General features: G+C 49.2%; 1 long non-coding RNA gene across 1 annotated transcript; it reads left to right on the top strand.

Annotated features, from left to right (window-relative positions):
- Positions 1–2,643: 2,643 nt before the first annotated feature.
- Positions 2,644–37,149, top strand: LOC120400333. The gene is made up of 3 exons (XR_005595741.1): positions 2,644–2,704; positions 11,458–11,644; positions 36,923–37,149. It is a non-coding gene; the product is annotated as an uncharacterized LOC120400333 (long non-coding RNA).
- Positions 37,150–59,584: the final 22,435 nt, after the last annotated feature.

The following is a 59,584-nucleotide window of genomic DNA, read 5'->3' on the forward strand; positions in this document are numbered from 1 at the left end:
CAAGATTTATGTGATAAACCCTGAACGTAAAGTGTCAGAGCCAGGTCTATTGGCTCCTGGGCAAAGGCTTAGCTTGCTAGTCTACAGTGCTAGCTAATCAGCCCTCCTATGTGTAAGATTTCAGCTCTGTAAAAGAGGGCTAGTAATAGCATTTTACCCTGTTGTGGTACTTTTACCCCTTTTAGATCTTAAAAGTGCCTGGAAGAGCTGGGGACTCCCATTTTACAAGTAGCATAACTAAGGGTATGTCCACAGCGGGTAGCGATCGATCTATTGGGGATCAATTTATCACATCTTGTCTAGACGTGATAAATCGATTCCTGCCACGCTCCCCGTCGACTCCGGAACTCCACCGGGGCGAGAGGCGGAAGCGGAGTCGACGGGGGAGCCACAGCCGTCGATCCCGCGCCGTGAGGACGGGAGGTAAGTTGAAATAAGATACATCGACTTCAGCTACGCTATTCTCGTAGCTGAATCGACCTCCACCCCCAGTGTAGACCAGCCCTAAGCTCTTAGATACAAAGCAGCTTTTTCTGAGGAGCTGTGGTCTAGTGGATGAGACATTAGTACAAGGCTTTGCAACAAAAATTTTGGTGACCTCAGAGTGTGGCCACCAACTCTTGCTGGTGGCTGCTCTGACAATTTTACCTAAAATACTTAATTAACTTTAGGAAAAACAAATATGCACATATACATGTCCAAATCATTGTAATTTATGTATGTAGAGGGGTTTGGGTTTTTTCGGCAAACTCAATCACTAAAATAATGTACAGTTGTCTTCATTCTTTACTGGACCTAAACAGAATAGAAACACAAATAAGGTGTTTTGCACATTCTCGTCTTTTGTTGGTGGTGTGTCTTTTGCTTTTGGTTGCTTTCTTTAAAAGACTTGCTAGCTAATAAGTCTGCTGCTCAAAAATTGATATTTATAAGTTTGTTAATATCACTTTTCACAGCAGACTTACTAGCAAGCTGGAAGGCTGTGAAAAGTGATATTAACAAACATACAAATATCAATTTTCACAGAAGCTTTATTCAACCCTGGCAAGCCAGAGGACAAATTAAGCCCTGGATGGGGATATAGCAGGGGTAATGGGGGGGATTTATGGGGGCAGTGGGGACCAGTGGCAATGTGGGGAGGGGTTGGTGAGCCAAAGGCTGGCACCCCCTGCCGAGTGGTTGGGGCCCAGGGTTGGAACTCAAAGCCTCATGACCGGAGCCTGCCACCCATGACTCCAGGGCTGAAGCCCAAGTCTCACCAGCCCATGGAAGGTGTGGAACTCACTGGCTGCCTGCTCCTCCAGTGTTTGTGGCTCCAGAGAGGGGCAGGGCCCAACCTGTGCTGTGGCCCCAGGGGAGGGTCCACTGCTCCCCCTCTCCCCTAGTCACTGCCCAGAAGGCTGTGGCCACAACAAAAGCCTCTGGTGGCCTCATTTGTGAAACACTGGGTTAGTCTGTTATAACAGGCTGGGTTCTCCTCCCAGCTCCACCACACCTATCCCATTTGATTTGAGTAAGTCATGATTAGGACATGATTTTTTTTTTCAGAAGTGCTGAGCAACTGTGACACCAGTTGAAATCAGTGGGGCGCTGTGGGTGTTCTGCAAAGCAGGAGAGTTAGGCCCAGACGTGTAACGCTATTTAGGAAGCGCTCCACTCAGCTTTTCAAGGCCTAAGGCCCCACTATGTAAAGGTATCTAGGTGTTGCTATGCTCAGCGTCACAACCCCTGACTGACTAAGGAGACTAAATTTCATTTTCAAAAGGGATTTAGGCACTTTATGCTCCTAAATCAGCTACGCATAAGCTGAGTGCAGCAATGCCTACATACCTTTAACTATCTGGGCTTCAGACCCTTAAAGACAGATTTTTTTTTTCAAGGCATTTATTGGGGGTTTTCAAAAGCACCCAGGCTATGAGTGTTAGGTGCATGTCTGCATCTTCAGGCATCTAAATACCTTTTTAAAATCTGACCCTTCGGTGCCTCAGCCCCATTGGCTTTCAATGGGATTTAGCCAGCTAAGTCAGCTAGGGCCAGATTATTTAAGGTAGGTACCTACCTAAAAATGCAGATAGGTATCTAGTTGGGTTTTCAAAAGTGGCAAGGTACCTAATTTGAAATCAAGCAGCATTTATGCTCCTGTCTGCATCTTTAAGGGCCTCCCTTTCAATATCTGGCCCTTAGGCTTTGCAATACTGAGTGGAGCAATACCTAAATATCTTTACAGTTCTGGGCCTAAGCCTCTGTGATGCAGTTACCCCCTCTGTAAAATGGAAGGGATGCTATTTTCCTACCTATCTCCTTGGGGAGGGGTGTGAGAATTCACCAACCCGTGCAGGAAGGGCACAGAATTACGGGTAGAGGTGAGGCCTTCCTAGCCCCATATCTGATCCTGTAGGATAAGGGGAGAGTTTGTGGGTAGGAGTATCCCCTTTTTCCAGATCTTGCTTCTCATTCTCACATGGAGACCTGTTCTACCTTCATTCAGCTCAGCTGAGCCTCATGAGTTAAATACCACCCTCCCCCACTGCCTGCATCCTATGCATAGCTTGCTTTATGGAGATTAAGGTGTAGTCATCCTTGCTGATTTTCCCTCCCCTCACAGATAAATATTCTTCCCCAGTGGTTTATGGAGTGTCTCCTTTCTTCTACCTGTCCATCTGGGCACGAATGTCATGCTCATTGTCATGGTAACTTCTCAGCGGTAAGTTAGAACACAATACTCATTTTTGGTTGAACCAAATCCATTCATCCCTATCTCTCTCAATCCCCTGCTCCTTTTCCAGGGGCAAACCTCAGGCATTTTGATTGCAAGCTGTGTCCCCAGTGGTGCAATACTTCCTAGTTCCTAAATATACTGTGTTGTTTTCCTGCCACTTCTTCTCTCCCTCCCCCCAAATAATCTCAAGTGAAAATTCTGTGCTAGAAGTACTATGGTGGAACTGGTAGCCCTGAAAAGGCTAGAAAATATCTCCTTGCTGATGTGTAGAACAAACCATGATAAAGCACATTAAAGAGATAAGGCTGATCCATTTCCCTGGTCTCAAAGGGAGACTGTTTATTGCATTGCAGTGATGTGATGTGGTTCCCTGGATAAACTAAAGCAACCATGAAGGAAAGGTGAAACCACCAAGGGTCCTGCCCATTACTGGAATTTCGCTACTTCAGCTCATTTTCTCAATTCTTCACAGAGTAAACCATTTTATTGCCCAGTAACCCAACAGCTAATCTTATTAGGGTCTCTGAACTGCTATGTCAGAGAAGTATCCTATTGGTCTGCTCCTGTGACGCACTGAGCACCTGCAACTTCCATTGAAGTGAATGGGAGCTGAGGGTGCTCAGCACCTCCCAGGGTCAGGTCTGGTTAATTCCACTCTAATGTTCACTTTTTTACCACTCACAAAAAGCGCTGACCTTTCTCTCCCCCTCTCCCTCCCATCCCCCAAGTGGGATTCCAGTCCCTTTAGTTTCCAGGACAGTGCAATTACATCTTCACCAGCCTTGCAGCACCAGGTGACAAGTTTGCTTGGGAGTACGTGGATGTGTGCATTGTGGGTGGGTTTAGGCCTGTATTGGGAGGTAACCTGTTGTGGGATAGGACTGAGGCTGGGTGTAGTTATGCGTGCTTGTGAAGACAGGCAGCTTGTGAGTGGTTGGAGGCTAATGTCTTGTGAAGTAGCAGTTTCCTAAATTTAGGATTACCAGATAGCAACTATGGGAAAAAATGGGATGGTGGTGGAGGATAATAGGCACCTATATAAGAAAAAGTCCCAAAAAATGGGACTGTCTCTTTAGAAATGGGACATCTGGTCACTCTACCTAGATTGTACTTATTGCATTGATGGGAGATGCATTTTAGCAACCTTAAGCTTACCCTGAAATAGTGGATTGTGACTAGGGGCAGTCTTGAGCGAGGCATGATCTATAAGCTATGCCACCCCATGAGTAACCCTGGGAGACATTGTGTCTCAGATGATATGTCTACAGTGCAGCTGGGAGCATGCCACCCATCCCAGATAGACACATGCTAGCTCTGCGAAAGAGAGCACACTAAAAATAGCAGTGTGGACACTGTGTAGTGCAGGTGGAAGCATGGGCTAGCTGCCTGAGCCCCATGGGCATGACCCCCTTGCCACAACATCCACACACTGCTGTTTTTAGCACACTAGCTCAAGCAGAGCTAGTATGTGTGTCTACCCAGACTGCGAGGGACACTTCCAGATGCAGTGTAGACATAGACAGAGAGATACTTCCCTTCCTGCTTTCTCTCTGCTCCAAGCAGGTAGTAATTTACTGCTGCCTGATACCAGCAGTAAATTCCTCCTGCTTCTCTCTTTCTCACCCCCACCCCCCAGCCTTGCAGGCACTGGCTCAGCTACCCCAGTCAGAGAGAGTAAAGAATGGGGCTAAGTTTCACCCATTCCCCACCTGCTCTGGAAAGGGATTAAATGGGGGAGTAGCCCCATAGACTCACAGCCTGGGGAGCCCGCAGAGGGCTGTAAAATGAGTTCTTACAAGAATAAAAGATGAACTCCTGGGAGAATAAGTGCTGCATCCACACAAATATCCTCACCAGTCAGGAGTGACTGAGGGGAAATACAGAACAAAATGGTGATTCAAACACATTTGTTTCTGAACTGGGGCAGCACTGGTTAGTGGTTAGAAGACAAGCCTGGGGGGTGGGACACCTGTGTTCTAGTCCTAACTCTGCCATTGATTTATGATGTGGTCTTGGGCACCTCACCTCTCTGACACTTTCTCCACCTATGGAATGGGAATAATAATAATAATTCTTAACTCCCTCACTGGGGCGTTGTGAGGATTAGTTGATGTTTACAAATATGAATGTTATTTAAGTGCTAAGTATCATTATAAAATAGATGGTTCTCCATGAGGCATCCAGTGGCTTTTTAACAGCAGGCTAAATTTATCCCTGTGATAATTCCAATGGCTTGAATTTGTCCCAAGTATGTCTGAGTGCTTCCAAATGTAGGGATATCCGGAATATTGCTGCTGCTGGCCCAGTGAGGAGGTAATGATTTCTAATATGTGGAATGTAATATCCTCTGACACACGTCTGTGTATTGGCCTTCTGCTGGGCTCCTTGTATCGTGCAGTTCCAACATTTCACTGCATCATTAAGTTGAGCTGTTCTTTTTTTAACTCCAAAACTTAGCAAGTGTCTCTAAAACCCAAGAATCCACATAAAAAGATTCTTCTGACGTCCTCCTTTGATGCTTTGATCTTTCCACTGTGAAAGTGACTGATTGTGTGGTCACAGGCTTGAGTCGGGGGTGGGGAGGAAGAAATAAAGGCTGCTTTTATTTATTAAAAACTCTACAGCATCAATTGGGTAATGACATTTGCCAGCAAAACAGTCATATTCATTCAGTGAAAACAATCCTAATGTATTGCAAATGTTTATGGAAAATACTCTGGTTGTAAAATATTTCCATTAATTTCATGCACAGTAGAGTAACTAAACCACTTTCAAATTTCCCTTCTGCAAGGAGCAGCAGAAACTTCCTGTAATTCTTGTAGCTACTCATTCCTATATCTATAACCCAGAGAGTAAAATGTTCTACTTAGGATGATTGGGGATGATGTTGGCACTTCTGTAAGAGTATCAACTTCACCCACAGGACGGTTGGACTAGCCTGTGTAGTGACAGTATAATGTGCTTCCAAGTATGGGTGCTGGTGTCCAAGGCTGAGGCTTGCACCAGTGTTAATGCAAAAATGGGGGTATGTCCCCGAAGTCTCAGATACAGCCCAAGTGACTGGAGCCTAACCCCATTCCTTATTGCCTCTTGAATATCTGACTGGGGGAAAACTTATTTCACTTGGCAAGAGAGATTTTGCCTAACTAATGAGTTTGGGCTCATGCTGCAGCCCGGCAGTGACTGGGAGATCTGTAGGGGGACAATGCACAGCATCTGAGGGGAAGTGGGGAAAGAGATGTCTTGGGTCACCTTTGGCCAACACCCTGCAGAGCACTGATGAGCTAGTGCTTCTTGGCCACTGTCAGAAGACAGGATACTGGGCTAGATTAACCTTTGGTCTGACCCAGTATGGCTGCTCTTATTGGGAGAGGCAGATCTCACAGGTGATCAGATCTGCAAAGGGCACCCAAGCCCTTCCCTTGCACACTGAGCTGTAACCAGGGGCGGCTCTACCGTTTTGGCCGCCCCAAGCAGTCATGCGCGGGAGGCGCCCCGGAGCCGCGGGAGCAGCGGACCTCCCGCGGGCATAACTGCAGAGGGTCCGCTGGTCCCGCGTGGCTTGGCTGGACCCCCCGTGGCTGCGGAGGGTTCGCGGATCCCGTGGCTCCGCTTGAGCTGCCGCAGTCATGCCTGCGGGAGGTCCAGCCGAGCCGCGGGACGAGCGCCCCCTCCGCAGTCATGCCTGCGGCAGGTCCGGTCATCCCGGGGCTCCGGTGGACCTCCCACAGGCATGACTGCGGCAGGTCCGCCGGCCCAGCCTGCCGCCCCCTAGATTTGGCCGCCCTAGGCACCAGCTTGTTTTGCTGGTGCCTAGAGCCACCCCTGGCTGTAGCACATGAAGTATTCAGAGCTGGCAGCCCAGCTGAGCTCCTTTCTAACATCATTAGTCTTGGCTCCTCCCATCTCTCACACCCTTCTGGCTGGTCAAATCTGCATTCATTGCTGGCTGGCCGGCACCAGATCCCTCACTCCATCATATGAGAATTCCTGAGGGCTGCCTGTAATGTTAATAAGTCACTCTTAAACATTCTCAGTCATTTAAAGGGCATGTGGCTCCATGCAACTCCCAGCGAGACGCTCCAAGTGTGCCTACAGTACAGGGACTGTAGTGGTATAGCTATATCACCACAGCTATGCTGGCATAACCCTGAAGTGCAGTTGAAGCCTATGCTGACAGAAGGAGAACCACCACCCTGCACGACATTAGCTAGGTCGACAGGTGCATTCTTCTATCCCCATAGTTGCAGTCTGGGTTACACTTAAAACTTAGGTCAACATAGCTATGGCACTATGGGGTTTGACAAATCCACAGCCGGGAGAACAATTGCTATGTTGCCCTAACCCCCAGTGTAGAAGCAGCTAGGTCAATGGAAGAATGCTTTTGTCAACCTAGCTCCCATCGCTCAGGGAGCTGGTGTTCCTGCAGTAATGGGGAAAAACCATTCTGTGGTGTAGGCTGTGTCTACACAACAGGGTTATGCCGGCAAAGCTATGGCGCTATAGCTATGCTGCTGTAGCCCCGTAGTGAAGATGTGGCCTATGGCTACACTGGGGGGTGAGGTTGGCATAGCTACGTTGGTTAGGGGTGTGAATTTTCACATCCATGACTAATGTAGCTATGTTAACCTAAATTTTAAGTGTAGGCCAGGCCTCCTCCATCCCCAGCAACACACGCACACACCATCCCTCATTTCTTCTTGCTAAGCTGAATTGGGGCTGATATGACACCTCTTATTCCACCCTATAATATGCAATGTTGGGGTCCAGGAACACCCCTCTACCAAGCTCCTGTCTTCATAATGATTTCTCTCTCTCTAATCAAAGGTTAATCCTGTGTTCTGTTGTTCACTTTATTGCTTGGCTCATAAACAGCTACAAACATTTTCTGCACATAAAGCTGCAGAATCCCAGACAGACGTCTTGCACAACAGCAGCTGCTCAGGACTTTGTCCGTCTCTAGTTGGCAACACAGTATGAGAATAGAGCCCAATTCCCTCCCCATCTGGCTGCTGCTCAGCTTGGATTATACAAATCACGGGACCTGTGACATCTCAGATCACAATGTTCAGTCCTTATGCTCATTGGCTGGTCGTTGTCACATAATCACAAAAATGTACGGCTGGACGAGATCTCAAGAGGTCATCTATTCTATTCCATCCCCCCACACTGAAGCCTTGCTCAGGTGGGACCTTGTTACTGAAAGGATATATTAAATGGCAAAATACTTCATTTACACAGAGTGAAGGTTGCTTGGTGACAACTCATGCCCTTCTAGAATGTCAAATTCAGCAAATCTCAAACTTCTGAAAACCAAGAAATAGAGTTAAGGCAAATGCCCTCACAACTTAACTCTATCCCCACTGGGGCTATGTCTAGTCTACAGCGCTACGACAACACAGCAGCTGTATCACTGTAGACACTTCCTACAGCGACAGGTGGAGTTTTTCTGTCACTACACTTAATCCACCTCTCCAAGAGGCAGGAGATAGGGTCAACAGAAGAATTATTCCCCAGGAGATTGTCATTTTAACTACATTACTTAGCTGCGTGAATTTTTCACACCCCTCAGAGACATAGCTAAGGCGATCTACATTTTAAATGTGGACTAAGCCTGGGAATTATCTGCATGCACTCCTGTATTCACTGAGTTAGGTGTAGCTGTACTGAATGGCAAAGGAGTAAGTTGAAGCAGTTTGGAAGAGCAATGGCTGTGATATGAGGAGATATGGGTCTCAATTCCCTCTCCCTCCCGGCCCCCCACCATGTGTGTTAGCAGAGAAAAGAGGTGTATATGTACCTGAGGATCCAGTCTGCATCATTTCAATACAGGATTGTGTAGGCTGTTAGTAGCAGGGCATTGGGGTCTTCTTGCTGTGGGTACTGTCAGTAGTGAAATGGGATGTGAGAGAAGTCTGGATTTAATGGTGGGTAGGGGAAGTGTAGGTTTTGGTGGTATCATGTGTGCCAGTGTGAAGACACCGTAAAGGGGTATGAAGTGGTTGTTAAATTTTATAAGTGTGATACTCTGACATGGAAGTAGTCTCAGTGTTTGAGCACAGGGCAGGTGCAGGTAGTACCTGTCCATTACAGTAAAAAGGTAAAAGCAGAAGAGAGTCTTGTGGCACCTTAGACTAACAGACATATTGGAGCATGAGCTTTCGTGGGTGAATACCCACTTCGTCAGATGCATGTAGTCAAAGTAAAAAGGTAAAGTGAAAATGTGTCTTAAAGGCACAGTGGGGCATCTCTCAAAGGGGGCGGAGTTACATTTGTGTGGGCATTTACCTTAACTCTGTATTTCTTGGTTTTTCAGAAGTCTGAGTTTGATTGAACATGACACTGTAGAAGCTCATGAGCTATCACCAAACAACCTTGACTGTATTAACAAACTTTTTTGACATTTCATTTCCAAGTGGTTTTTAAAGAGAAATGTTTGCTGGTAGGAGTTAGTGGTCATTCAGGCAGGTGTAGGTCTCCCCTAGACTTGATCTGTTAATCTGCTACTGTGGCTAGGTAAGAATCAAAAGTCCAAGCTTTTATATAGTTGTTTCATCAGTAGATCAAAAAGAACTTTACATAATTATCCCCATTTTGCAGATGGGAAAATAGACACAGATAGGGAAGTGACTTGCCCAAGGTCACCCAGCTGGCCAGTGGCAGAAATAGCTAGACATAGTCCCCGTATAATGAACTTACCCTAGGCCTCACCATTGCTTTGTGATTCTACAGTGCTCATCCCCCCTGCTCCTGTACTTCTTGTTATATGCAATGAGGATAATGGTCGTGCATTGAAATGTTTGCACTGTATAGCTGTTAATAGGGCTGGTGAGAGAAATCTCATCCTTGATCTATGTCCCAAAACCTTGGCAGTTTTATTACATGGTTGTTACAGTAACTTTGGTATGTAAAAGACAAGTGGTGGGTCTCTCTCCTTTTCCATCCCTGTCCCACCATTCCCTGCAACATGTCTGCCCCCTTCTCCAAACCAGTGGCAAGCCCCCTACCCCCACACTAGGTTGATGTATATCTTAAATGTTCATTTCTGGATTTCAAATGTTTAAATTTATGTTGCCTTCAGTTCCCCCATCCCAGATCCCAGCTAACATGAAGGGATAGGGGCTCAGACACCCCAAGAGGAGCAAGCTCCTCCAGATCTGAGAACACACAGCAGGCTGGGACTGGAGCTCCTAACCCTGCAGAGTGGTAGGGCTCCCCTAGATTCTAGCATACACATGCATCCCAGCTGATGGCCCTCCCCACCCACAACTTTCTCTGCTACCCCTAATATTCTCCAACCGCTCATGTCTTCCCTTCATTTATCTTCCTTTCCATAATACCCCCATCCCTCACTGCAGACCCAAAGCCCTATTACCACTTACTCTTGTGCTCCTAATCCGCCCTTCCCATGAGCAGTCGTATGTAATTTTATTTTATTTTCAAAAGGTTTGAGCACCTTCTGATTATTCTGCAGTACTCAGATTACATTTTTCAAAACAAAACAAAATCAGCAACAACCCACCTTGACAAAGACTGACTTTTTTTCTCAAATGTTTACAGTTCATTCTCAGGTTTCTGCCAAGAGTGTATGTCAAACTTCAAAATTGCAGGCTCAGAAAGCTGAGAACCCCACCCATTGCTATAGTGAGTGTCTACATTGATGCACTATACTGTGCCACTGTAATGGTGCTAGTGAAGACTTAAGTCTGGTCTATACTAAGACCTATATCGGTATAACCATGTCACTCAGAGGTGTGAAAAATCCATACCCTGAGTGACATAGTTATACCAATCTAAACCCCTGTGTAGACAGCACTATATTGGTGGGAGAAGGTCTCCTGTTGACATACCTGCTGCCTCTTGGGGAGGTGTATTAACTACTCCAAAGGGAGCGCTATCTCCCATCGGCTTAGAGTCTTTATTAAAGTGCTACAGTGGTGAAGCTACATTGCTGCAGTTGTGCCAATGCTGTGTTTTAAGTGTCGATGTGCCCATAGCCTCAGCAGTGTGTTCTCGGTGCATGCGCCTAGCAGTCTGTTCTAAGCTCCCCACCCAGAGAGGCAGGGCTTTCCCAAATCCTGGGTCACATTGATGGTGGAGGGGTACAAAGATGATCTCAGATCTACTTAGAGGGACAAAGCAACCCAGATCCCAAGTCACAGTGGAGGTGGGGGGGGGAAGGAGAGGGGCTCAGATACACCCCCCCCCCCAAAGGCAGCACCTTCCCAGAACCTGGGGAAGGGAGGAGGGTCAGACTGCAATAGATGGGCAGCTCCCTTCCACCTTGCCTCCCCAAGTCTAGCACAAACATGGGGTACAGGGAGCAAGGCTCAGAAACCCCCCTGGGGCCAAGGATGCTAAGATCTCAGCTCACATGAAGGGAGGCAAGAAAGTGGGGGTTACACTCCCATAGATGGGCTTGGGGTCCCAGATTGTGGTGCATGCATGAGAGGGGAATGTGGGGCGGAAGGATGCTCTGCCTCTATTCTCCCCTGTCCTGTGCAATTTATTTTTGTAGCAAAGAGGTGTGGCCACCCTCAGACATTGACAGTGAGGGACTCCCAGACGCCCCCACTCCAGAAACCGAGGGGAACAGGAAGTATAAAAGGCCCTGTAGCTAGGATGACAACTGACAAGATGTCCCAATTTTATAGGGACAGTCCTGATATTCAGGTCTTTTTCTTATATAGGTGCTATTATCCCCCATCCTGATTTTTCACACTTGCTATTTGGCTCAGTTGAGAAGCAGTTGCCAAAGGAGACAGATGTGGTCTCCCCACTGCGGATGCAGGTGCCTGCAGAAGACTTCTGCTGTCCTGGGAAGGACCCCAAGCTACCCGAATGGCCAGACACGCCTGATGCTGAAGAGTTGCTGGCACTGCGCTCGCAGTGTACCCCAGGGAGATGGAGGACGACCCTTGGAAGGTACACTCAAGGGGGAGTATAGGAAGCAGCCCAGGGGAACCAGACTACCGTCTGGCTGCCTCCGGAGACTTGCTGTTAGGGCACTAGGCTGGGACGCGGTGGAGTTTGGCAAACCTGCATCCATCCTGCCACCTCACCACGGGGTGGCAGTACTTACTCCCCATCCTTAGGTCAGGAGACCTGCGCTCTGCACTCAACCCCTGCGGCGCCCTAGGCTGCTTACTGGGCACTCGACCCCTGCCCGAGGGCTGGAGCACTAGCCTACAAGGTGCCCTGTCCTTTCCTAAGGGCCTGGGCACCTGAACTGTGCATTCTTCTCCCTTGCCTGCGGGTTTGAGCCCTAGAGACAGCTAATTCCCACCCTGTACAGACTGCTGTTCCGGGAGCGTGATAGCAAAGAGGCATGGCCACCCTTGGAGACTGACAGCAAGGGACAGCCACACAAGCCTACACGCCTACAATTTTCTTTTCAGAAATCATCTCAGCACCTTCTGGATATTCTGCTGTGCTCAGATTACTTTCTCCCCAAATAAAAATCCCGCTTTTGAGAGAGGTGGTTTGGAACAAAGGGCCTACTTTTTTTTTTTTTTTTTTAACTTCAGCTTTCTGCCCTGGGTTTCACAGTGCCTGGGATGCGGCTCAGATTCAATGACTGTAACATATCCTCAGAGTCACCCCGATCCTGTGATGCAGAGAGAGAGTTTTCCAGATCCTTAGCCTCTTCCTCTGCACATGATCTGTGTAATCCTTGATGTGTCTGACAGGAGAAGCAATTTCTTTTGCAACTAAAATTTTAATTTGACTTCCCCCAAATGGCTGGTGCCTTGAGCCTTGGCGAACCGGCTGTGACAAACCTGAGTCCCAGTTCAATCTCTATCTGTGAGCAAAAAAGATTGCCAGAATCAGTTTAAGAAAAGCAGTATGTCCCAGAACCCCTTGGTCAAATGGCCATGAATTTAGATCACTAAGAGAACCCTATGCCCCCATGAAGCACTCACACTTCAAGGCAATCTGATTAACCATACAGATTTTAGACCACTTAGAACTGATGATCTTCAAATAGAAAGCTGGTCTTAAGCTGTCACTCTGCTATCAATATGCATGGAAATCACTGCACCTTGGTCTAACTGCCAGCAGGCTGGCTCCCGCCGCCCCCCCCATCCCCCCATGTCAGGGGTCACCTTCTGTAGTGTCACTTACCACCACAAAGAAGAGTTAACAGTACACTTGTAATGTTGTTAGCACCTCTGATCATGGTGTGGATTCCCCCTATTTGAAAGCACACTGACATTGTCTTACAAGTTCCCATTCTTCAGAAGCGATGTCTTTTGTCCTGATGCTGCATGGAAAATTTCATGGGAATTTTCCTCACTCTGCCCACACCTCCTACAAAAATTCTTAATGCGCCAGACTCTTGTAGTTTTCTAACCATCCTCTAATATCAAAGCTATACCAATATCAAAGTCATACCAGGGCATGCATTGCTAGGCTACTGCTTTGTTACTTGAGAGGTGAAGACAGGGTCATGCACACTCCAGTGGCTTATTTATAATTTAGCCCCTGAAGATCCTGAACTGCCTTTCATGTAGGCGGAACCTGCACCCACCCAGAGGAGCCTTCTTGGTTTCAGTAGGGCTCCCTGCAGAGCCAGGTCAGCCCATGCACAATACGTTGCAGATCAGGACCTTTGTTGGTATAAATTCCTTCATCCTCGCTTGTTGCACGGCCTCCCAGAAATGAACAACTCTATCAAGGACTAAGTCACTTCATGGAACAATCTAAACACAGAGGCCTTTAACAAAATACAACAGCAGACAGTGTTGATTTGTTCAGTGTCTTTCATGTGATCTGTCTTTCAAGCCACTTCACAGCATTCCTAAAACAATAGGGCATCAACATGTACAGTAGAGCAGTGTTTTTCAAAGTTCGGGTCAAGACCCAGTACTGGGTTGTGGCATGTAAGGCACTGGGCCGCTGTGGTCAGCACCGCCGACCAGAACGTTAAAAGTCCCATCAGTGATGCTACCCAGCTAACGCAGGCTAGTGCCTACCTGTTCTGACACCGTGCTGTGCCCCAGAAGTGGCCAGCAGTGTGCTCCGTGTGCTGCCTGAGCACCGGAGGGGAGGGGAACGGTGCCCGCGGGTGGGAGCCACTTGTGCACCTCCGCCTAGGGGCCGGACCTGCTGCTGGCCGCTTCAGGCGCAGCGTGGTCCACGGTGCCAGGAAGGCAGGAAGTCTGCCTCTGCACCCCAGCTGCGCCGCTGACTGGGAACCGCTGAAGGTAAGTCTGCGCCCCCACCCCATGCCCCAATCCCCTGCCCCAGCCCTGAGCCCACCCAGAGCCCTCACCCCCCTCCTGCACCCCACCCCCCTCCCAGAGCCCCCTCCCACACCCTGAACCCCACATTCCTGGCCTCATGCCACAGCCCTCACCTCCACACCCCAAATGCTTCATCCTCCACTTCGTTGGGTCGCTGGCATCAACAATTTTCTTCAACTGGATCCCCAGGAAAAAAGTTTGAAAACCACTGCAGTATAAAATACATGTGTACAACGCCACTTAAAAGCCAAGCATTGAGCGTCCAGAGGTATGAATAAAAGCAAGCATTAAATATGGCAAAATAATCCCTCGTGCTCAGTGGAACTCAGACTATGGGTTTTTCATTGACTGGACATTGGGTGGAAACAACAAACGGAAAGCCCAAAGAAACAGCGATGACTGTCGTCATAACCAGCCATCTCATCACAAGACTATCTAGCCTCAGTCAGATGTTTTGTCAGCATTGTAAAGGTGGTGTTATTTAGAAAGACGATAACACAGTGTCTTTGCAGATATGCATGGGCAGCTTCTCCCATGAATACGGGTTGCCCTGAGAAACAATTTGAAGCTATTTGAAGGAAAATGACTGGGTAATATAGACTATCGCTACGAGCTAGGGGTGTGATTCCACCTGAAACCAGTGGGTATGTGCTCAGCATGGCTCAAACAGGCCTCCACTGCTGCTGCCTGGGCTACAGAGGCTACACTGCTATGTGTACTTGTGTTAGCTCAATGAGAGCTAGCGGTGCTAGTAGGTGTACATGAGCCGTGGAATCACACCCTAGTTTGTAGTGCAGACATAGCCACAGGCTGGCCTTATTGGCAGAGCAGAGGCAGAGGTGGTTGTTTTTAGTAATTGTTGCTAGTGTGCCAGGAGCTGCCCTACTATGTTTCCAGTCAGACATAAAAGATGAGTTAGTCAGTGCTGATGGACAATTTTGTGTCATCATTAGGATTTATGAGGGACACCCTTCCAGGATCTAAATTGGAATGCCTCAAGGAACTGCTCTCGCTGCCACAATATTCACTATGTGAATGAGACCACTGTATATCTCTTTGCCTATGAACGCTACAGGTTTGCTCTCTGCTCTGGCTGAAGGCTTGGCTGGATGTGTGGAGCTATCCCAGCCTCAACCCTGAGAAAACAGAAGTCTTGCAATGTTGAACAGACATAATTGACTCAAGCAGGGTTGCTCGGCCTTCGTGCTTCCACTTGTTGAGAGGATTTGTTCAGAAAGAGGGAGTCAGGTTAAGAATTATCGGTGCACTTTTAACTGCATTAAAAGCTCTCACTTGTTGGAAATTTGCACCTCCTGCATCATTCTCTGTCTCATAACTATCTGTGAGCAACAGAAGTGCTGGTGAGCATGAGGCTCAGTTATTGTCACTTCTTCTTCAAAAGACTGTCGTCTCTTGCTACAAGTTCAGAATGCAGCAGTATGTTTGCTCACCAGCTTGAGGGATCACAACAGTTTTTACACCTGCCCTGCAATCTCTGTATTGGCTCCCTACAAAGTTGCAGATTGACTCTGTTAATGAAGCAGCCCCTTGTTTTGTTCTAGACCTGGTCCAAGAACCATGTGCTGACTGGTATCTGCACCCAACCACCACCTGCTACGCAGGGATCACACTATTCTATCTTAAGTTGTGGGTCCTGGTGTATAGCACTCATTCTTCTCTGGGATTTGTCTCAGGGCATTGTTCCCACTTTATTAACAAACAAAGCCTCCACAAATATCGCTTCCCAAGATGTGTTGGAATATGGCTCCATAAATACTCCCATTTCTCCTTTCTTCATTGACCACTCTTGCTTGTTTACATTTTAAATGGTGATTTTATTTTACTTTTCATTGCCCAGTGCTGGGAATGTGGGACTAGAAGGACCTCTTTATAAATATAGTTAATACAAATAATTATAATTAACTTCAATAGCACTTTCATCACTTAAATAAGCAATCCCTTCTCTTGCTCTGACGGCAGCTTCTTGTCTTTTGCCTCCAAGCAGATGCTGATTTATCCCCATATGACAATGTAATAGGGGCTGACGATCAGCAGTTCCACAGAGAAAAGCCACTTCACAGGAAAGGCTTGTCATGAGGCTGCCTTTGATAGACAGCCAGTAGGGTTTAGGTCCCAGTTACAGTGAATTCCACTATCAACAAATTCAGCTCTAGAAACACTGCAATTACATGCTGGATGCTTGACAAGTATTGACACGTATTTTCAATCAAAGTAAGCTTCCTATATTGCATATTCCAGGGGTTTCTAGCATTCCAACAGCTGATCTAGGTCCACCTGTGTCAGGATACAGAGGAGGATTTTCTGGGCTCTGACTGTAAAGTGAACAGAGACCACCCAGCTTTTCTGATCTCAGGGCCACCATCCAAGCAGAATAATTTTGCAGCTTTCTCTCCTATTTCCTCCTACTGCTACCTGTGCTGTATCAGAGTTTCTCTTCTACAGACCCTCTTTGGCACTAAACCTATCTCAGAGGATCCAGGACCCCTTGTGGATCCTAAGAGGTGTCTGGAGATTTGGACATCTCCTAATTACTTCACCTAATTAGGCCTGAAGTTTCTGCTGAGGCCTGGTCTACACTACGAGTTTATCTCGAATTTAGCAGCGTTAAACCGAGTTAACCCTGCAACCATCCACACAACGAAGCCCTTTACTTCGATATAAAGGGCTCTTAATATCGATATCTGTATTCCTCCCCGACAAGGGGAGTAGCACTGAAATCGGTATTGCCATTTCGAATTAGGGTTAGTGTGGACGCAATTCGACGGTATTGGCCTCCGGGAGCTATCCCACAGTGCACCATTGTGACCGCTCTGGACAGCAATCTGAACTCAGATGCACTGGCCAGGTAGACAGGAAAAGCCTCGCGAACTTTTGAATTTCATTTCCTGTTTGCCCAGTGTGGAGAGCTGATCAGCACAGGTGACCATGCAGTCCCAGAATCAAAAAAGAGCTCCAGCATGGACCATACGGGAGATACTGAATCTGATCTCTGTATGGGGAGATGAATCTGTTCTATCAGAACTCTGTTCCAATAGACGAAATGCCAAAACATTTGAAAAAATCTCCACAGTTCCCGCACTCTCCGAAAACCATTTTAATTCTTGGCTGAGCTCCCAAAGCCTGAAAGGTCAAAAACATTGTCACGGGTGGTTCGGCGTATATGTCATCAGACTTCCCCCCCTCCCCCCCCCCAGTTAAAGCAAAGGGAAAAAATCATTTTTCGCCTTTTTTCAATGTCACCGTATGTCTACTGGATGCTGCTGGCAGACGTGGTGCTGCAGCGCTACACAGCAGCATCCTCTTGTCTTGCCTTGCAGACGGTACAGTAGGACTGGTATCCGTTGTCATCGTCCCATGGGTGCTCCTGGCTGGCCTCGGTGAGATCGGCTGGGGGCGCCTGGGCAAAAATGGGAATGACTCCAGGTCATTCTCTTCTTTAAGTTTTGTCTAATGGAGATTCAGTCCTGCCTGGAATATCATGGCAGCTGGAGGCTTCTGCCTCAGGCTGCTCTCCCAGTCAGCAGCACCGTGCGGTCGCGCCTACCCCTTGCTACCAGGGATCACAATCAGACACTTAGACCTCTACATTTTGCTGCAAATAAAAAAATGTAAGCTGCCGTTTAGAACTGTCCCCCAACATACAGATCCTGGGACATTTTGTATTTTACCAGTGTCAACCAAAGGCCCACACACAAATGGAGATTCAGTCCTGCCTGTGCTTCTATCCTAGTGCTTGTCACAGATTCCCATTTTCAGCTATAGGCTGAGCAAGTGCAGAATGGTGGTTCACCCTACTTTGCTGTAAGCCAACCACCCTCCCCTCCCCCCTTTGATCTCTGCTTGAAGAGGCAGTAAAGTCAGTGTTTCTTATTCCTGCATTCTTTATTACTTCATCACACAAATGGGGGGGACACTGCCATGGTAGCCCAGGAGGGGTGGGGGAAGAGGGAAGCAACGGGTGGGGTTGTGGCAAGGGCACCCCCTAAAATGGCATGGAGCTCATCATTTCTGCAGGATGTCTGGGGCTCTGACCCGGAGTGGCCGTTTGCCTCTCTGGTTCTTTAGTAGGCTTGCCGGATATTCTAGGCAGGACTGACTCTCCATTAGTCAAAACTTAAAGAAGGAATAACCTGGGGAGTCATTCCCATTTTTGTCCAGGCGCCCCCGACCGACCTCACTGAGGCCGGCCAAGAGCACCCATGACAGCAGCAGATGGTACAGTATGACTGGAACTGTCTTTGTCAACTTGCAAAGCAGCAGATGGTACAGTAGAGCTGGTAACCATCTTTGCTAACTTGCAAAGGCAAGGGGATGCTATTGTGTAGTATTACGTCTGTTAGCATTATCCAGTAGACATACGGTGACAGTGAAAAAAGGCTGAACGGGCTCCGTGGTTGCCGTGCTATGGTGTCTGCCCGGGCAATCCAGAGAAAAGGGCGCAAAATGATTGACTGCCGTTGCTTTCACAGAGGGAGGATTGACTGACGACATTTACCCATAACCATCCACGACAAATTTTTGGCCTCATCAGGCATTGGGATCTCAACCCAGAATTCCAATGGGCAAGGGAGACTGCGAGAACTATGGGATAGCTATGGGATAGCTACCCACAGTGCAACGCTCCGGAAGTCGAAGCTAGCCTCGGTACATGGATGCACACCACCGAATTAATGTGCTTAGTGTGGCTGCATGCCCTCGACTTTATACAATCTGTTTCCAAAAATCGGTTTCTGTAAAATCAAAATAATCCCCTAGTGTAGACATACTCTTAGTCCTGTGTATTTTGCCTAATGCTTTTGGTCTGTATTTGACCACCAAGCAAAACATCGTCTTGCTTCCTTCCTATGCTTTCTAGTGTTTGCTCACCCACTTCTCTTGAGTTTTATTAAAGGCCATAGAAATCTACCATATATTATTACTCACTTATCACACAATTGCACCTGATGTGATTACAACACAATTTCAGACTTGAAATATAGATGGTCTTGAACCATGTTTTATGTCTCTACATTGTGCTACAGATGTGGCTTTTGCCAAGGATTGGTACCAAGATGTAGGGACCCAATTCAAACAGGCTTCCGACTCACCCATGCTGCAGGACCAAACCACATGAAGACCTAGCCAGATCCCACAATATGGTAGCTCCCAATAGTGTAGATGGAAGCCAAAATATGTCTGTCAATAGAGCTTGTCTCCACATCTAAAGTTGTAGTGTTTTAACTTAAGGTGTGAGGTTGGACTGACTGAGTTAAACCAGGACAAATGTATGTGTTGACACTAAACATTAGTTTAAATCTGGTTTATATGGTGTAAACTCATCATAAACCCAGTTTGAACAAATGTAAGTGTCCACACCCAATATTCCACCAGTTTAACTCAATCAGTGCAACATTACAACATTACGAAGGGGCAGTGTAGGCGTGTGCTCTTGGGGTCGCCCCTCTCTGGGGCGGCTGGGAGCCAGGCTGCCTCACTACACAAGTTTGGTGAGTTGGGGAATTAGCTTGGTGAGGCAGGAAACAGTCAAGGGCTCAGGCCCTCAGACAGGGGCTGAGCACAGAGTTCAATACAAGCCCAGGCCCTGGGTCAGGACGAGGCAGCAAACAAACAGTTCAAGAGCAAAACCCAGGCTCCTGGTCCTGAGCGTCAGGGCGAGGAGGAGGCTGCCACCCATGAGTGGGGAGGCTGCCACCCATGAGTAGGGTGGCAGGGGGGGACGCAGGCCCGCCCGCTCCACTGCATCCCAGCCCAGGGTCCTGACAGTGGCAGGCGACCTGCTGCTGTGTCAGTGGGGATCCTGGCCGCAAAACACTGACATCAGCTCTGGGTGTGCCACAGCCAGACTAGAGTCAGCTGCCCCTGGGCTACTTCCAACCTCCCCCTCTAGCAGTACCTGCGTCTGGTCGGCATCCTCCAGGGCATCGAGCACCATGGGCTCCTCGGGGTACTCCGCGAGTGGTAAGCTGGGCAGCTCCTCTGGCTCCCTTCTCACCGGTAGGCTTACTGGCTTCTCCGGCGGCTGATCGGCGTCCAGCCTCACTGGATATGGCCAGTCCTCGGGGCAGTCACAGGCGGCAGGAGTCTCCCCAACAGGAGCTAGGGCACCAGCATCAGGCCTCTCTGGCAGCCAGGCAGCTTCTGAGCCCTGGGGTTGGGCTTTTATACTTCCTGTCCTGCACCTTGACCTCTGGGGGGCAGGCGCAGGCTCCAGTGGCTCTGCCCACTTTGGCATCCAGAGGGTCTCATCCCTCTCTGCGGTGGCTGGGAGCCAGGCCGCCTAACTACAGGCAGCTTAGGACTAATCTACTTTTAAAACATAGATCAGCATTGCTATTGCACCTAGGGTGTAAAAAATCTACACCCAAGAGTGCCATAGCTCTCTTTATAGCTCATGGTATAAACACAAATAGGTTGAAGGAAAAATGGTTCTGTCAACCTAGCTACTGTTGCTTGACCAGATGGTGTTCCTTCAATGAAGGAAAACCTCCTTCCATTGTTGTAGTCTGTGCCTACACTACAGGGTTATACTGGCATAGTACGATGCCATGGTCATGCCAGCGTAGTCCCTGTAGTGTACAAAACAGGCTATTCAGTTCAATCTATGATACTCCGGTGTGCTGATTGTTCACAGTGCCTATCTCCAAAGCCTGGAGCAGATCTGTTTGTGTCTCATTATATGGTGTTTGCATTGTCCAATAATGTCCCTGGGATATTAGAAACAAAGCTTCTACACTTAAAGCACTACAGCGGCACAGCTGCAGCTGCGTTGCTGTAGCACTTCATTGTAGACACTCACTACAGTGACGAGACGGGTTCTCCTGTCACTGTAGGTAATCTGTCCCCTTCAGAGGCAGTAGCTAGGTTGACACAAGAATTCTTGCTACAGCAATGAAGAACCCTTACCATCGCTGTAATAAGTATCTGTCTACACACTGAAATGCTACACCTGTGTGGCAGTTGGTTTAGACATAGCCTCAGGGTGAAACTCCACTTGCAATGAAGTGGAATGCGATCCCCAAACTGTTAATGAGGTTTCATTCTGTTTTTAATGATGCAGCCCTCATATTACAATGAAGGTAATTATAGCCAGGATAAGTAATTAACAGGATTTAGCACCTCATTCTATACTCGTTATCTGGCCTCTTATTCTCAGTAAGGTTAAATGCTTTGGAGACAATTGTTAGCACTTGCCTCCTTCCTCTTTCCCTTTTATTTAGCAAAGGCAAGAGCAAGCTAACCATCTAGCAATGATGACCCCATGTCCCATTCCATAGCAAAGGAGAGGGCTGGCTGGTCAGCAATGAAGAATTGGCTAGCACTGATGATTTTTTTTTTGGAACAAGAAGAACTGGGTTCCATTAGTATTAAGTTCTGGCTAGCCATGGTGTACAGCTATTAGCCAGGATGGGCAGGGATGGTGTCCCTAACCTCTGTTTGCCAGAAGCTGGGATTGGGTGGTAGGGCATGGATCACTTGATGATAACCTGTCTGTTCATTCTCTTTGGGGCACCTGCCATTGGCCACTGTCAGAAGACAGGATACTGGGCTTGATGGATCTTTGGCCAGACCCAGTATGGCCGTTCTTATGTTCTTATAAAGAGAACTTGTTAGAATGGGGAAACTGAGTCACCGTACAGCTAAATCCCTTGCTTGCCCCAAGTCAAACAAAGGAAATGGCAGAGCTGGTAATAGAACCCTGGAGTCCTGGCTCTCAGCAACGTGCACTAACTTCTTTTTCTGACAAAACAAAGTGAAATTGAATGAATTTGAGAAACTGTTGAACAGGTAAAGAAAAAGTCATTATTCTGCAGCAGGGGTTTTCAGACTCTTTTTTTTTTTAAAATCAAGTGGCCAACATAAGAGACTGGCTCGTGGATATTTTCCCCCCTGTAGCAAGTCGGTGTGGCTCCCCTCCTGCCCAGCAGAGGGAGCTCCCTCCCAGACACCAAAGGGGGCTGAGTCATCACTTCCTGTCCCCGCCCCCCGGAAGTTGAGGGGCAGGACAGGAAGTAGAAAAGGAGAACGCCAGAGCTCAGTCAGGAGCCAGCCACCGCCGCGAGCAGACATGCCGGCGGGAGCTCCAGAATGGGAACCCTCTAGGACCCGAGGTGGCGATCAGGACTGGCCCCCACTGCCCCGCGCCCGGTACGATGAGGAACCCGCGGAACTTCCCCGGGACCGGAACCCGGAGCAGCCGCTAGGACTTCCTCCCGCCTGGTACGAGGAGGAGCTGCCGCTGCCGCTTCTGCCCTGCTGTTATCCGGAGGAACCACCGGAGGCAGCCTGGCCGGACTTCCAGCAGGAGTTGCCGGACCTGCCCCCAAGCCCTGGTCCTTCAGACCCCATGCCGATGGACTGGTCCGAACTCACGGCAACCGAGGAGCAGGTACCGGTAGAGGGGGAAATGGAATGTAGCCCGGGGATAGCCGATCCCTGTCAGGCTATAGGCACCGAGGTGCCCATGTCGGTGTGTTTCGGTCAGGACCCCACTGACCAGCGGCAGTGCTAGCCGCTAATAGGGCCCCGGGCTGGGACACAGTGGAGTGGGTGGGCCTGTGTCCCCCCTGCCACCCCACTCACGGGTGGCAGTCTCCCCCTCACCCCAGCGCAGACAGAGACGCCGGCACTAAGCTGAGTTGCTGTCATTGCCCAGCTCCCGACACCAGGACCTGAGTCCTGTGGACTATGGTTTGTTGCCCCGCCCTGACCAGAGGGTCTGGGCTTATTGACTTTGTAGTTGCTCAGCTCCTGAGGCAAGGACCTGAGCCCTAAACTGGACTGCTGTGATAGACTGCTGTTGCCCAGCCCCCTGCTCCAGAGGGCCTGGGCTTATATAAACTGCTGTTGCCCAGCCCCCTGCTCCAGAGGGCCTGGGCTTATATAAACTGCTGTTGCCCAACCCTCTGCTCCAGAGGGCCTGGGCTTATATAGAACTGCTCTGGTGCTGCCCCGCCCCGATTGAGGGCCTGGGCTTACACTACTTGACGGTGTGCCTTGTGCTCAGCCCCTGCCTGAGGGTCTGAACCTGTGAACCTTCATGAGACTGATCGCTGTGAGAATCTGAGACTGATTGTTGTTCAGTCCCCCTGATCTAGGGGGCCTGAAGGCGCTGAAACTGATTGCTGTTACCCAGCCCCCCTGCTCCAGAGGGCCTGGGCTTATATTGAGACTGATTGCTGTTACCCAGCCCCCCTGCTCCAGAGGGCCTGGGCTTATTGAGACTGATTGCTGTTGCCCGGCCCCCTGCTCCAGAGGGCCTGGGCTTATATTAAACTGCTGTTTCCCAGCCCCTGCTCCAGAGGGTCTGGGCTCATATTGAACTGCCGTCACCCAGCCCCCTGCTCCAGAGGGCCTGGGCTTATATTGAACTGCTGTTACCCAGCCCCTGCTCCAGAGGGCCTGGGCTTATATTGAACTGCTGTCACCCAGCCCCCCTGCTCCAGAGGGCCTGGGCTTATATTGAACTATTGTTATTCAGCCCCCCCCGATCCAGAGGGCGTGAGACGGTGCTAACCCTGATTTCTTGCCGTCCCACCAGTTAGAGGGGACAAGAAGCGAGTCGGTGTGGCTCCCCTCCTGCCAGCCGGAGAGTTGAGCCCCGACCAACAGCTTACACCCCCCTTTTTGAGTTTATCCAGACCAGCTCCCATCCACAATCACAGAAGGTCACTGTGCTTGCTGCTACTGTACCTGTTCAAATGAAAAAGTAATATTAGGAAAGTGTATTTTCACCTGCTTTTAACATGATTTAATGGCTGGAAATGAGAAGCACCATTTGACCAGGAAGTTCCCTGCAGACCACTAGCAAGTGCTCCACAGAGCATGGTTTGGGAATCACTGTTATGCAGAAAGCAGATCCTCATTGTGATCGGGCGTACAAACCCCACACTGAGCAACAAGAGCTTAAGTGATTATTTTGTGCTCAGCCAGCCCCTCCCCACCACACCTGCTGCAAATGCTCCATCTGTTGGAGGAATTAAAAGATTGGGAATTAGCTCATTTGGTTGGCAGTGCTGGAGGTGAGCAGACCTGTAGCTCACAGCCACAGCAGCCCAGAACAGAGGGAAGCCTAAAGGCTCTGAGACAGCTTCCCAAAGGGGTCCTGTAGTGAGGCGGCCTGGCTCCCGACCGCCCCAGAGAAAGAGGAACCAGAACAGCCACCTCAGTGGGCGGAGCCGCCTCAGTGGGCGGAGCCACGCCCGCCTTGCCGCCCCCCCCCCGGCGCGGGCGGGCGGGTATAAAAAAGCGGCCTCAACCTCCCCCTAGCCCAGCGCGGCCGGAGAGGGCCGAGACGGACGACTCCTGTTCCTGACTCCCCCTGGCCCTGCCCAGAGCCAGCAGGACCAAGCCGGACACGACGAAAGCCTCCCCTCACCAAGCGGACGGACACGACCTCCCCGAGCCTACTCGACCGAGGGTACTCGGCCGAGGGCCTGGCCGAGCCCCCGCCGTCCGAGCCGCCCGAGCGTTCCTGTGGCGAGTGAGTCGAGTCAGAGCAGCCTGACCGCTTCCAGCGCTCACGAGGCCCCAGCCCCTGACCGCCCCGCGGTGAGCCGCGAGCAGCGCAGAGGAGAGGGAGATGAGGGCAGCCGAGGTGGGGCGCCCTGTCCGGCTGAGGCACTGGCGTGCCCATGTCAGCTGTGGGGGCCCTCAGGATCCCCACCCATGTTGACGGATCCGCCGCTGTGTGGGGGCCCAGGCTGGTGGGGTGTGGGGGGGGTGTCCCCCCCCCCCCCCCTCCTGTGGACCAGGTGGCCCCCCCCCCTCCTACCACCGTTCAGGCAGAGAAGCTCCTCTCCTGGGCTTCTTGAACTGCTGCCATAGCCTGCCAGGGTTGCTGCCCCCTGGCCCTGCTGCTGGCCCCCCTGCCCTGTTGCCCTGCTGGGCCTGTGAGCTGATGACCCTGCCTGACCCTTGCCCTGCTGCTGCCCCTGCCCCTCCTTGCCCTTTAGCACTGAGAGCTTGCCCCACCCTTGGGGTTGTGGCTCTCTGGACTCCAGCTCCTGAGACCTGCCTGCTGTGCTGGACTGCTCCTGCCCTGCACAGCCCTGCTGCCCGGAGCTGCTGAGGCACTTGCTGCTGTGCCCTGTTGGCTGCTGTGCTGGGCTTAAACTTGTGGTGCTGTTGTGTGGCTGCTGTGCTGCTGACTGAAACTAGTGCTGTGCTGCTGCTGAGCTGCCCCTGAGGCTGAGGCTGGCTAGTGACTTTGTGTGCTCAGCCCTGCTGAGCCCTGCTGCTAGGAGCTGAGTGTTGCTGCCCCTGTTGCTGCTGAGGGGAGCCCAGCTAGAACTGTTGTGTGTGCTCCCCCCTGTGAGTGAGCTCAGCCTGCTTCTGAGCTGCCTTTGCTGTGCCAGGGGGCTTTGCTGGCCTAGGAGCCGATGTGGCTGCTGCTAGATGCCTGCTCTGCTCCTGTAGTGGGATCTGAGCTGACTGGACTGGGGCTGCTGCTGCCTGTGCTGACCTAGGCTCTGGGGCTGCTGCTGCGCAGCTGCGCCTGGCCCTGCGACCTGGCTGGCCCTGACTCTGTGTCTGCGCCCTCGCCTCCCTGACTGAGTGGTCTGCAGCCCCCCGCCCCTGTAGCCCGTGTTGTGCTGCCTGCTTGAGAGGTGTGCCTCTGTTCTTTCCCGCAGAACCCTGCTGGCGAACCCTTCAGAACCCGTGAGCGCGGCCGGCCCAGTGAGGCAGGCACGCCGCCGACGGCCCTGAGCGGTGCACGCTTCTCACCTTGAGGAAGACACCACGAGAGACGTGCTCCTAGAAAGACCTGAAACTCTCCAAGGGGGAGGAGGATACTGAGCAAGAGAGATGGATCCAGCGATCCAGAGACCGACTCTCACAGCGAGCGCAGCGGCAGCGGGCCAGCCAGGACAGCCCACAGAGCACCAGGCGCTCCAGGCTGGCGCAGCAGGCGCACACCAGCGGCAGCTGCCAGGACTTCCAGGCAGCATGTGTTCAGCAGCTTGCAGCTGGAGCGGACCCCCAGCAGCTACCGAGGGCAGCTCCAGACGGCTCTGGCCCGAGGGCCCGGCCGAGCCCGAGGCAGGGGAGCAGCAGACCGGCCCAGACCCGGGGCCCAGAGAAGGGGGCGGGGATCCGGCTGGAACCCTGGGCTCGCCATGCCGCCTTTTTGGAGGGATTTGAGGGGTGGAGACGGAGGACACCAGGTGGGTCAACAGGTGGCCACCGCCTTTGCCCAGGATTAACGGGACTTGAACCAGGGTGTAGCCGAGGAGGGTGGAAGCGAGCAGACTACAACGCGCCCAGTGAGGCTGGCGCGGCCCGGCATGGACGGAGAGACCGAGACTCTGTGAAGCACGCAGGTAGCCTGGCCATGACCTCATCAGAGAGCCGGATGGAGAACACCGGTGGAACAATTTGCCGCCGAGCGCGCCCTGGAAGATCAGGATCCGAAAGCAGGAATACAACAGCCCTGGGAACAATTTGCCCCTGGGAAGCCGGGGGCCTGATGTTCGCCAGGGTCGGAACAGGTCCTACGCCGTGTCCCCCGCCGTTCGACTGTGCCCGCGAAAGAGGCGCCGCCGGGCAGCCGCGCCTGGGCCCTCCCGGGCGGCGCCGGCCCAGCAGAGGAGGCCCGGGCCCGGGGCCCCACCGCCGTGATGCGCCCGGTCAGACCCGCCCGCCGGGCGCCCTCCGGAGGTCCCCCCCCCCGGCCGCTCCACCACCAGGCCCCCAGACCCCCTCCCGTCCCCGCGCCGGAGCCCGCCCGACCAGCGAGGCCCGGGGGCACCACCCCCTCTCGGGGCCTGCTGCGCGACCCCCATTTGGGGAGCGAAGCACCCCGGGAGATCACCCGTCCGCGAGCGGCCAGGCCCGTGCAGCTCTAGCGCTCGCCAGCTGGCCCGGGCCGGCTGCAGCCAGCTGGCCGCGAAGGCGGGGGACCACAGCCAGTGGCGGTGGAAGTGTCGGCTCCAGGGTGGCCCAGCGCCAGCCAGGCCGCCCCGACCCATCTACCCCGCCGGCCACGCTGGAGGATACACTGCAGTTGGCAGAGCCTACCCCGGTGACCTCCCACTGAGGTGGACCGACCCCGATGTGGTGACGCACCTGATTGGCCTATGGGGTCATCCGCCGGATGACAGGGGGGCCGGGTGCGCCGACCGGGGCAGAGGATGAGCCCACCCCCCCCCGTCACCACAGCGCCTGAAGGAGCCACTCCCGCCAGGGGCAGAGATCCTCGGCACCCCCCGTCAGGGGCGGAGCCCAGAGGGCCGAGCCCCCCCCCGCCAGCGAGAGGCCAGGAGGCCCCCGGGCTCCCACCAGAGCGATCGAGACAGTGGCCCGGGACACCGGGACCGGCCCACCTGCTGCGGACCACGGGAACTGCTGGGACCGCGCGCCGTCACCGCGTCTCGTGGAGCAGACACGTACGGGGCCCGGACGAGCCCCCACGCCACGCGTCGTGGCCACCGCCGCAGCTGCGGCAGCGGGGGTGGCGCCGGCGGGAAAGCGGCCGCGCACCCAGTGGGCCGACACCGGGCTCGTGCCGCACAGCCCGTGCGCGACATGAGGCGACAAGGGCCGCCCCCCAGGCACTCGCGGACGCGCACCGGGCCGGCCTGAAAGCCGCTCCTGGGGCGGCAGTGGCCTTGACACCTGGTAGGGCCGGTGTGGAAGTCACCGAAGTTCCAGGTGGTTAGCGGCATCCAGGAACCCAAGGTGCAGCCACCGCTGGTGCTGGCCCTTTGAGCGCGAGCAGCGTTGAACGCTGGGGGCCCCTTTTTGGAGCCGCCGCGCTGGTGCCCGGCCTCCCCGGGAGCTCCCATTCCTTGAACATCTCAGCCATGCACCTCCCCCATCCATTCCTCGCGGAATCCGCAAGGTCGGCCCGCCATGGTGGACTCCCCCACCTCAAGGAGGCTTTCCGGAAGAGGCTGCTCCAAGCAAGGGTTTCCACGCGGGCTGTCCAGCAAGTTTACGCGCACCCACAGCCAAATTTATGGGGTTCCTCAAGGGACCTTCGCCCGTGCTCCCTGCCTCTCCGGTTTTTGGAACGGTCCTGGTGGGATCTTCGCGGGCCCCCGGCCTCCTCTGGCCCTCGCCAGAGAAATGGAGAGAGAGCTCCCTCCCGGCCCCTGGTCTCTTACCGTCCCTGCTTGCCCCTCGTTCTCCACGGAGCTGGAGAGAGAAACCTCTGAACAGGCTCCTTCGGCTCCTCAGGCCAGGACCCAGAGAGACCTATGACTTCAGATTAGGACCCGCCTAAAGAGACCGCCCGGGCAGGCGGGAAAATGTGAGCAACCCCAACAAGGGGCCCCCCGACAGACCGGGTACCCCTGGGCCCAGCCTGACTGGTCCAACACGCAGACCTATACCTCCTCCCCACCGGTGGCGACTCCAATCCCCTCCCGGTGCCAGTGCAGCCCCCACAAAGGCAAAATCAGCCACACTGGGAAGGAAGATGAAATCAATCACCGGAAGAGAAGAAGAAGATCCCCTGAAGAGAATCTCCGCCCTCCCCCAACTGGCCCGAGGAAGAACCGGCTCCCCCTCAACCCCAGACCAAGAACCCGAACCCCAGCTGAGGTCCCCCGCCAGAGGAGAACCCCAGCCAGACCCAGCCCCGAAGGAGAAGACCCACACCAGACCAGGTGCCCTTAGATCCCGAACTGCACACCCAGGTGGTACCGGCTGGGACCACGACTCTCCCTGGTGCACGGTGGGACAGAGCCAGGGAAGTGATGTGGGATACCAGGTCAGAGAGGGAGATAGAGAGGTGGTGGTGAGAAGGCACAAGCCGAGCAATGTTGGAAGGAAGCAGATCGGGGCCACGCCTGATCCGCCGTGAAGTGTGATGTCAGCCATCCGTGCGCGCTGCAGACCACTACCGCGCCCACCCCTTCCCATCTCTAGACGGGCCAGACCCATCGCTCCTCTGTGCCCGCCGAGAAATAGATGCCCATAGCCCTCCTGCCTGGGAGTGCCTACTCCTGGTGCACCCACGGCTCCACCTCCACCTCCACTCCTCGGCCCCAGCTGCCTAATGGCGCGCCTCCTGCCGCCCACCTCCTTCCCTCTGCCTCCTCCCGGCCACCTCTGTCGACCTCTCACTCCGGGGCAGCCGCCCCCTCAGGATCCCCCGCTGTCTGGTTCCCGCTGCCAAGGCGGCAACGCGCGAGCCACACCGCGCCAACCGGGCAAAGAGTCAGTTACGCCAGACGGCCTCCTGAGGGGTTCGCAGAGAACCGCGGGCAGCAGCAACATAAAAACTGCGGGCAAGCTCAAAACCCGGCAACCCAAAAACAGTCCATACAGGCTGCAAGACCCAGATCGGTAGCTTGGCACTTGGGCGCGCATTTCTGAACTGCCCCCCCCGGCACAGCTGCCCAAGTGCAGACGTTTCCAGAGGCGCGGCAGCTATAGGTGGGCTATTCAAAGGGGGCAGCGACTCCAGCCCCCCTTGCAGGGCGCTCCCAGCCCACAGCACTTGGGGCCCTGTTCCTGACAGCAGCTGGGAACAGGCCTTGACGACTTAAGTGCTGCTGGGCCACGGCAGACTGATAAGACCTGGGAGTGACAGCCGAGTTATCCTATTTCTAGGACTTTAACCCGCCTTTCTGTGGGACTCGGGGCTGTCTTGAAGTGGGAAGGGGGGGCGGTTGTCCAAAGTGGGAGGGGGAAGCGCTCCGCACTGCGTAAAAATAGTCCTCCTTGCTGGGTGGACCGCCGGTGCTGCCCTTCAGAAGCCGTCTCGGGCGCTGGACGAGGGAATCCTCTTCCTCCGGGTCCCCATCCCACCTGCCCCTCGACCCGACGGGCCACCTTCTCTGGCACGGTATGCGGGAAGGACCTTGGCCACTGGCCGCTGGGGGCCGCCCTTGGGCGCTGGGCAGCACTCCACCACCAGCCGCATAAGACCGGGTGGGGGAGGGCCGTGGCAGGCACCTCAGTCCCCACGGCTTGAGGTGTGGCGGAGCGGGAGGCCAGCTTCTGGGGCACCAGCGCTGGAGCCCATGAGAACCACCCTCAGAACGCTCAGGACCAGAACAGCCGAGCCAGTGGCGGGGCCACTGCCGCCTCGTGGGCCGGCGCCCGGCCAGGGGGCGGCCCCGGAAGTCAAGCGGACCTCGCCCCTGCCAAAGAGGAGCCCGGGCGGGACTGCGGCACGCCCAAGCTCAGGAGCTGACCGGCACGCTGACTGGCGCCCGACTGACCGGCGGACAGGACCAGAGCCAGGTACCCCTGGCCCCGGACCGGAGAGCCTCGAGCCCGACTCCCGGGACGCGAGACCCCTCCCCCTGACCCGGACGAGCGCAGGCCCGAGCGAGCCGCCGAGCCCGAGGCCGAGGGCTCCGCTGCGAGCAGAGCCCCCCCGGAGAGGAGGAGCTCCTCGGCGAGCCGCTTCCGAGTCACCGAGGCCCATGGCTGGACCCGGCCCCGGCCAGCGGCGACCCCGTTCCCGCCAGGGGATGGAATGAGGCAGGCGGGGGAGCCCCGACCACAGCGGCTGAGGGCACCCCATGGATGGGGGTCCTGTGCGGCCCCCACCCACACTGCCAGGCTCCCTCGCGGCCCTGAGGCAGCCCAGTGGGGGCTGCCACCCTGTTGGCTGAGGGCTGCTGCCGCCTGCCCCACCACCTGAGGGCTGGGCCCCTCCCCCCTGCCCCTCCAGTTCTTGACTGCCGCCCCCTGAGGCTTTGAGCACACAGGCCCTGGGCTGCTCTGCTTACACTGCCTGGCCCTGAGCTGCTGCTGCTGCTGTTCCTGAGACTGCCTTGCTGCTTCTGGCCTGCTAGACACTGATGAGGCTGAGCTGCTGGTTTATGGCCCTGCTTGCTGCTGCTGCTGCCCTTGCCCCTAGGCTCTGAGACCTGCCTGCCCTGCTGCTGTCTGCTGCTGGGACCTGAGCTGACTGCTGTGTGCTGCTTGCCAGCTGCCTGAAGGTGCTGAGAGCCCTGTGTACTGCTGCTGCCTGCCCTGACTGCCGCTGCTGTGGGCAGCCTGTTGTGTGTGCTCCTGCTGCCTGGAGCTGAGTGCTGTGAGGTGTTGCTGATGAGCTGCTGTGTTGGGCTTGGGCTTGACCTGAGCTACCTTGTGTGTGTGAGCTTGTGCTGCCTGCTGTGCTGCTGCTGCTGTGTAGGCTTGCTGTGGAGCTGACTGAGGGCTGCTTCTGCCCTGCTGTGCTGCTGTGAGCTCAGCCTGGCTGACTGTCCCTGAGCTGGGTGCTGTGAGCCTACTGGAGGGCTGAGCTAGGGGCTTGACTGCTGCTTGCTGCTGCTAGCCTCTGTGCTGCGAGCCTGACTGAGGGTGCTGCCCTGCCCTGCCCTGGGCTGGGGCCTGAGCTGCCTGCTGTGTGCCTACTGCCCTGCTTGGCCGGCTGCTGAGGACCGGAGCCTAGCCGCTGCTCAGCACTGTGGGCCCCCCGTGCCTGCTGAGACTCCTAGCAGCAACGCCCTGACGGGCCTGCCTCTGCTTACAGGTCCCCCTGAGGGAAGGGAGGACTCACCTCAGAGAGGGAAGTATCCTCCTCTCCCCTGCCTGTGGACCCTGGACATTAGTAACCCCCTCTTACTTATTTGGTTTGGACTTCCCCAACAAGGAAAAGTCTTGGACTAAGCTGACCTGGGAAGGAGAATGATAGGAAGTGACCCTGGGAGGACAGACTTAAGCAACCTTGGTTGCCAGACCACTGGTAGCCCAAAGGGCCCTGGGTCAGAGCCTGGTGGAGTGAGAGGGCTTGGGCTCCCGCCCTCACTACTCCTTTGGCAGTCAGGGGTTGTGGTTGTGACCAACAGGCCAAGCTCCCCAACAAGACCCTGAATGCAGACCATTACACTCACTATCACCTTGTAGAGTACATCACTCTGGGCTGGTCTACACTGAAATGTTTGGTCAAGCCAGCTAAATTGCTGCGGGGTCTGAAAAATCGAATGCAAGGCAACTTATGTCAATCTAACTTTGTAGTGTAGACCTGGCCATAGTGTAGACGTGGACTACAGGGTGAGAGGGGTTTTCCATTGCTGTAAGAACTCTACTTCCCTGAGTGATGGTAGGTCAATGGATGCTTTTTTTTTTTTCATTGACCTAGCTGCATCTATACGGAGAGTTAAGACAACATAGCTACAGTGCTCAGGAGTGTAGTTATGATGACCTATGTTTTAAGTGTAGACCAGGCCTAAGTTTTTGTCTGAGGAGAGGAGTGAGAAACCACTCCACTCAGAAGAAACCCTAGAGGAAGGTCTTTGGTTATCAAGGTTTGAATTTAAAGTAATTTTGAAAGACTTTGGTAGCCAGGCCAGGTGGACTTGGTGCCAGGAAACTTAAAGGGCTCACCTAGGCCCACCGCACTCCCACATGATTAGCTCCTGGGTCTTTCAACCCAGAGGAAAATTCTTCATCAGCACATTTAGCTGGTTACTGCTTTTTTTTTTTTGCATTTTGATGTGTAAATATGTAGTGTAAAGCTCTCTACAATGACCCAGCAACAGAACATCTTTGTCCTAACTCTGAGGACTTCCTGAATTCCCTTTGAACACTGGCATTTGTACAGAAAGTAAGGCCATGTCTACACTACCACTTATGTTGCTTAGGGGTGTGAAAAAACACACCCCCGAGTAAGTTTTGTTGGCATAAGTGGTGGTAGAGCACAGCGCTATGTCAGCAGGAGAGCTTCTCCCACTGACAGATACCAATGCTCATTGTGGGTGATTTAATTATGTCAACAGGAAAGCTCTCTCCTGTCAGCACAGAGCGGCTACACGAGAGAATTTACAGTGGCACAGCTGTTGGTACAGCTGTGCTGCTGGAAGTTCTCTAAAACAGGCTGCATCCTACACCTGTACAGTTTGGCTGCATAAAATAAGCCAGTCACAACAGAGACGTAACTAAGCATTTTAACACTCGACGCAAGCAAGTGTATTTGCGCCCCCTACCGTGTTTTTTGTCATTTCCCTCACCCCATTTTTCTTCCACCTTCCCCCCACCCCCAGCTTTGCACCCTGGCTGACTGCCCCGCTCGCCCTGAGTTGGAATGGTAGCACTGAAATGCTTGCCCACCTAAGTGGAAAATGATTAGCATCATTTTCCTGTTATCTAACAATGGGCTGGATTCCAGAAAGGGATAAAGGAAGGCGGTCATCTTCATTCTCTCACATTGTACCAAACAAACAGCATTCCTCATCTTTGCTTGTTACTGCTTGACTAGTAGGTAGAGAGATCTATTTCTTTCCCCAGTTTTGATGGCTGTAATTAGCTGCTAATAAATTAAGTTAATATCAGAGGACATGTCTACGCTATGGGTGCTATATCTATCTAAATTTTAGGTGTGGACCAGGCCAAAATGTAGGGGCACTGCTTCCGTGGTCCCCAGTCAGTAACTGCAGGCAGCGCAACTTCCACCCAGAGGTCAGGGAAAGGGCGCTACCTCAATGGACAAATGCTGCACTGATGAAAAACAGGATTTATACTAAGGGCTTGTCTACTCTAGAAAGTTCTGCTGCTTTAGTTATATTGGTATAGTTACACAAACAGACAAGGGGATGCAGTTATACTGTTATAATAGTGCTTATAGGCTGTGACGATGCAGTTCTGGCGGGACCCAACTGAGTGCCAATTCAGGACCAATTGCTCAAACAGGGCAGTCACAGCCCTAGGCTGGGGTTTTTCCACCTCTAAGGCAAACTAAACCAGCCAGACAAAAAGGCCTTCGGTTTCACCCCACTGGCTAACCACAAGTCACACAAGCAATTTCCTTAGGCACTCCAGTCTCCCAGTATCACCACCAGTCCCACTCGTCCTGGGGATGAATGGTTATGAAAAGCAACACCCCCAATAAAAGAAAACGGTTCTCTCGATTCCAAAGAATCAAGCCCCAGACCCAGGTCAATATACACATCAGATCTTACCCACAAATCACACTGTTGCCAATCCTTTAGAATCTAAAATCTAAAGGTTTATTCATAAAGGGAAAAAGGTAGAGATGAGAGCTAGAATTGGTTAAATGGAATCAATTACATACAGTAATGGCAAAGTACTTAGTTCAGGCTTGTAGCAGTGATGGAGAAAACTGCAGGTTCAAATCAAGTCTCTGGAGTACATCCAGGGGTGAGCTGCAGACGGTTCGCAACAGTTCGCGCGAACTGTTTGCTAAAATTAGACGCCGGACAGCGAACCGCTTGCTAAAGTTCTCTGTCCGGCGTCTAATTTTAGCAAACAGTTCGCGCGAACAGTTGCAAATTCTGCCTCCACCTCCTGCCGTGAAGCTCCTCCTTGCTTCTCCTCCCCCACGGCTTCCCGCGAATCAGCTGTTCGCGCGGGAAGCCTGGGAGGGCTGAGAAGCAGGCAGGCTTCCCCGGCCCAGGAAGACGACCCTAAACCAGGTAGGAAACTACGGGGGCGTGTGCCCCGGCCGGTCCCTGGCTGCGGCCCGTCCCCGCCTCCCCGGCCGCGACCCTGCCCGGCCCGCGTCCCCGACTCCCCCCAACCCCTCCCCGGCCGCACCCCCCCCGCCCTGCCGTGCCCCCACCTACCGTCTCCGGGTCCCCGCCCGCCCCTCCTGGCTGTCCCCGCGTTCCCGGCCGCGACCCTGCCCGGGCCCCCAGCCCCGGGTCCCCACCCGACCCTCCCCGGCCTCCCTGGCCGCGTCCCCCCCCCCCGCGTTCCCAGCCGCGACCCTGCACGGCCACCCGCCCCCCCGGGTCCCTGCCCGACACTCCCTGGCCGCATCCCCCCCCCCGCGGCCCTGCCTGGCCCCCCCGTCCCGGGTCCCCGCCCGACCCTCCCTGGCCGCGTCCTCCCCCGCGTTCCTGGCCCCGAGTTCGCGGCCCTGCCCGCCCCAGTCCCCGACCCCCGAACCCCTCCCTGGCCGCCCGGCTCGCCGCACCCGGCCCTGCCGTGCCCCACCTAGCGGGATGCTCGGCTCTGGACACAGCCCCCCACCTCCAGCCCGGCCTGGCCCCGTGGCTCCAGCCGCCCCTGCTGTTTTGCCAGGGGGCCGGGCTCCGTCAGCGCGGGTCTGTGTGTGGCGGCGGCCCCGGCTGCCTGGCTCCAGCTCTGGCCGCAGCCCTCCCTGGCTCCACCTGGCCAGCCACCTGGCTCCGGCCGCCGGGCTCCCTCCGCATCCTCCGGCTCCGGCCGCGAGATTCCTGTCCTGGCCCAGCCACGTCCAGGCAGCACGGTAAGGGGGCAGGGAGGGGGTGTTGGAGAGAGGGTAGGGGAGTTTGGGGGTGGGGGGGTCAGAGGGCAGAGAACAGGGGGATTGAATGGGGGCAAGGGTCCCGGGGAGCAGTCAGGAAAGAGCAGGGTTGGATGAGGTGGTGGGGGCACTCAGGGACAGAGAGAAGGGGTAGTTGTATGGGGTAGGGGTTCTGGGGGGCCATTGAGAATGAGAGGAGGGGTTGGGTGGGGCGGCAAGGGGTTAGTCAGGGGACAGGGACGGGGGGGAGGGGTCAGGGTTCTCGGAGTGTGTGTGTCAAGGAACATGAGGGGTTGGATGGGGCACGACCCCGGAGGGAGGGGAAGGAGGTTGTTAAAATTTTGGAGGAGGGAGGAGGAGGAGGGTTTGTTATTTAAAAGCTCATCATCATCACCATCCCCAGCTGGAGCTGATGGTCCCTTGTGTAGAGCTTCAGCTTGTAGCAAAGTCCCTCCAGAGGTAAGAAGCAGGATTGAAGACAAGATGGAGATGAGGCATCAGCCTTTTATAGACTTTTCCAGGTGTAACAACCTCTTTGTCCTTACTGTGGAAAGTTACAGCAAAATGGAGTCTGCAGTCACATGGGCAATTCCCTGCATACTTTGCTGAGTTACAAGGCGTATCTGCCTTCTCTCCATGGGTTAATTGTGTCGCTGATGGTCCTTAATGGGCCATCTAGCAAGCTAGTCAGAGCTGACACCAACTTGTCTGGAATGTTTCCCAGAAGTGAGTTTAAAATTTAAAATACAGACAGTATAGAGCTTACAAATTGATACATACATATAGACACCCTAATTTTAACCAGCCACACATAATCTGGTTTTAGATACCTCATATGACCCTCAGATTTGGTGCCAGATTATATCAATAATGTCACATAGGCTATCCTGGTTCAGGAAGCAAAGCTGTACTGATTGGTATAAGGCACCTTTATAAAGCATAACTGTCCACACTAGGGGTTGTTCCAGAATAACTACATGGGTTAAAAATCATACACACTCCTACCCAATGTTTCTAGTGTATAGCTTTTCTAGCATAGACCTAACTGAGTATCATTTAACCCAGTAAATTACCGGAGTAAATCATATAGGTGTCACTCCCATTTTACACTGATGCAGCACATCCAAGATAGGGGTTGGTTCAGGTAGAAGTATACTGATACAGTTACAATGGTGCAAATTTCGCCAACGTTTTTGGGAGAGGAGGCGAGAGTTTGCCATTAGAAAGGTTGGGCTTTGAAGACTCTGTTAAACTCCAAACTGTGCAGTTTGGATTTCTGTAATGAATGTTTGGCCAGATCCTCACTGGTGTATATCAGTGTAGCTTATTAGAAATCCATAAAACTTTGCCAGTTTACAGGAGCTGAGGATCTAGCCCATTATTCCTTAAGGAATAATCTTTTTTACTTTGTTGGCCGCCAGCTCATTCCTCCAGTAATGATCAATAGAAACAAACACTGAGGGTGTGGCTACACTTGCAGCTGTACAGCGCTGGGAGTTAAACCTGTCTTCGTACAGCTGAGTAGGGAAAGCGCTGTCGTGGCCACATTTGCAGCAGCATTGGGAATGGTGCATTATGGGCAGCTATCCCACAGAGCACCTCTTCCCATTCTGGCACCGTGGGTTGTAGGAAGGGGGCTGGCCTTATTTACAGTGTGATTCTGTTTTCCACTTCTATGGGGCCTTTTTGTATTTCCAGCTCTCAAAGCACTTTGCAAACACTAATAACTTAACTCATAACACCCAAGAGAGGTTGGGAGGCTTGATTAGTTTCTTTTGTTGTCAGTTGCAATTCCAGATAAGGTACTGTGATGAGAGCTGTTTGTGGAGCTGAAGACCAGGACAAGAGGTGCTGTGAACTTTCGTCTCCCATTGAAGTTTTAGCTATCTAATCTAGGGGGGCTCCAGTTTTCCATGATGTGGACTGCTTCTTAACAGAGATTGAGAGCGACATGTCCACAAGACATTCAGAGAAAGAATGTCTCAGACTGCCTTCCTCCATGTGCAATCACATAACATCCCTGTGGCATAATTTGCATTGAAAAGTCATATGAGGAAAGTATTTAACGTGTCTTAGCTAATATAGGAACCATTGCAATTAGAAAATTCCCATTATTTAAAAAGATGTCCTAAAAAGATTTAGATCACTTGTTGAGAACTGAAATAGATTTGGTTTCTTTATCTGGATAGCCTATTTTGTATCAAAGACCAGGGCTGGAAGAAGAGAACCAAAAAATGTTCCACAAATATTCATGTGGATGTTCAATCTAATTTACTCTGTATCTTTTTGGTGTTTGCTTTCCTTGAATATTCTCATGAGCACGTTCAAATGTGTTGAATTTCCAGCAAAAATAGGAGAATATTGAGGGAAAATTAAATTGCAAATGAAAAACCCACCTCACACACTCGAGTTATGGTTGTCCAGTCAAGGAATGAAAAAACATATCAGGTATTCTATATCTCCAGTCCAAATCAGTTTGAGAACTGAGTGTCAAATACTTGCCACAAACACCTGGAGTAAGGGATTCAGACCAAGAATTATTCCCCAAAATTATTTGGCAAATTTTGAATAATGAATAAATGGGAATACCAATCTGTTCATGGATAGTTCTCAAACAGAAAGACAAATGATTAAATATGTTATTTACAATAATGTATTGGTTCAGTAAAGAGATTGATGGGAATGATTAGACATTAATTAATCCTTGACATAATTAACAGAATGTTTCAATTTTAGCTTAGTTGGAAAAGAAATAGAAATTTATTTGAATATTCCCAAGATGTGGCTGGTAACAAATCATAAAGTTTGAACTTGACATTTGACATATGGAAAATATCTTTGTTTTTGTTTGCTGGAAGAAACTTAATGAGCAGACCAAAGCAATTAAATGTACAGTGTGAAATGCATTACGAAAATGGAAATATGAAAGCAAATTATTGTTGCCAGACATTTGATTGGCTCAGGATCCTACATGTGTGAAGTAGGTCTGGAAATCCTAGCGTTATCTCTGTCAGAGCCACAAGTCTGTGGTGTGAAGATGGGGAAGTATTGCTCCTACCCATCAGAAATAAAGGGAAACAAAAAATGTGCAAGGATTTGGAACTGTGATGGATGAAATATATCAGAATTCAGGTATGGATTGTATTTATATTTGGGGATCCATAACTGGACCTCTGTGTACAAAAATCTAAGTTACTCCCCTTCTCCAACAGCCCCAGGTTCCTCCAGCACAAACACCATCTTAAACAGAGGAGGCATCTTAACCCCACCCTCGCCCACCAATCACCTTGGTTGTCTTTGTGATTACTTTTTATTGATTTGCATACAGATACAAACAAACAATGAAATGTACAAAAAGGTAAATGACTTACAGCTTGTATATGTTTCCAAATACTGCACACTTCATGGGTTCTCCAATAGAATTATGCAATTTTACAACTTGTCAAAGCTGCGCAACCCAGACAATAGAAAATCAGACAACACTACATAGACACAGCATATTGGGATGCATGGGGTGGCGGTGGGGGAGACTGTGATAAAATAGAAGGCATGCTTTAATAGGGAGAGGGGGAAAAGGAGACCGGTGGGGAGGATGGGTTATAAGAGGAGCAGTTAGGTGGAATGGAGGTCTGGCATTCTTGGAGTCTTCTCAACATTTTTATCCAAATGTATCTAAAAATGGGGTATAAAAATTCTTCACATTTCTATAATTACTCCCTATGGCAATAAGATCTTTGTTTGGCTGCTAACTCAGACAGGTCCAAATATTACTGCTCTATTCTGGGAAGAAGCCTCGTCCTCCTCCATTTTTGTAAAATTCATGCATATGGTGATCACTGCTGCTCTTGAGTCGGTGGTGGCGTTAAACCCAGTTTAGCAGGTAGATACTCTAGGATATAATTTTTAGCTGAGGTTTTGGCTGCTGAAGCTTAGCCCTGTTTTAACTCTTATGGCCATTTCTTTCCACAGCTGCTTGACTGTTGGACAGTCGCTTAGTATAATCACCAGGGTCCCGCCTTTTATTTTTTATTTTGTTCCATCCAGCACCAACACACACCAGAGGATAAAGCCGCCATCTTGTTTAACTTCTGTGGTGTCCAATCAGGGGCGGCTCTAGAAAATAGGCTGCCCCAGGCAGCGCGGTGTGCTGCGCCGCCCTTCCTCGGTCCCGGGTCCCCCCCCCCCCCCCCGGTTGGAGCAGGCCCAGCGCAGGTCCACCCCAGTCCCCGGACGAGGACGGACCGGCGGCATGGGCCCACCGGACGGCTGGCGGGCGCACGGCGGCGGCGCGGTGCGGGTTGGCTCCGCGCTCGCCGTCCTGCGCGTCATGCGAGGCGGGAGCCCGCCCGAGCAGCGCCGCGCTCCGCCGTCCCGCGCTCAGCCGCGGCCGCCGTCGTCGCTCCGCGCCCATGGGCCTCCAGGGCACTGCCCGTCCTGCAGGTCCACCCCCCAGTCTGCCCCCCCGCCTTTGGCGCCCCTATAGGCAGCTGCTGTGTCCAATACATTCTGAATCAACTCTGTTGTATCAAGTGCAGCCTGAGATCCACAGAAGTACTTTTAACATAACATCATATGCTCTGCCATTGGGATTCTTTTAAGGGCTGTGATTAATCCTCCTCCCAGGCTTTCACAAAGAACTGCAGGTGATGGAGTGCCTCTTCATTAACATACATACATTGAGGACTGGGCATGGGGAATTTATGAAGCATTTCTAAGGCTCCCAGTGGTTCTGGGGCCTCTGACCCCCCCTAGGGTGAGGGGATCAAATTGTTGTGTTAGCAAGTGTCTTAGCTGTAAGTACTGCCACTGCACTGAGGGTGTCACATCCTAATGCTACTTTAGTATTAGAAAAGGGACAAAGCCCTTCTCATGATTTGGAAAATCCATATGATGCTCCCACTCAGCCAGTTTTTCCAAATTATAGGCTTGTACCTTGGTTGTTGTTGGTGAGGGACAAAGGTCTGGCCCCTTTACTCTTCCCGCCCTTCAAGCTGTGGCTTGCTGGATCACTGCATTCTCATATCTTGCATCTACAGAAGGCTAGAAGGTAACAGCCCTCAATCGCCTGCTAAGTATCATCCAAAGAGCAGGTGCCCACCTCCCGCTCCTGCAACATGCAGGCTCTGAAGGTTATCCGTCATGCTGTCATGAGACACTCCCCACATACACTGCAATGAGGTAAATTAATTTGTTAGATAAAATTTGGTGGATCCATCAAGCCAGGAATAGAGAGAATCTGCTGCAGAACCCAAGGCAGCAATGCGAACACTTCTAGTGCTCCTGAAAGACACTGTTGGACTTGAATTCATGGGGAATGAATGGAGGTCAAAGTCAATGCTCTGAGTTTTGACCAAAAATGACTTTTTTTGTAACTGAAAACATGCATCAGTCCTACAGCGTGCACCCATTTTTCTTAGGTGTGTCCCTTTTCCCATCCTCCCAGGGGAAATAAATATAACTTGAAATGTGGCTGATAATCCTCCCAAAGGATTATGAGGGTCAACATTTTATATGTGATGGACTATGTGCCTGTTTCCAGGATTTGGTCCAAGTAAACTGCGCATACCGGAGAATGCACACAAGGCCTTGGGCTGCAGAACAGTGTCACTGATACCAATGTGCAGTAACCTGCACCCAGCCAGGCTGTGGCAGTTACTACAGGATATGAGGGAACACCATCTCTCCTCTCCTTTCCTCTCCCATTCATGGGGTTGTGACCTTATAGATCTGGCCACCTCTGCCACATCCTCCGTGTCCCTACTAACTTCTGTTCCAGTTCATAAAGCTGTCCTGGAGCTCTGTGCCACAGTATTCAGGCTAGAGTATTGTCTCCTGACATGGCCTTTCTGCTTCCTGAACCCTTCCCAGCTCATACAAAAGTTTGTCTTGATTAGGATTTCAAGGTGGGTTGTTGGATAACACCATCTAACATATTTTAACTAACATGGTTTCATAGATTTTAAGGCCAAAAGGGATTGTTATGATCCTCTAGTCTTACGTCCTACATAATACAGGCCATAGAACCTCATGCAAATGCCTAGGCTTCAACTTAACCAATTTAGCATGTTAGTCTACATCACACTGCCTTGTCTACACTAAAGTAGTAGAAAGTGGTGGCTAACACTTTGACAGCATACCTTTAAATCCTAGTCAGGACAGACCCAAAGTGTGAATGAATTATTTATGCCAGGGTTTGGCCTCATGTGGCCACTTGGGATTGGGTTCTAAATGAAGGAACAATGCATTATAGTTCTAAAAATCCTGAGGCCTAATTACGGCAGAATAGGTGCCCTCAAGTTTAGAATGAGACCTAAGGTGTCTCTCACTAAACAGAGAAATTATGGCCTATATTTAACTTAATTTTTTCCCACAAAGATCACCAACACATAGGCCATTTGTGGAAGGTTCTGGGAAGGTTTGGGCTGCGAATAATTCTCCATGTGGTAATGACAAAACTGAATAGGTAAACAACATATTTGTTGGGAAGGAGGGACGACAGAACCAAATCAAACCATTCCTCTCCATCTTGTAACAGGTCACATGTCCCTGATTCGCTCCAGCAAATCAGTAACAACTATAAATTATTCCTGCATGCCATGATGCTTGGAGCAGTATTGATATGTCTAGAGATATACACAGTAGAAATGGCAGACTTGCCTAAATAATTTTTACTTAGGCTGACTGTACTTATTCTTCTCTAGCCATTTCCATGGGAAGATCTCAACATGCTTTATGATCAGTTTAGAAAAAATAAAAAAGCTTGCAACTTTGTCCATTTTCAGATCAAATCCCAAACCTTTTGGAAGGTCTGAAATGCTCAGTTAGCTTTCCCCCTCCTCAAATGTTTTTGCACTTATACCTTTCAGACCGGACAGTGTCTAGGTCTGAAAATAATAAAGCCACAAATTAGAAAGGTATTTCCAATGTAATGTGGCTGCAAAAAAAAAAAAAAAAAAGACCAAGCAACTTTGGCCAGCATTTGTTCAGAGGCACCATGTCTGAAGATCGAACGGTGACATTCTGTTCTAGTCTATTCAGGTTGTTATACTGTACCCCTCACTGTATTATCCTCCTCTACATGGCTCTGAAGTAATACACCCGAATATTGTGTTCCGTCCTAAGCACCATGATGATACACTATTGACAAATTGGAGGGCTTTTAGAAAGTGATTGGGGGCTGGAAAGGTTGATTTATTAGGAGGCTAAACATGTATAGCCTGGATAAATGATAACTAAAAGGACTGGAACCATGACAATCTATAATTATCTGCAGGGTGTCCAAATCCAGGAAGGAGAGAATTATTTAGGGTTGGTGCGAGGAGGTACAAGTAGGACTCCTGGAGTGAAATGAAGAACAGGAAATCCACAGTGAGTATCAGGAAAGGCTTCCTGAAAGTGAGCTTAAGGCACTATGATAGGTCTGTCAGTGAAGAAGCAGGGATAGTGTCTGTAAAATTTCTTTGTTTAAATAAAGAATATAAGGAGAAACTTGGCAAATACAAAGAACACAAACAATGCCAACCCAATGTCAGTTCTCTATCAAAAAGAACAGGCGTACTTGTGGCACCTTAGAGACTAACAAATTTATTTGAGCATAAGCTTTCGTGGGCTATAGCTCACTTCATCAGAGGCATCCAGTGGAAAATACAGTAGGAAGAGAACAAAGTTACATAAAAATCAATGTAAAAGCTTATAAGCTAGAGGAGTGGCTCTCAACCTTTCCAGACTACTGTATCCCTTTCAGGAGTCTGATTTGTCTTGTGTACCCCCCCAAGTTTCACCTCACTTAAAAACTTACAAAATCAGACATAAAAATACAAAAGTGTCACAGCAGAGTATTACTGAAAAGTTGCTTACTTTCTCATTTTTACCATATTATTATAAAATAATCAACTAGAATATAAATATTGTACTTACATTTCAATGTATAGTATACAGAGCAGTATAAATAAATCATTGTCTATGAAATTTTAGTTTGCACTGACTTTGCTAGTGCTTTTATGTAGCCTGTTGTAAAACTAGGCAAGTATCTAGATGAGTTCATGTACCCCCTGGAAAACTTCTGAGTACCGCCAGGGATACACATACCCTTGGTTAAGAACCACTGGCCTAGAGCTCCAAGACAGAGCCAGGCTTCTACCTGCTCCCATGTTCCCTCCAGATTAAGTGAGGAAGGTTACCTCCCTTTATAGGAGTCTCTTACACATATTCTCCCACCTAAAGGCATTAATAGCTGGCTGTTCATTCAAACCACTCCCATCCCATCTACTCCAGTGTGAAGCAAACTAGCCAAATGATTCATCACCTCATTTGAATGAACGCATTTAAAATATATATATAATCAACTGCAAAGACACATCAGAAACAAAATGATCACCTGACTCAAACTACATTTCCCAGAACACCTCAGGCCCAGCATCAAAGAACACACCCCTTCCTAGGCATAAAAGCTCCAGCCTATGAGTATGCTTCCATGAGAGCCAGTTCCAACAACAAGGCACTCACAAAGGGAAGTCAACAATGGTCTTGGGCTCACTGGGGATTTCATGGCACTATCAAGCCCATAGTCATCTTCAGTGGTTGGATAATCAATACAGTTTCAGTTCTAACATCTGCTATATCATTGGTCTCTGAGCTATTTATTTTTCTCCTAAATAGTGCCTTAAAGTATGTTTCTACTCTGAGAGATGACTCCTTAAAAATGTTGTTAATCCTCTCCCTGTATGTATTCAGAGGCACATCTGCTGATTTTAGTGACTAACAAGTTCTGTTTGTTTGCTAGGTCCTTTTTCTTCCTCTTAGGCCTGTAGACACAGTTAAGAAAGAACGAGCAAACTACTAACCTGGACTTTTAGGTAATTTCCTGCACAGGTATTTGTATTGTGATAATACCTTAGCCTTGGGAAAATCTCACAGTGGCTTTATGATGATTAATTAATCTAGCCTCGCACTCCCCTGTGAGGTAAATTGTTGTTTTTCTCACTTCTCAGAGGAAGGAAAGAACCTGAGGCATAGAAAGACCCAGTCCTGCAATGAGCATTGTGCAGGTGCATTCATGCTGAAGTCACTGGGCTTCTGTGTGGTTGCAGGGATCTGCCTGCTTGGAGCTTACTGTAGTATTAGGGCTTCAGTGGCATGCCCAAAGGTGCACTGAGTCAGTGACAGGAGAGAGTAGAACCCAAGTGTTCTGACTCCCAGTCCTTTTTTCAAACCTACTACCTGAAACTCATTTTGAATACTATATACACACTTCAGATATTATTGTCACGCTGTCTGGAGTGTCTCACGACCATGAGTGCCTAGCTCAGGGCAGACTGTCAAAAACAGGGCAAATGTTTCAAATTGATGGTATGTTCTATAATTAGATTTTACCACGCCAGTGACAAATGTGAACTCCTGTATCATTACACCAGTCTGTCCATGGAGTCACAGACAGTCCCCTTAGACGCTCTACTTTGTCTTACCACCCAGACAAACGGGACTTAATTATAAATGGTCACTTACACCAAAAGTCACACCACATTCAGGTTGCTTCTAGTCTCAAGAGCCCAGTCACTTACCCCGGATCAGCTGGTACCGTTGATCTTACACCAAAGACAATGCCTATAGCCGGTCCTGTAATAAACTACCTAAAAGTTTATTAACTAGGAAAGAGAAATAAGAGAGTTATTTACAGGGTTAAAGCAAGCAAACATATGCACAAATGAGTTGCAATCTAAATCCTAAAAGTGACAGAGTTGTAGCGTCTGTGAGTTCAAAGTGTCTTTCAGAGGGGACCCATGAGACAATCACTGGGGATCTCTGGCTACAGTCTGGTGTTTCTGACCCTGTGAGTTCAAACAGCAAAGAGATGAACAATCTTCATGTCAGCTATTCTTATTTCCCACTTCCAGCATTCAGAGCGATGGGCTCAAGCCATCTGCATGTACTTCTCCATGGGTGAATGGGGCAATTAACAAAGCTTTTGTCTTATAAATGACCGACTTAAATGTTGATAGTCCTCCTGGCTGGGCAGCGGGGACAATTCCCATGCCTGGGTTCACAAGTTCAGAGCAAATATTGTTAAATTACAGATTTTCTGATTGCCTGGAATACTGACATTACAAGTGAGCTTAATGCATGCAGAAACATATAAGCATTTCAGCGAGTCTAAACATTAAATACATTCTTATAAGACCAATACCTATTTTGAGCAAAACTAACACACAGGTGAACTGGCCTGATCTCCAGCTCTGAGTTTGTTAGTTCACAGCTAATGTCTGCAGTCTTGGCAAAAGCTGGCATCTGATGTGCCAGCATCGCAATTATAACCTATCCCCCCTAGTTTTCCTCTAACTTTCCTTGAAACATTCAACAAAGCTGGAAAGCCAATTACAATTCCCCTGAATTTTATCTTGTGCACTAATGTAACAGATAACTCTTGCTTGGTAAAGCTATTGCTGACAAATAATATACTTAGCTTTGAAAAGTCAATGTTAATGCTAGTTAATGCACTTAATTGGCAGAAACTTCTCAGTATTGCCTAGTTACATTGGAAATATGAGTCATGCCTGAATTCTGTTGATGCTCTCTTTCTTCCGGGGAATACCAGCTACTACAAGAAATAATAGGCAGAGTTACAGTAAAAACATGATTGTTTTGTCAGGTATTTATAGATCATGTATACAGGTGCTTTGCAAATAGACAATTACATTACATTGCTTATAACTGAACTGGTCTCTGGTAAATAATTCATTGGGCCAAATGACTCATAAGGCAGAGGCCCACAGCAATCAGAGAGCAATGGAAAACACATCAGAGTGAGATGCTGAACTTATTGCCCTGAAATGTTGGTTTGTCCTATAATTTCTTTAGCCCACAAGACTTTAAAAATGCAAGCAATTGTACTGGAGAGAAAACCAAAACCAATATTCATGTGGTTTGAAAGCTACGCCTGCAACAGCTCAGTAAAGAGTAAAAGCCAGCCAAGGACTGTCGTGAGTGGTGGTACTTTCTAGCCCCTTTCATATTTAGTAATTTATTAAATTAGTCACAAAACCCTAAAAATATTGATGTTGGTGATTTTCGTATCATGTTTTTCTGAAAGACAAAAGCTTAAAGTTCTGTCCAAAGGAGGCAAATGTTGAGAAAAGGGTTCTGTACTCTCTAAACATATTGTCAACTCTTTCCATATTAATGAAGGGATCTTTCTGACCCCAAGCCATGTGGGTTAGAATTGATTTGTGGAGCTAATTAAAAGTGTATGATGTTAGCCTGCGTTCTAATCCAGTCTTTGACACTGTGATACCAGACAAGATTTTGAATGTTTCTGATTCATTTTTAACATCTGTAAAAATGGGAGTAATTCTGTCTAACTGCTCTCAGCACTGGAATGTTTGTCCAATGCAACATACCGTATCTGTGTCTGAGCTGTACTGTCTGAGACTGCTGTAGATAGGACAGCGATCATGTGCTTAGGAGCAGGGTGTACAATGGAGAAAAGAAATAATTAAGTGTTTTATTTGAAATATATTGAGATTGTGTCAGTCTATTTGAGCATTCACCCAGCTCTAGTGTCTTCCTTACAAACCTGAAGGGGCTGAGCACACTGTTGGTTATTAGATAATAATGATGATTTCGGTGGAATGAAAATTGGGCAATAGTATTTTGTTCTCTTGGAGCCCCTAATTTTAATATATGTGAGCCTTATTGAACCTAAGTCTCATGTGGAGCTATTATATGGTCCCTCTGATTTAAATTTAAACCTCATTTTAACAGGCACAGCTTTATACTGGCTAAAAGACTCAATCCAGCAATCCAACCCATGTAGGTGACCCCTATACCCATGTAGAGTTCTACTGAAGTTAGTAGGGCTCCTCATGGCATTCAGGTCTACATGTTGGGAGTGGATTACATGATTAGAGCACTTGTTGCTAAGGCCAGAATTACACTACGGACCTATGTTGGTATAACTACACCTCTACCCTGATATAACGCTGTCCTCAGGGAGCCAAAAAATCTTACTGCGTTATAGGTGAAACCGTGTTATATCAAACTTGCTTTGATCTGCCAGAGTGTGCAGCCCCACACCCCCGCCCCTTGGAGTGCTGCTTTACTGCGTTATATCCGAATTCATGTTATATCGGGCCACATTATATCGGGGTAGTGGTGTATGTTGTTCAGGGGTCTGAAAAATCCATACCCCTGAGCAACATAGTTATACCGATCTTAACCCCCCTATAGAGAGTGTTATGTTGGCAGGAGAGCTTCTCCTGTCAACATGGCTACTGCCTGTTGTGGAGGTGGATTAATTATGCTTATGGGAGAGCTCTTTCCCATCAATATAGAAGCATCTTCACTTACATGCTACAGCGGCACAGTTGCACCAGTGCAGTTGCGTTGATGCAGCGTTTTAAGTGTAGATCTGCCCTAGGTCAGGCAAAACTCACCTCGAGTATCAAGGATTCAGTTCAGATAAACATCCAGCTCACATGTCCACCTGAAGCTTAGTCAAACTATCCAATGTCTTGTGTCTGTCTTTTAAGGCCAGGCTGTCTCATAGCATTACATGTGCCCAGTCTTAAACTTCCCATTCTTCAGGTCCTCCTTCCATTTCTGTCTTCTGGATTTCTTCCACACAGCTCACTTCCTGACCTGGTATGACATGCTTTACCCCTTTACTTCCAGTCTGTCCTTAAAGCCCACACCTCTTTCAAGATGCTGATAAACTCTCAAGTGTGCTGCACTGCACACTGCAAATATATATATATATATATATATATATATATATATATATATATATATATATATGGTTAGTGAGTTATGGGTTGTTGCAATAAGCCATAAATCCAATGTCTCTATTCAGTTCATGATTTTAGTGTCTAGCAAAGTTATGAATTTAAGCTCTCAGGCTCGTCTTTTGAAAGTATGCAGCTTTCCTTTGAGGATGAGGACTGATAGATCAGATATAGAGTGATCACTTTGTGAAAAGTGTCCGCCCACAGGTGATAAGGTGTTTTTGCTGTATGATTTTCCTGTGTGCGTTCATTAGAGAGTGTAGTGATTATCTGGTTTCACCCACAGAGTTGTTGTTGGGGCAGTTAGAGCACTGGAGGGGGTACACCACGTATTGTGATAGGCATGTGTAGGACCCCGGGATTTTGAAAAGTGTGTGGTGGGGGGTGTTGATCACTGTAGCAGTGGAGCTATGTCTGCAGGTTTTGTGCCTATTGTTCTTGCTGGGTCTGGAGCTGCTTTGAGTTGGTGCATCCTGGTCTCTGGGGAGCTTGCTTCTGGTGATGAGCTTAGTGTGTCCTGTCTAACATCCAAGTTGGAAGTACTTCAGGACAAGGATAATTTTTTTTTCTATTTGTTCTGTGAAGCAGCGCAGCATCTATCACACTTTGGGGGCACCAAACAAATAACTGATGGTAATGAAACTACTCCAGAGCTTTCATTTTGGGAGACCTGGAATCAAGTGCTGGATAAGGCTGCAAGTGAACATGCATCTGTTATTCAGAGCCTAGTCTCGGTTCAACCACATTTCAAAACAGTCCATAAATAGATATAATTGGGAATGCCTGACAGTCTCTGCTCAAGAAAGACCCAGAACTGAGGGAGCCAGATTCAGGTTGGTTGACTCACCACAGAGTGACCTTTGGTTGCAGAAGGATTTTAGGATATCGACTAAGACTCAGTTTGTTACCTTTTGTAAAGCTCTTTGAAGATTAAAAATATTAGCTCAGGAATATGCATCAAGTAATTTGCCCATCTATTGGTCCTTCCATATGAGGATCTCAAAGCACATCACAAACATTAATTCCCCTTTTTTAGGTATGAAAAGCATTATAATCCCTATTCTACAGAAAGGAAAATGGGGGGAACTAGCTCTTACTAAATTATGATTTCTGGGTTATAGAAACTAGGGGATTCCATAGTAATTTGGCCTCAATGCTGATATTTCTGGTACGCACAATCTTGCCAGATGGTGTAATTATGCAGCAATTTACCTCTCTAGAGCTGGAGAGTAGTTTCACCATCCTCTCCAGTACACACTTAAGCAGAACAGTGACTTACTGCTTGTAACTTTAAAAAGGGAATGATCAAATCTGAGTCGGTTTGCACTAGGAAAAACTGCTACTTCACTGCAACAAGAAGTGATACGTATATGTATTTACTTCTGATGGAGGCATTCAGAAAGTAAGTAAGTATCTGGAAATCACTCTCCCTTATGGCTATGAATGTCAAAAGTAACAGGTTTGGGGGGATATTACTAATTAAAACATTTTATCACTTAATAATATAATAATAACTTATAAACATTTTTGATGACTCTCCTTGTTTCTTAACAGTGAGACCTGAAATTAATATAGAGCAGAGGTGGGCAAACTACGGCCTGCAGGCCATATCCGACCCACGGGACCCTCCTCTCCGGCCCCTGAGCTCCTGGCCTGGGAGGCTAGCCCACTCCCCCGCAGCCTCAGCTCACTGCGCTGCCGACACAATGCTCTGGGCGGTGGGGCTGTGACCTCCTGCTGGGCAGTGCAGCTGCAGAGCCGCAGCCTGTCCCGGTGCTCTGTGCTGCGTGGTGGCGTGGCTGGCTCAAGCCACCTGTCCTGGACTCCTGGTGCTCTGGGCGGCGAGGCTGTAGTGCCGCCAGCCACCAGTGCTCCAGGCAGCGCGGTAAGGGGGACAGGGAGCAGGGGAGGTTGGATAGAGGGCAGGGGAGTTAGGGGTGGTGGTCAGGGGGTGAGGATGTGGTTAGGGGTCAGGGCGGTTAGAAGGCAGGGAAAAGGAGTGTTGAATGGGGGCAGAGGTCCCTGGGGGGCAGTCAGGAGGGAGGGGTGGGTTGGATGGGGTAGTGGGTGCCAGTCAGGGGCAGGGGTTCTGGGGGCAGACAGGGAGAAGGGGTGGTTGGATGGGGCAGGAGGTCTGGGGGGGGCAGTCAGGAATGAGAGGAGTGGTTGGATGGGGCAGTGGTGGGCGGGCAGGGGTTCCAGGGGCGGGCAGGGGACAGGGAGCAGGGGGGGTTGGATGAGGCAGGAGTCCTGGGCGGGCTGTCAGGGGACAAGAAGCAGTTGGCTAGAAGGCGGGGGCCAGGCCACACCTGGCTGTTTGTTTGGGGAGGCACAGCCTCCCCTAACCGGCCCTCCATACAATTTCCAAAACCTGATGTGGCCCTCAGGCCAAAAAGTTTTCCCTCCCCAATATAGAGGAATAGAGCCAAAAAACTAAATTCCTGGCTAAAATCCTACAAATCAGGGGATACTCTGCCAATTTTGCCCACATTCCCTGCTGATTTCTTCTGCCCCTGATTTATAATGTCACCGACATCATTGTGCTCAGTGCTGTACGAAACAGAAGGAAGACACAGTCCGTGCCCTAAGTTTAATAGCATAAAGCTGACCCTCTTACTTCAGTGTACCAGGAATGGCCTATTTGTGCAGCGTGAACCCTGCTGTCTATGGAGATGTGCCTTGTAGAGAGATTTTCCATAGGGAAATTTGCTTTAAAACTCTCACCAAGTCAAAGAGCAGTTGATGCACCCCTTGGTCAGAGGAAACTGAACACAGTGGGTTTGTTTTCATCAAGGTTTTTCTTATTTCTAAATTCCCCAGGGACTTGGTGACAGGATTAGCTGAAAGAAAGAGGGCCAGCTGCAGATTAGAAAAACCAAACAAGATTGAAAATCTTTTTTTAAAGGAAGCACTTTGGAGTCACTCAGTCTCCTTTCCCTATCATAAAAGTGGCTCTTTATATAGTGTGTTTGATAGCCAGCCTGAGTCTGGGTCTCTGCGGAATAATTATAACCTCACTGCTGGTTGTTTCTTCCCACTGAAAAGGAGTGCTGTGAGGCTATAACTGCACTGCTTCTACAGGGGTAATCTCATGGTAAATTATTCCAGAGGTTAATTGGACGCATTTGAGCAGGACAGGAAGGAAGTCTGAGGGTTGGTGTGATCAGAAGTGTCTGTTTGGGGAGAAGGGCCAAATACAAACCTGGTGGAAAGATGGGACAGCTGTGGCCAATGCTTTGGTTATAACTGTTCTCTGAAAGCTCTGATCCATTCTGCAGAGAGTTATAGAGAATTTCAGGCTGGTGTATCAGGTGCCTCGGGTGCAGGAGATCAAACAACTACATTGCCAGCTCAAGAGATCTGTGTTAGAAAAAGGGATAGTGTCACAAGTGAAATGAGTCTGGTGACTGTTTGCTGTACATATATACTATGCAATCAGTGCTTTGCACGTTACTTAAGGCTTACACACTTTGGCGCAGGACAGGAATAGCAAGGGATGCCACATGGTGAGACCAGTTTTTGAGACTGATTTTTCAAAAGGGCGACGTTTCAAGGGCTCTTTGCAATTTCACATCAGAGTTAATTATTTAACCACTAGTACACATACAAATCAAGTATTTTCAGAATCCCGTTCTATATATAACTGTAGATACTATTTAGCTGCTGGCCCTTGGTGCCTGAACTTTTCGATAGGTAGGTGTTTATAAACATGTATATTAATACCAGTCCCATGGCAGTAAACTCGCTACCCCCCATTACTATCTTATACAGTGAGCCCACAGCAAAATTATCCTGGAGACAATTACAATGTTGGGTGACACCCTCCTTTCCTTTCTAGGTAACATGAAAGAGAGTGGGAAATTATCTAATATTTTAATGTGGAATTAATCAATCTTTAATGCCAAAAAGACAGAAGAAAACAAGAGAATTTTTATTTTATTTTAAAGCAGGTTCTGTAAAAACACAACAGGGACCAGATCCACAGCTGGTGCAAGTCAACTCCATTGAAATATCTGGACCATGATCTTCATTGTTAATGTTGATCTGATTTTCCCCACTCCTTCCCAAATCTACAGAAACATCCAAAGTTGACAGATGGGTGTGTCTGCAACTTCCAGGTGACTGGATGGCTGTGTCACAGTAAACTGGTGGCTATGACCAGATTATAGAGTGGAAGTATGGAGCTAACTATGGTGCTCAGGGTATGAAATTTTTCACAGCCATGAGCAACGTAGCTAGACTGACCTAATTTTTAAGTGTAGACCAGGACAAAGTGTTTCGCAGACTCTGCAGACCTGTGAGGTAGGCTGTTTTCTAAGTATTATTATCCCCACTTTACAGATGTGGAGGCTGATTTAGGGAGATTAAGCAATTTGGCCAACGCTACAGAGTGAATCCATGGCCGAGCCAGGGTTAGAATTCATGAGTGCCTGATTTCTACCCTGGTTCACAAGTCCCTGGATGATGCTGACATTCTGTGCTGCTGTGAATGCACATCACCTTTCCTATCCATTCTAACTGGCAGTTTTCTGTTTTGTTCTTTCTTCTTTCTCCCTCCCTCCGGGCAAAGAAAGGAACTTCAGTGGAAGATGCGTCCCTTCTGGTTTGCCACCCTCAAAGGTGTGAAACCAGCCCCCTAGGCACCAGCTTTCTTTGGCACGCACATTCCACACTAAAAAAAAAAAAAAACAGGAGTACTTGTGGCACCTTAAAGACTAACAAATTTATTTATTTAAGCTTTAGCTGCTCTTGAGCTAGCTCTCTTCTTGCACAGAATGGAACACACACACACACACAGACAGGATACACAGAGACATGAAAAAGTGAAAAAGTGGTGGAAGTGCATGCAGGAGTCTAGAGCAGAGAGATGAGCTATATAGCAGTTGGAAAAAAAAAAAAAGTGATAAATTAAGATAAGCCATAGAAGTGATGGCCCAGAGAGAAGAACAAGAAATAGAATAATGGATTCAAATGATTGTAATTCCAGTCTTTTGTTTAAACCATTTTTAATTGTAATTTGTGTATAGTTTTTGCATTAATTCAAGTCTCTTCTTCTCTCTTTTTTTTTTTTTTTTTGAAGTTTTTTGTTGCAAACTCTGTCACTGAGTGTCTGTCACTAGAAAGTTTGAAAGGTTTGTTTTCCCACTTTTGAAATGTGATGTTGATTATGTGTTTTTTTTGTCAGTTTTGTTTCCATTTATTCTTTTTGTTGGCCAAGTATGTGTACATGGGCATTGCATGGCACATGTGGGCATATATATGGCATATATGTGCATGGTAGATGTGCAGGTGTGTGTGATGATGATGGTGTGTCTGATGGTGAGTGATGTGATATGTGGGGTGGGAATGGATATGTGTTGGAGAGATTGGCATCGGGCTTTTATATTTATGTTGTATAGTAGTATTTATGTATGTTGGTATTGGCTGTGTTGCTGTGCTGTTGAGAGCTCAGGGTTGGGAGGTCTCTATAGGAGTGTGTCTGGTGTGGTGAGAGATCTGATAGAGAGAGAGTCTTAATAGGATGATGATGAGGTGAGATCTTTTCTTTGCTTGATTTTAGAGGGTGTTTAGTGGGTGTTGGTAGTTTTGGTGTTCTTCTTTTAGTTTTTTTTAGGTCTGTTCCTGTGTATCTGCTGTCTCTCTCTCTGTGTCTTCACTGTTCTGTTTTTCAGTTCAGCAGGTGGGTATTGTAGGTTTAAGAATAGGTAGGTATCTGTGTCTAGTATTGAGTCTCTCTGTGAGTGGGATTGTAGCATCTGTTTGTATCTTAGAGCTTGGCTGTAGACAGGAAGTGTGTGTGTGGTGTGAGCTGGTGCTGGGATGGTGTATGTAGGTATGTAGGGTTTCGGGTATCGGTATAGGGTGTTATTATAGTGACCATAGTTTATTAGCACAGTAGTGTCTGGGAAATGGGGGGCTTGGGTGGGGAAATGTGGTTGGGGGGGGATGGTTGATGGAAAGGTGATTCCCTTGGAATGAAGATGAGGAAGAGATGATGAAGATGTCATGATGTGTGTAGATGTCCTAGATGTCGTTAGTAGAGTAGAGGAGTAGAGGTTGGAGAGTAGGGGCGCCAAGAAAAGGTTGCCATAAAGATGATAAGATGTTAGCATACTGAGGGCCAAGAGGGCCACCATATTGATGATTGTCCCCAAATGTGAAATAGTTATAAAATGTAGGCCAAGTGTGAAGACCAGGAAGTTACGATAATGTGTGTATTAATTAGATGCCAGTCCGTTGTTGGGGATGGCTTCCAGTTGTAATTGTGGTTAGTGTGTAGTGTGTGTGTAGATCCATTGGTTCCAGAAGATGACTGATGGTTTGGTGTTTGTGGATAGGTGGGGTTTGGTGGGAGATCAGAAGTGTGAGTGGAATGGGGAGTGGTGTGAGTGCTGGTGGGGGAGGGAGAATGAGAGTCCAGATGGGGAGACAATCCTGCTGTTAAAATGGTTTATGGACACTGTTTGCACCTCAGAGACCAGGGGAGGGGCGGGGGGGCAGACAAACAAAGGTTTATTGAATTGAAAAACCAGTGATTCAAAGATGAGCAAACATATACAGGTTACACAGTGAATAAACATAAAGACGCAACTTCAAATGTTACACTTCTGTATTAGATAAAATTCTTTTGCTAATATGAGTTACCTATTTCATTTGAACAGTTGCCCCGTGTACCCCCTCACTTAGGAGAGATCCAGCATTTCACATCTTCCCACTTAGAAGGTGCCCCTCAGGGCTTGTCTACATTTAAATCAGTGCTGCTGTAGTGCTTCAGTGTAGACACTACCTGCCTAAGCTGACAGGAGGGATTCTCTTGTCAGCATAGGAGATCCACCTCCCTGATTGGCGGAAGGTAGGTGGAGAGAATTCTTCCATTGACCTAGCACTGTCTACATGGGGACATAGGTCAGCTTAACTGCACTGCTCTGCTCAGGTCTGTGGATTTTTCACACCCCTGAGCGATATAGTTATGCCAACCTAATTTTCTAGTGTAGGCCAGACCTCAGTTTCTTGAATGGCTTTTATTTCAAACCTCTTCCATTATAAAAGGATTTGCAGTTTGCAGGGGGGAGAACTTCAGTTGCTGTCAATATTCATGGTAGGGAAAACTCCCTTCTTGCTTGGTTTCCAAAGACTGGAATTTTCTTTTCGGTTTCAGGTTGTCTCAATGTCTCTCCAATGGTTCACCGTTGTCTTTTCATGGGCTGCATAATGGATATATACTTGGAGCTGGTTTTCTGTGAACACCTGGCTTAGGTTGTGCCCCTCCTTGCTGTGAGGTGTAGTTGATATTCTGAGCACAGTCTTCTATATACACAAATACATGTATTCAGGTTGTGATTATGAATCTGTATCTCATAATGACCATCCAGTTCAGAGCATCAAAAGCTTTTATAAAAGACCTTACTCAATACACTTTTATAATACAAAGAATGAGGAGTACTTGTGGCACCTAGAGACTAACAAATTTATTTGAGCATAAGCTTTCCTGGGCTAAAACACACTTCTTCGGATGCATGCAGTGGAAAATACAGTAGGAATATATATATATACACAGAGGACATGAAAAATTGGTATTGCCATAGTAACTATAACAAGAGTAATCAATTAAGGTGGGTTATTATCAGCAGGAGAAAAAGCTTTTGTAGTGATAATCAGGATGGCCCATTTCCAACAGTATGCAATCAGGTGGTTCAACCACTCATTTGGAAGATTTTAAACCACCTTTTCTCCACTTGGAGTGTCTGAAGCGTAATTGTGACAACCACTCAGGATAACCTAGAGCCTTATGGTTAGGGTGCTCATGTAGGACTCTGATCCCTGGTCTACATCAGGCAGAGGGGGGACTTGAACCTGGGACTCTCACATCCTGGATGAATGCTCTAGGCACTGGGCTAAAAGTTATGCTGGGAACGGGGCGACATCACCATCTTCTGTTTTCACTGCCACCATTTTTTGAATGGCACCAAAGTTTCTTTGTGAATCTAGCACCTCACAAAAAAAATGTTTGGCTAAACTTTTTGGCAAATTTACGTCAAATTCAAGAATATAGTTTCCAGTCAACCAAAACCGTGTTTTTCAGTGGAAAAAAAAATTTGTTCAAAAAATTTCACCCGGCTTTATTCACGAAGATCCAGAAAAACCAGTTTTTCCATATATTTGCCAAAATGCAAATGAGGATGCAAATTTCTCCAGGTTTACTTGCCTGTTGTCATCATACTTGGAGGCAGTGATGAGAGGAGGTAGGACCATAATCCCGTAAACTACAGAATCTCACCAGAAAAGTAAATTCTTGCCTCAGAGGTTTAAAGCCTCTTAGGAGTACTACTATCTGTGGCTAGACTTTTGCATGGTATCCCATCTTGCCTCTCTCACCCCCACCCCCATTAGCCCCTGAATATAATTCATGCTATTTCCAGTATGTACTACCCTTTTAGCCAGCTACAATCAAAAAGTCCTAAGGTGGTGTGGGAGCGAGGAGACATAAATATCACGGATAGTCACTCCTAAGACCTCGTCAAAAAATTTCACATGGAACAGTTTAAAAATGCTGATTCAATAGAATAAAAAAATCTTTTGTTGTCTATTCCATCCAAACCTCCAGTAGAAACCAGGCAGACCTCAGGCTGCCTGGTTTGTCAACTTGCCAGCTCCCCAGCTGCCTACCTGGTAGGCAGAGGGGCTGCCTGTTAGATAGGGAGACAGGCAGGCTTGACAAAGCCCTGGCTGGTATGATTGAGTTGGGGATTGGTCCTGCTTTGAGCAGGGGGTTGGACTAGATGACCTCCTGAGGTCCCTTCCGACCCTGATATTCTATGATTCTATGACATGCTCAGCCAGGTGGCCAGCTGCCTAGCTGGCAAATAGGTAGGCTGCCTGGTTTCTTTGCTGCCCAACGGGTAGGCAAAATGGATTGTTCCATTTCTCCAGGAGTTCCAGAATGTTGCCGTTTTGCTCCAGAACAAAATGTGGGCAACCCAGACTTTTTCGCAAAATGGGAATTTCATTTACTGGTCAGCTGTGGTCACCACAGAACATCCAGCACTGCGTCACACTGTGAGTCTATAACTGGTATAACCAGGACAGGCAGGTCCCCGTTGATATCCCATTTTCCAAGCAATATGCATCTCGTTCAATATCTTATGAAGATATCACGGATCCACTGAGTCCATGCAAGCGCTTGACCACAATAGCTTTTGGCACGTGTTTGTAAGGAGGTTTTTGGGTATCCCTCTATTTCTAATGAGGATGGTTGAAACTTCCCCTCTTTGACTGTGGCATGTCAGCGTATTTAGGATAGGAAAGGTCCACTGGTTTAGGATCTGAATTTAAAAAAAAAAAATGTGTTGGGATTTTTCATCACCGTCATTACACATGAATGCATGTGATGGTCTGGTCTATTTTTGTCTGCTGAATGAGGCAGCGGCGCCCCAAAGGCATGGCTTCAGGATCGTTATGCTATTTATGCTTGGGTGTCTTGACAACATGCCCCGAGTTCTCCTGCCAGGGGGCCCACAAGGCAGTAGTAAGACATGAGACAAAGTTTGCCTTCTCTATTCTGCCTTGTTTATGCAACTGTAGCCTTTGTATTTCAAAATCTTAACCTCCCCTCTTTCCTGTTAGATCCCCTTCCCAGAGATCTCAGTCTTAGCAGTTTCCTCCATTTGTTTCTGTGTGCAATTTCTTCAATTTAAACTTGACTTAACACGTCCATTAGTTGACAAGGGATGTCCCTTTGAAGTGGAGGTGGGAAATGTCATTTTCTAGAGGCTGGTACCAGGGCATTCTCAGTTTCTATGCCTGCATACTTCTGGCAGGAGAGAACTTTCAGTTTTAGTGCTCTGCACAGCTGAAATGTAGATGCTTTTAGTACTGCCTGTGGCCTTCAGTTTAACGGTATCCTAATCAATTCATATAATTATGGAACTCCCTCTTGTCTTTCCTGGGCCAGGAAGATGTTTTATACCTAATTCATATAGCTACCAGAATCAAGAATGAACATAGGAATTCATTTATTCGGACAAATCTATACATTCTTATGGGCCTGCTTCTCAGTTACACTAAGACCCCTTTACACGACTCTGGCCAGGTAAAGGTGCCTCAAACTCAGTCTAAAGGTAGCTGTTAAAGGGCCTAATGTAAATAAAAGTCAAGGCCTTATATGTGTCTTCATGCACAGAGAGCAAAGTGTGGGTTTTCAGACTGAATTTCCTTTTGTTTTAGATTAAGGAAAACAAACGAAAGAACAAAAGTAAAGTCTCCATGGTAGAGCACAGTGTGTCTCTTCTGTGTAACAGGTTGCAGCAACATTGGGGAAAAAAATAGCTGCCATACTCCATGCATAGGAGTGGGGTCTTAAGTGGTGTCCACACAGCACTTACTAACTCAAGAGTCAATAGCACTCAAGCTTCAACCCATGCCCCCGACAGGCAAGTTAGCTCAAGTTTGCAGCACCACCTAACTTGAGCTAGAGATTTTTATGCGGATGGGAGTCAGGTTCGGGGCAATACTTGAGCTATACCTGCAGTGAAGAAAAACTCTGAGAGGAGCTACACAGATCTCACAGCCCAGAGGGAGGTGGAGTTAAAGTGGTTTTAAGTCACTATTACCTCCTACAGATTCTGGGCTGCTTCAAGGGCTGAGAGGCCGCTCACATAATTTAGACAGCCCTGGGGCCTCTCTAAGTTACAGCAGCCTATGTTAATGTGGTTTAAAGACTAATGTAGATATGACCATTGTGGGCAAGTACCCATGTATACTGTTTCCTTGGGAACATTTGTAGATGTGGAAGTGCCTTCTTTGTTATAACTACTGATTCTCACAAAATGATTGTTTATTATTACATAGAACATTCACAAACATCATGGTACTTCCCAAGCATAAACCATAATGAAATGTTAGTTCTGTAAGTCATCAATATAGATTTTAAAAAGCTGATGTGTGAATAAATTCCTAAATAGAAAACCAGTTCTTCTGGGCAGCTGCTTCCAAATTTCAGCCAGAAGGCGGGGAGAAATTTTATAGACCCTTTCTGTCTTTTCCTGCTAGTTAGTCTCTGGCATCATGCTTTGGCTGGACTGCCATCAGGGCACTGGGTTCAGTAGTTAATATTTGTTAAGCGCTATTGAAGTGCTAAGTTTCATTGTTATGTTATTTACTGAAAAAGTAAATAACATCCTGGGTGTGAGCCAAGTGCTTCCTGGTAATGGTGAGAGAGGCCTAGAGGCAGATTGTATTACTTTCATGGAAGAGATGCAGAAGCATTCCTTATATAGGACTGTCACAGTATGCACTTATTGCCAGAGCAATGCCTTATGTCAAGACCCAGCATTGGGGTTCTTTCTCTTTTGTGCCCCCCCCATTGTGTCTTGGTTCCACAACAGTCTGCCACTTCCATGGCCCAGCCCACCAGCTGGTCAGCTCTCCATCCAGTTCCTTTCCAGAGTTAACAGAAGATGAATTAAATCTCAACTCAAAATAGCCTCCTGGGTGTTAAAGTCTATAATATAAACATTATTCCTTCATGGAGAAGCAAAGCCAATGCTGGCAACATGAGGCTCCTGACTGGGCAAGGTTACTAGGGTTAGGTAAGGGAGAGCCTTCATTCTCTGTCTTGGCTTCACCCAGAACTGACCCCAGCCCTAGTAGAAGGAGCCAGCCCTTTTTTATT

Source organism: Mauremys reevesii, linkage group 3 (genome assembly GCF_016161935.1).
Source record: "Mauremys reevesii isolate NIE-2019 linkage group 3, ASM1616193v1, whole genome shotgun sequence".
Classification (NCBI taxonomy): Eukaryota; Metazoa; Chordata; order Testudines; family Geoemydidae; genus Mauremys; species Mauremys reevesii.